At 36.5% G+C, this 72,089-nt stretch overlaps 1 protein-coding gene across 1 annotated transcript; it reads left to right on the top strand.

Annotated features, from left to right (window-relative positions):
• Positions 1-15,223: 15,223 nt before the first annotated feature.
• Positions 15,224-66,654, top strand: LOC149814536 (tubulin gamma-1 chain). The gene is made up of 11 exons (XM_089989104.1): positions 15,224-15,463; positions 24,708-24,908; positions 26,657-26,768; positions 55,088-55,488; positions 57,611-57,664; positions 58,271-58,375; positions 60,580-60,654; positions 60,734-60,778; positions 60,954-61,082; positions 66,313-66,417; positions 66,509-66,654. The coding sequence occupies exons 1-11, from the start codon at positions 15,335-15,337 to the stop codon at positions 66,575-66,577; spliced, it is 1,425 nt and encodes a 474-aa protein (XP_089845230.1). The 5' UTR covers positions 15,224-15,334; the 3' UTR covers positions 66,578-66,654.
• Positions 66,655-72,089: the final 5,435 nt, after the last annotated feature.

Here is a 72,089-nt window from a genome sequence, read left to right as displayed (position 1 = left end):
GATCTACTATAAACCTTTTGTTACCAGCATCTTCTGCATTGTACTTGATCTCGAGAGCATTCCACAACTCTCCAGCCGACTCCAATGGTGAATACAGGTCAAAGAGTGAATCGGCTAAAGTGTTCAGGATATGCCCTTTGCATCTGTAGTTGTCAGTATGCCACTTCTCTCGCTCTTTCTTCTGTTCTTCTGTCTCAACTTCTCCAGCAACGACAGTGGGACAAGACTTTTTGAGGACATAGTCGATATGCAGTTCAGACAGCAAGAAAGATACCTTTGATTGCCACCGCTTGAAGTTTGACCCATCAAATCGATCGAGTTTTTCAAGGTCACGGCTAAGCAGATTGATGAAGTTGGATGTCGAACCAGAGGCCATAATTGAAGTTCTAAAATTGTTAATCCAACCTAGTGAAAACAGGATTTCAGAAAAGAGAATTCAAGCCTAGAGGCACGTTCTTAAGATCGCTATCTTTAGAACTTCAATCGCCCCACTCCGGAAATTCCGAAGATGCGAAAAAGGGTTTTGTTACGACTGAGTTCCCAGGATACAATTAGGCTTGAACCTCAAGATAGTCACTGCTTCGCAAGAACAGATGACCTCTCCCACACATGAACTCTGCAAGCCAAACCGAGAAGAAAGAAATAAAGGAGAAAACTGGAGAGTCAGAAATTCTGATATCCAAAAGATGAAAATATAATATATTTATAACCTTTTAGAGAGGCCAAAACGTTTTGCGATAAATGAGATTAAAGGCCATAAATCTGACAGTTTGAAAATAGGATGAAAGGTACCTGAACGATCACCCACCTTTGACTGTCAATCAAAGGCCTCCAAAACCGTCCAACAATCACAAAGCGCCTTAAACTCAATATAAATGCTATTAAAACCTTTCAAACGGCCAGATGTCTCAAAACCGAAAAATCAAAATGGATATTTGCGCCTCATATGCACCGCTGCGAGCGTGCGAAGTGCAAAGTGCGCCATCAAAACGCCACATTGCGCCTCTTGCGCCCTTGCGCACGCACGCGCGCGCGCGCGTGTGCGCGAACGGCGCGTCCGTTGCTGCACGATGCGCAACAACGTCCGCAATCCACCTAAATACTCAAGGCTTACCAAAGTAAAGAATAGATTACAAACTCTCTATTTAAACCTCTTGAAAAACTTTTCTCTCTTAGATATGGGACTAAACTTTTCAAAACACTTTTGGTAGTAACCATTAATAATTTAAAACTTTCCTAACAACTATACCATTGGGTTTTGATCCTACGTCCCAACAAAAGGTGACTTGCACTAGTTGCTCCTACCAGACAAGTGACTTGAGCATGTGGGCCCTACCTAATAGAAAGAAAAAAAAAAAAGATTAAAAGCCATATGGGCCCTTTAGAAAAGAGAAAAATAACCAGCCTCAACATTTTGGCTCTTCTTTATTGAGCATGTTATGGGAAAGCATTATGCTTGTGCCCAAATTTGATAGCGAAGAAAATTTATTTGGATCCAGGTAACAATGTTGCATATTTAGATTAACATGGGCATGTCCCTATCTTCCTAATCAAATCCCTTTACAAAGATCCACATTATGGTGCCATTTGTGAAAATCTTAAGTATAACAGGCAACTACTTTCATTCAGTCCATAAATTTTATTAAGAGTAATTTGTGAAATCTTTTCACCCTCTGAACTAATAATCATAAATTCAATCCTTGGTCCATTTATGTTCCGAGATCCATTAAAATACAATTCTTAGATATCCTTTTGACCTTGGTCTTCTATTGTCAAGATTTTTTCATCAGGAAAATCATTGACTCTTTTCTTTTTGTCTATTGGTAGGTCAGCTAGGTGGTCTGCTATGGCTTGCCCCTTGATCAACTTTTGGGAGACATGCTTGAGATCAATTTTCATAAGTAATACTTATCATCTTGCAATCCTTCTGTTTAAGGTGATCTTTTCAAAGATATATTTGATCAAATCAAGCTTAGATATAACCCTAACCTCACATGCTAGGATATAATGTCTCAATTTTTTAGTTGCTCAAACCAAAACTAAACATATTTTCTCTAATCTGTTTATATTTTTTCATATATTACAAGGGACTTGCTTATGTAATAAATAATATATTCCATCTTCTCATTATCCTCAAACTGAGCAAGTAGACATCCTAGGGTCACATCATTGCTAGATAGATACAGGGTAAGGGTTTTCTTATGACTGAAGGCTTCAAAACAAGTGGATTCAAGAGGTACTTTTGTAATCTATTAAAAAAAGCTTGACATTCTTCATTCCATATGAATTCAACTCATTTTCTCAATAGCTTGTTAAAGGGCTCACACCTAGTATCTAGGTTTGAGATGAATCCTCTAATTGCTTAGATCTTTCCTTGGAGGCTTCAAAGTTGTTTGAGAGTGGAAGGCACAAGCATTTCAGTGTTAACATTGATTTTGATAGAATTTATTTCTATGCCTCCCTTGCTAACAATGAAGCCAAGAAGTTTACCCGAATCAACACCAAAGGCACATTTATAGGGATATATATTTTCATAGGCATTAAAAAACTTTTCTCAAGAATTTTTTGCAACTTTCTCTGGTCCTAGACTTGACCAAGATATCATCTACGCAGACTTTAATATAGTCATGGATTTAGTCATAGAAGATCACAACCATAACTTTCTGATAGGTTGCTCCAGCATTTTTTAGATCAAAAGGCATGATAGTGTAACAGAATGTGCCCTTGGGTGTGGTGAATGTCGTTTTGCGCTGGTCAGAGACTGCTAGCTTGATTTGGTTGTATCCTAAAAATTCATCCATAAACGAGATCTCATATGTACTATCTACCATGAGGTCAATGTTAGGAAGAGGGAAGTCATTCTTGGGTGTAGCCTTTGCAAGGTTGGCTAAAATATTTGCAAATTGATTATGTTCTCTTCTAGTGTGAAAGAAATTACAGAGATCAAATTTTTCATGAGATCTTTAACAATTTCATTATATGGAATCAATTTCTCATGCTTTGTTATCCATTCCTCAGTGACTTGTTTGATGATTATTATCGAATCTCCTAATAAATTCAGTTTCTTAACTCCCAATTTAATCAAAATCTTTAATTCTTGAGTCAAAGCTTTATACTTTGCATCATTATTTATATAGGAAAAGTCTAGTTTTAATAAATATGGCATTCTTTATTTTTTGGGGGTTATGATCACAATTTCAATTCATGAACCATTAACATTCCTCCATCTATCAAAATGCAATTCCCAAATATCATTGGCTTCTTCCAAATCCAGGATGTCTTCATTGGAGAAATCATCTTTGATTCTTGTTTTATGCTCTAGAGTAAATTTGCTAGATTATCAGCTAGAGCTTGCCCTTTGATTGGTTTTTTCATATGTTTTAAATCAAATTCCATAAGTAATACTTGAAATTGGGCTATCCTTCCAGTTAAAATTGGTTTCTCAAAAAGGTATTTAATTGGATCCAAATGATATTTAATTTTGACTTCACATGCTATCATATAATGCTTAAGTTTTTGAGTCGCCCAAACCAATGCTAGACATGTTCTCTCCAATTTAGTATACCTTCTTTTATAATCAATGAATGTTTTACTTATGTAGTAAATGAAATGTTCTAACTTGTTGTCTTATTCGTATAGGGAAAACAAGCCTCCACAGGCAACTTCATTCACGGAGAGATATAGAAGTAGTGGTTTCCCTATGATGGGTGGCTTAAGCATACAAGGGCTTAGGAGATATTCCTTTAGTTTCTCAAATAATTCTTGATTATCTTTATCCCAAACAAATTCTGCTCTTCTCCTTAAAATCCCAATGAATGGCTCAATATGAATCTCCTATTGGCTTGAATCTTTCCTTGGAGGCTTCTCAATTGCTTGATTGTTAAAAGAGTTGAAATTTTGATAATGGCTCTGATTTTGATAAGATAAATCTCTATTCCTTTCTTGTTGACCATGAACCCTAAAAGTTTTCTTAATTCTACTCTCTGAAGATACATTTTTGGGGATTCATCCAAAGTTGTTATTCATAAAGTTGGTTAAAAACACTAACGGTGGAGTTCATATGATGTTTGGTTTTGGACTTGACTAAAATGTCATCTACATATACCTCAATGCACATGTATTTGATCATGAAAAATGACTTTCATGGCTTTTTAATATGTTGCCTTGGTGTTTTTAAGACTAAAAGGCAATACAGTGTAGCAAAAAGTTCCCCAAGGTGTAGTAAAAGAAATTTTTGCTTAGTCCAAAGCAGCCAATTTTATTTTATTATACCCTGAGTATTCATCCATGAAAGAAAACATTTCATGTTCAGTTGTGTTGTCAACTAAAAGGTCCATGTTTGCTAAAGAAAAGTAATCTTTAGGAGTGACTTTGTTTAGGTATCTAAAATTGATGCAGACTCTAATTCTGCCATTGAGTTTCAAATTTACCATTCACACACCCACTAATATCGCTCCATTTGAATTGGTGTATAGAACTCAAGTTGTGTTATCTTTACAAGTGTAGTTATCCTCACTCAGTGTAGTTGCTGCTATTGAGATAACTTTAGAAGCTCAACAGGAGCTTAGACTGGCTGAATTGGATCTCCTAGATGAGAAGAGACTTTTTGGCGGCTGAGCACAATGAAAAATATTAGGGAAGGATTGAAAGATACTATGCTAAACATGTGATTAAGCAATTTTTCCAAGTCAATGAGATGGTTTTGAAATTCATTAACCAAGCAAAGTCTCATCCTTTAGAAAAGTGGCACCTAAATTGAAAGGAACCTTACATCATCCAACAAGTCTCACCTGAAAACTCATACCGGTTGATCAATTCCGATGGAGTTGAATTGTAATACATGCTTTTTTTTATAATTAATAAATATTAAAAATACAATTTTATATTTTAAATTGGGTGAAAATTTTAGAAATTAATTAATGCTAACTTGAGATTGAATTTACATGTTAAATGGAATCAAAATTTAATTAAGGTTTGAAATTGAATTTAAATTCAATGTTAAATTGGATTTAAATTATAACTAGAATTTAATTTAATTTGAGCAAATTTTTATTTAAAAATTAATTTAATTTGAATTAAATTTAATGTGAATTTGATTTTGGATTTCTAGAAGTCTAATTTAGATATAGATTTACCTAAATGGATTTGAATCTGGATTGGATTTAGGTTTGGATCCTAATTGGATTTGAAATCCAAAAAGAAAATCCATATGAGAATTAATTTTGGTTAATTAATGGAATGAAAATTTGAACTAAAAACTATAATTAATAAAGTTATAGGAGTCTGTTAGGTTGGATGCCCCTCTTTGTGGGACGAACCTAATGGATCTCCTATATTGTGAAGAAAGAAAAAAAAAGAAATCTAAAAATTTCTCATGAAGAACCTCTTTAAACCTAAAGTCAATGGAATTCAAAAAGTTCATAATTTAAAACTTAGGAAACTAGCCATAAGAATCAACTTAGATATTTTTTTTATGTTCAAATTTTAGGAAAGGGATATCCCTAGGGTGGGATATCCCACCCTAGTAGGCCTCCTTGACCATGGCTGGAACCTCTTTATTAGGCAAGCCAATACCATAATAAGCCTTTTCCTACAATATTTGAGATAAAAAAATTAAATTGCCTAAATTCACTAAAAAACTAATTAAGTTTAGAACTTTTAGAAAATTATAGAAGGAAGGCTGGGCTGGAAAATGGTTAAGAGAAAGCAAAGGTTTTGAGGTTTGAAGAAACAATCTCAAAACCTATATAAAAGGACAGGGCTCACATGCCCCCTTATTTTGGCTCTTTTGATTTTTCTACTTTCTCTCTCTTTTCTCCAATTCTCTCCTCGATATTCCCTATTCTATCATCTTTTTTTTTCACACATTTTTGGAGGTCTGAGACTCTGTTAGAAGAGTGGCTGATCAAGGAGGTCTAACCATAGTATGAAGGTGGTGTTCGGTTTGAGCCTACAACTATCTAGTTTGGATGTTTGTATCCTACGGTTCTGTCGATTTGATGTAGAGGTTATAATACAATACTCATATATTGAGATTAGTATGCATGAGCGTACTTCAAACACTGTTATTGGAACTGTATATCTGTCCTAACATCATTGGGACTGATATAGGTTTTGGTTTTGCAAAATACCGAAATCGATTTTTGAGAAAAACCTTGATTTTGGTATAGAAGCAAGTTTTTTTCCCAAAAACAATTAGGGGAAAATTAGTAGATTAGATCTTGATATATTTTAAACCCATGATGTGAACCAAAACAGACACATTATTTTTTGGAAAAAAAAATTATACAAAAAAGGAGGATGTTTTTGGCATATGCATAGGTCTGAACATCGCAGGAATGATATGCAAACCTATGCAAAGACTGATCTAGAATTGGATCAGTCAAGGGTTTGAACTCTGAGTAGGATCCAGATCAGTCCCAAACCAAGTAAGGACTCATCTGGCCCATATTAAAAAAAAGAGAGAAAATGTGGTTGCTTTGATTCAAGGGACTGGTCCATTTGTGGATCAGATCTGAATTAGAGTATGGAAGTGGATAAAACTAGTCCCTAATTGCACTGGTCCAGTTCGGTTTCAAAACAAAGGAAAAAAAAATAAAGAAAAACACTAGTAACAATTCTCGGTTACGAGCATTTTTTGAAGTCCAACCTCAAAGATGGTTGGAAAGATTGATCCACTTGTGGTTCAGTCCTGACCTTTGCTTACCATGGATTTAAGTGAAAATTTCATGTCTAAATTCAATTTAGTTTCAATTTTTTAAAAACTTTACACGATCTAAGTCATGATTGTTTACGATTAGCGTATGTTATCAAATCAGTCCACTTTTAAAATTGTTGTTTGCGTAATGTTGTTCACTTTCGTGTTTGTTGTTCGTTTTGTGATGCGTCATACACGATATTTGCATATGTTGTTCATTCTCCACTGAATATGAAATTTTTCTGTCATGTGACCTGTAACCAAAAAAAAAAAATTAACATGAACCTGTTGGGGCCTGCCAACGCCCAGTCGATTGTGCTGGTAATACTACAGGTTGTAGTGTCTTGCTGCACACAACATAACCATTTTGTTGTGTCGAGCAGACACCATAACTATTGTACCTGTAGGGTTGCAGCAGGTGAGGGTTGACCTGACCCTTGCCTGCATAACAGTCCCAAGTGACCAGCAATGTGCGGCCTTGCTGGCACACCTCGGCTAGACTGCATTGAGCTATAGGTTTGCCCAAGACTTGCCGAAGTTCAACTGCAGTCCCAACAAATTTTTTTTTTTGATATTTTCTAATTGTTATGATGTTTGCATGATGACTGAATATATATATATATATATATATATATATATGTATATATATATATATATTTATGTTGTCTGGTACCTACCTGTTTGGTGGTCATTACCTATGTAAGTGGGGAACCGATCACTACCCAGTAAAACGTTCATAACTCCTACTCTATGAGGACTTTTTATGAACAATTTATGGTGTGTAAAAGCTGACAAACAAAGGTATCCATGATAGAAAAGTGAGCTCAGATCTTAGCCTTTGTGCAGCATGGTGGTAACAACAGAGTGAATCCCTTCAAACCGGTTCCTTATAAGAGAACGAGCCAGTTAATTGTTTAAAGCATGGATTTCTGATTTTAATGAAATGAATGTGTGGACATGTTAACATACAATTGTATACTGTAGTGTTATTTAAATGAATGTTCTAAATTTTTATAAAGCATGTCATTTAAATGCGTTATGATTGCATGCCACTAATTGAACACTATTTTTGAATTCGCAAATACATGTGCATTAAAGTGTTTGACATGTGACAATGTGTAGATATATGATGTGATTAATATTCAATGCATAAGATGAATGTGAATATTTTACAATTAACATACATGAAATGAAAATAATAATGGCATTGAATTACACATCAAGATAGCCAAAATGAAGGCACAAATCCTTGAGATAGATTCATTATGTGTATGCATAAAAAGCAATAAAACTAATATAATTCAAGAACAAAACATGAATATTAATTTTATTGGTGCTTATAATAAGAGGGTAAATAGTACATTCAGCTTTGTGGGACTAAGTTTTAAGCACAAAAGGTTGCTCCTCTTCAACTACAGAGATAGAAGAAAGCTTCACAATAGTCGCAGGATAGCAGGTAAATAACTCATGAGTGAAGTTTGATATATAAAGATATAGGTGTTGGGAGCTCTCTTTCAGCAAGGTCATCCCTCATTCAGTATCGGTGACTTGTGTTTAGCCAGGGTTAATTCAAATCTTGTTTGAAAATATCTCACCTGAGTTGTTACCTTGATCCAAGTAAAGCATGTGTTAGTAACCACAATGCTAAGAAGCAAAACAAAAATTACATGTGCATTAACTTAGACATGGCATGCATCATCTAAAAATAAAACATAGATTAAATATGCCAAAGTCGCTCATGCATAAAGAGCAACATGTTTCACATTGGTAAGTGTATGCATTACCTATCTACTCGTGGATAACTTTAGTATTTGCTTCTGAATATGTTTGTGATATGCAATTATGACTGAAAGCATGTTCTTAAATGATTATCTACTTAAAGAAATGCTTATAAGTGAATAAAGCATGTTTTGTGTATATTGATTTGATTTACTTGTGTTGGTTTTAGTACATCCTACTGGTACTCGATGAGTTTGACCCCAAATATTGCATGCAGGTACTGATTGAGGATGCCTTGCGATGATGGGATGTTGCAGCGGATTGAAAGCCAAATCTTTTTCTTTCCTGGGCACTTTTGGATTAGATATTAATTTATTATTTTAGATATTATTTGGACTCTGACATTCTTTTAAATTTATGAGACTGAATTAATCTAATTGGTATGATTAAAAAAACTTGATTTAATTTAGTGTATGGTTTGATAGTTCTATAACCCGTTCAATCTCTTTAATCGAATTTATTCGTAAATGATATTTGCTTTTAGTTTTACAAGTATTTAAAAATAGATTTTAGCTTAATAGTAGTCCTTTATTAAATTTGCACTACAAGAAAATTGTTAATTAGCAACTGAAATTTGCGACGGATTTTTCCCATCGCAAATTTGCGACAGATTAGCTAGAGAAAACTTTCTTCATGAATCCGTCGCTAAGTAGCGACGGATTAGCGATGAAAAACTTTCATCGCTAAACCGTCGCTGCTTAGCGACGGATTAGCGACACCAATTTTTTTGACGCTAATTCTCAATATAAGAAAACATTTTAGCGACGGATTTAGTGAGGGATTTTTTTCGTCGCTAATCCATCGCTAATTAGTGAAGGATTTACGACGAAAAAATTCCGTCGCTAAATCCGTCGCTAATTTTCGATTTAAATCAAGTGCGAAATTTTCCCTCTCCCCATTCGAAATTTAAACTAACCTTGCTCGATTTAAACCAACTTGGGATACTGAAGCAAGGAAACGAGAGAGAGAGAGAGAGAGAGAGAGAGAGAGAGAGAGAGAGAGAGAGAAACTAACCCGACTTCAGACTCATCGGTCTCGTCGGCGACGAGGAACTCCACGACGCCGAGTCAGAGGCGAGAGAAGAGGATGAGAGGGAGCTCGTGATCGGCCTTCCTCTTGGGGTGGTTAGAGCGCTCAACCTCCTTGGCACTGAAAGCCGCCTTGTAGAAGGCGACGACACCGGCCGCCCTCGGCGCCTGAACCACGAGCTTCGACCTGAGCGTCGAGAACTTCGCAGCGGATTCGTCGTCGTTCTCTGCTCCGCTTCCGTTCTAGTGCTCTTCTCCTTCCTGCGCCATCTCTCACTTTCCCCTTCCCCCGAATGCACGAAATGAAACCCTAGAAATGGCACCATAACGAAGAAGAGGTAAAGCAAATGCACTAAAATGAAGAAGAAAAAAAATACGAACTAAGCAAACGCCGGTTCATAGAGGATGGCGATGTCAGAGAGCACGCCGGAGAGCACGCTACTTAGCGACAGATTTTTTTATTTATTTTGTTTTTAAAATTTAGCGACAGTTTAGCGATGGATAATGTCTGTCGCTAATCTATCGCAAATTAGCGACGAAAGTAACCACATATAAGATTTTCCGCTAATTAGCGAGCAAAAATTCGCGGTGGACGTTATGCATCGCTAATCCGTCACTAATCCATCGCTAAACAATTTAGCGGTGACTTAGCAACGGATTAGTGATGGATGACATCCGTCACTAATCCACGGTTTTATTGTGGTATTGGTTCTAAGCAGCTATTAAACGTTGGTGCATGCACTGGCTGACTCCTTAGAGCTTCATTCGACTATGGCAATGTCATAGAACACATTTCACATTTAATTACATGTAAAAACATGATTTTTAGGTTAAAATTTTGAGGTGTTACAATTTTTGTATCAGAATGGAAAGAAAATTTTGGCTCATGGCATGTCCAGTAGACCGACAACACCCGGTGAGTAAGTTTTATTTTTATATTTGATGCATTTATGGTGTTATTATTTGATAAAAATTTATTCACGTATTTGAGAACCTAGAAATGATGATAGGGACATCACATGTCAGACTTGCCTGTTGGGCGTAAAAACTTATACAAAAATTTGTTTTGATCTTCGAGGTTAAATTAAGTGATCAAGAGTGTGCAATGAAAGTGTGACGATTTAAATTTTGGTAGTTCCCATATTCAATGATTTGGTATTGAATTTTGAGGACAATTCTTTTAGGGAAGAAGAATATAATACCCGTAATATTTTTTTGAAGTTATTGATTAAATAAAGGATACAAGTAATACACCAAGAATTTTATTCAGTATGTAACCCTAACAAAATTTTGTGGATGAGATTTTTTTTAAGGATGGGAGGACGTATTACATGTGATTTTTTGATAATTAATAAATATTAAAAATGTGATTTATATTTTAAATTAAAGTAAAAAAATTAGAAATTTAATTAATTCTAACTCGAAATTAAATTTACACGTTAAAAGGAATCAAAATTTAATTAAGGTTTGAAATTGAATTTAAATTCAACGTTAGATTGGATTTAAGTTATAACTATAATTTAATTTAATTTGAGTGAATTTGCATTTAGAAATTAATTTAATTTGAATTAAATTTAATATAAATTTGGGTTTGGATTTTTAGAAGTCTAATTTAGATATGGATTTACCTAAATGGATTTGAATATGGATTAGATTTGGGTTTGCTTAAATGGGTTTGGATCTCAATTGGATTTAAAATCCAAAAGGGAAATCCATATGAGAATTAATTTTAGTTAATTAATGAAAAGAAATTTTGAACTAAAAACTATAATTAATAAAGTTCTAGGAGTCCAATAGGTTGGATGAACTCCTATGTGGGCCCAACACAATGGATCTCCTACATTGTAAAGAAAGTAAAAAAGAAATCTGAAAATGTCTCATTAAAAACCTAAAGTCAATGGAATTCAAAAAGTTGTTAATTTAAAACTTAGGAAAGTAGCCATAAGAATAGGCTTAGATGTCTTTTTAGGTTCAAATTTTAGGAAAGGGATATCCATAGGGTGGGACGCCCCACCCTAGTGGCCCCCTTGACCATGGCTGGAACCTCTTTATGAGGCAAGCAAATACCAGAATAAGCCCTTTCCTATATTATTTGAGATAAAAATTTTAAATTGCCTAAATTCGCTAAAGAGCTAATTAAGTTTAGAACTTTTAAGAAATTGTAGAATGAAGGTTTGGGTTGAAAATTGGTTAAGAGAAAGGAAATTTATGGGTATTACATGAATTACCCGATCCAATCAATGCAATGTATTTGAAAACGTTTTAATTTTTTGTTTTTAAATATTTTCCTTGACTTGTAGAAATGTGTCTTTTAGAAGATGAGATGAGAAAAAAGCTATGAAAGTCTGAATTCTTGATGAAGAGGTTATCCCAAAGAAAAGAAAATTGGTGATAAAGAGGAGTTACCCTAATCATTGCATGTTTACCAAGAACCTCCAGCATAGAATCATAGGAGTTTACAATTGGATAACCTAAAATGCTAGACATAAAACCATGTAGGACTTCCTTAGATGAACTACTCTATGACACTATAAAATAAAAAGGTAATAGATACATAACATTAACTATAGCCGCTGAAAGTTGTAGTTAAAAGTAGTTATTAACTATGATTTAATAAAGAGCTGCAGTTAATAATGGGTCCTCAGACTTTTAACTACGACCCTTTGACGCCTATGATTCGACGCTGCTTACTTGACCTTTAACTAATAAGAGTAGGACTGCGCCACCTCTTGCTTGACCTTGTTTCTCAAGGTCTTTTGGGCGGTCCTAAGAATCCGTAGTCATTAACCTAAAAGTAGACTCTATCTGGTAGTTGAATCAACTAAAAAAGAAATAAAGCTAAATCATGTCAATGTGTAAAAACCGTGCACCCAAAGAATGGCCTTGTCAGTCTCAAGAAGCGAAAGAGCCAAAGTGGCTACACCCAAGAAAGAAAGAAAGAGCTAAAGAGGCCATATGTGAAAGAAATAAAAAAATCATGTCATGTCCTATTAAAAAGGGGGAGGTCAATAGTTGGAATGTTCTCTTTTCACTGGCTCTTTTATGCCTGGCAAACCTGCACTTATCTCAGATGTTCTCTTTTCCAGTGGCATAAGAATGATCCCCAAGGTACTTTCCCTATTTGGCAGCAAATAAAGTTTTAATATCTAAGAAAATTAAATGTGGCAATCTAGTACCCAGGATATCCAATTGAAAATCCCTATGACTAGTCATCTTTTGATCCGGGTTAAAATTCAATAAGAAAGGTAGTGGCAAATATCAAGCCATTTCTTTTAACCCAAGATAACTTTGGAATAAGGACAGAAGGCCAAAATAATTGAGTTTGAAATTTCATCAGAAGAAAGACATTTTGAATAGAGGCAATCATAAGCACAAATACACACAAGATCACAGGTTTTGCAAAGCATTTTTTCAAAAATGCCTGCAAGTGTGTTCCCCCAGGTGAGGATGAGTTCATATGAAAAAGATCAGCCATTATATATGCAGGAAGGTGTCATTCATTGCATATTTCCATGCTCAAAGTCGAATACATCATTTCATATCATTCATATCATACACTCGTCAGTCACATCATGCACACACAAGTATTCAAGCATAAAGCATAGCATAGCATGGCAAAATCATGTACAATATCAATGTTATTATCATGACAGGTCCTCTTCAGTGACCCCTGATTGTCTCTGGGTCCTTCTTTTGATCCGTTGATAGCACGGGGTCCTCGCTCATTGTCCTCTGAACCAACCCGCACAGTGAAGTGTTCCTAGCCCGCTCCTGGTGTGGGAACTCTGATCCCGTAATCCTCCATCTTTTCCTGGTAGCATGCCATCAACGCCTCTGTCAATGTCAACTTCTGCTGTTATGCTTTCCCTTATGGAAAGTTTTCAGATGATCAATGTCACCATTTTTCGAAAAAAGAAAAGAAAAGTGTGCTGTTGCTTTTGTAAAAATCTTGTGTTTCCACACATTCTTTTTTTTAAAACCCATCAAACAAAGTCGGGTGGAGTGATTTCAAATCTCATGAGAATCAAAATAATTTCACTATTCAAATCTCATGTTCGGTTGAACATGAAATTTGAGGTGATATGAGAATCTCATTTGAATGAGAGAGTGATTCTCATGTGATCTAAACAAACATCCAGCTTTAATCTTGCGGCAAGGGACGGCATGTAGGTTTTGATCTTGTGTCATTCACAAGTTGCCCTACCATATGAGGGGAGACCTTGTTTGCATTTTAAATGGAGTTTTGCTACCTACATGACTAAGAAGAGCTCAATTTAGTTTAAATCGGCCGCCTGCTGGGCAACCCAAAATGACACCAAAGAAAAAAGAAGCATGAATATCTGAAAAAAAAAAACAAGTCTAAAAACTAAGAAAATCCAAGATATATGGAAAAGCTCATCAATCAAGAAAAAACAAAGAGACAAATGACAAACATTACACCAAACCCTGCCAAATTAGGTTGGGCACGTGCTGATGAGAAGAGTTGAAAGACAACTTCTGATGTCAAAAGATCCGGTGAAATATGATTGCACAAAAATTCGTGCATTAAAGCACTTGATCACCCTCCATCTTGAGGATGGGGGCTTGTCAGGTGTGGGGCCCAAGACCTGATGGAGGGCGATCGGGTGCTTAATACACAATTATTATTATTTATTTATTTTTATATTTTGAAAGAAAAGCTGAGGTGAGTTGAGATTGGGGTGTAATATGATTGCACAAATATTTGTGCATTAAGCACCTGATTGCCCTCCATCAGGCTCAGGCCTTGGTCCCCACAACTGACAGACATGTCCCCAAGCAAGATGGAGGGTGATCAAGTGCTTAATGCACAAATATTTGTGCAATCATATGGCACCTGATCTGGACTCACTTATGATCCAACTAAAAATTGTTGGAACTACTAACCGTGTGTGTTTTTAACAGTCCAAAGCAGTGAATGCTCAAAACAAGCCCACTAGACTAAATTGAAAATAAGTGAATGACAATGTGAACTAAGCATTTTCAACAGCTTTTTTACAAATCTAACCTTCTAGATGTTTCAACATGGTCCATTAGCTAGGAATATACTTTTAAATCACGTTATTTCAATAAAAAACATTATTTTTGGATGCTTTGAGTATTTACAAAAAATTTTGAGCCGTTACTTTCAAACTCTAAAAGATCTTACTTATACATCGTAATTGGATCATTCAGGAGCTAGTCCTATAAAGCCAAACACGTATATCACATTTGTACGCTGAACTGTAAAAAAAAAAAAAAACTATAAAAATCTCTCTTCACATACCTGGTAGGAATAACTTAGATCCCCGCCAAGTTTACTGAAGTTCATGAGTTCGAAACTCACAGGTATGCATTCATTGTCTCGTGGTCAAAACTGTGTGCACTCCATAGGGGGCTTTATGCCAATGAACTCAGTGATTGAGGCTACTGGGCTTTACGCGAACCAACGGATCTGGTGTGGGTCTCATGTCAAACCTGATCTCTTGGTCAGTCAAACGCAGCTCAATCGGGTCGGGCCTACTCTAAGTAGGACCGGATCCGGGAATCTCCTCATTCCCCAAAACCCCCAAAAAAATTTCAATCATGATTGGCGCGTCCGCGGCGACAGCGAAATGATTTCCCTCTTTCCGTCGTTTGGCTTTTTCTAGAATCTGAGATGGAGGGAGTTCTCTACCAAACACAATAAATATAAATCTAGCGGGAGATCGTAAACTGTCCACTGAGCGTCTTCCTGGTGCATTTTCCCCTCTCTTCCTCTTTCTCTTTCTCTTTTCTTCCCCCCTCTCCTTTTTCGAAACCCTCCTCTTTCAGGAAGTAAGGGAGTGGGAAGATGCCGAGAGAGATCATAACGTTGCAGGTGGGGCAATGCGGCAACCAAATCGGCATGGAGTTCTGGAAGCAGCTCTGCCTCGAGCATGGCATCAACCAAGACGGCATCCTCGAGGACTTCGCCACTCAGGCATATTCCCTTTCCCTCTCTCCTCTCCCCCCTTTTGTTTGTTTTTTCATTCATTCTCCCCACCCGTTTTCCTCAAATTTTAATTTCTCGTGCTGTTATTGTTTCTCTCTTTCCGTCCGATGTCTTGCCATCTCGTTCTTTTTTTGTTTTCTTTTTTCTGCTTAATTGGAGATGGATAGTGAACGCTGAGTTGCGTTCTTTGATTAATTTGTACCGAGAGTGGCCAGAGGTTTTTTTCTTAAATTCTAGGGTGATCGTTTTGATTTGTGTGATTCGAGTACTTTTTCTTGTTTTTTAATGATGCATCCCATTCTTTCCAAAGTTAATAATGTACCTTATGTTTTAGATTTGTATCTTGAAGTCTAAAACTTTTGCCGCTTGATGTTAATATCAGTGAGAATCTAGACACAGAGGAAAAGGAAAAGGCAAGCACAACGGATAACTAGTTAAAATGAATGTAATAATATAAGGTCATGTTGATCTCAGAAACAACAGGTCTTTAAATTTCAAAAAAGAAAAAAAGGGCACCATCTCTTTTAGGCATATCAACAAACAATTGGCATACAACTTCTCATTCCTCACATGTCCCACAAAAGAATAAACGTGGCATTTAAAGAAGTGTCTCATATATTCTCAAGTTTAGTCCGTCCATTAATAATAGCACCAGAAGATACACCATTTTGTCCAATCATTTTACCAAACACTAGGTGCTCATTGTGTAATCTAACTATTTGTCCCCAAAATAAGCAAATGGCATTTGTTGGTGAAAGATCAAGGATAACTCAGTCTATCTAGATTTAACCAAATTTGCCCAAAGTTTGAAGAGAACCTTATTCATGCAAAAAATTACCAAGGAAAGCTTCCTCGCATGATAGATCAAAATAGCCGTGGAATAGCAAAATGTAGACAGATAACCAAGAGAAATTTCCATTTTTTGTTCTTCCATTTATTTGGTGGAATTACTTTGTTTTTTTTAATGTATCCTAATTTTATTTCATTTTGCTAACCAAGTGCTTGAGAAATCAAACACAAAACCTTTTTTTTTTAAGATATCTTGTTTGTCTAGATAAACTGGTCTATCTAAATACACCCTTAGAGTATGTGCTGCTTATTAGAACTTTGTCAAAGGAACTTAAATTTATAGGTTTCATGAAGATTTTCCACAGAAAGAGCAAAAAATACAAATAGATGCCTCTTATGGGCTTACAAGAACACAATGACCACTTATGGGTGAATACAAAACTCATAGACATAAGCCACTTATGGGATTGAATCACAAGTAAAAATAATGAATATTATTGAGAGATTGGGTGCTTGAGAAAGCAATACCCCATCTAAGGGGAAGCACCCCTATATATACACAAGGGAGAGCCAATATAGCTGTTGGGAGCATCCCAACAACTATATTTGGGCAATGACAATATTGCCCATTACAAAGTTAGGAATTTACAAAACAGAAAACAATAAAGAAAACAAAAAATATATAAAGACACTAGTGCCCTTAGTGGGCACAACCTATACAGTGAAAAGACTGAAATCTGTATTGGGTATTGTCTATTACAAAGATATGAACATATGTATCATATATATATTGATATGTATATACATATATGATCATATACATATATAATACAACTTAACACTCTCCCTCAAACTTATGGTGTAATTGCTGAAAGTTTGTCAACTAAGAAGTGAAACCGAGGAGATGAAAGCGCTTTTATAAAGAAGACAACTAGTTGGAATTTCGATGCTACATAGGGCATGATAATAGTCTTATTTAGATATTCTTCACAAATATAGTGGCAATCCATCTCGATTGCTTGGTATGTTCATGAAATGAATGATTGATGGCTATGTAGATGACACTTTTGTTTTCACAACACAACCTTGAAGGTGATTACAGATGCATCCCCATGTCCTTCATTAATCTTCTCAATCACACTATTTCAGATGTCGTAGTGGTCATGACGCGATACTCAACTTCCCTTGACGATAGAGACACCTTTTGTCATTTCTTGCATTTCCAGAACACTAGCGAATCACCTATAAACACACAAAAATTGATAGTTGGGTGTCTATCGTTAGGGTCTCCTCCTCAGTTAGAATCAATATATGTAATTAATTCAAGTGGAGAAGAGGAAGACAAAAAAATCCTTTAGAGACAAAATTTTATAAATTTCTAATAATGCATATAACAACACTTATGAACACATTTGGTGAATGTTGGAATTGGCTTGTTGTATGCACTGCATGTGAAATGTCAGGTTAGGTGATCGTTAAATAGGTAAGGGCCCTAATCATCCGTCGATAAGGAGTGGGGTCTTCCAAAGGTGTTCCATCATCGATTTTCATCTTTGCATTGATTACTTCAGGAGTATCCACATTCTTTTCATTTGTAATGCCAGACCTGTCAATAATCTCGGCAGTAAACTTGAATTGAGTTAGAAAATAACCACGAGCAGAATAGGCCACCTGAATCCCTAAAAAATATCTAAGGAACTAGATCTGTCATTTTAAAACTTTGTTTCAAAATATTTTTGATATAATTAACTCCCTGTTTATCTCCTTCAGTAATGGTCATATCATTAACATAAAGAAGAAGAATAACAACACCTGCATCAGAATGCTTAACAATCATAACAGTGTTTGTATAACAAGACTTAAAACCAAGTTTAATCATCACATAGTTAAATCTATCATACTAGGCCTTAGGAGTCTGTTTTAAACCATACAAAACTTTACGTAACTAAAGAATCGTTCATGCTGGAATTTCATATCCTAGTAGAGGATTTATATATACTTCTTTTAATTTTCCATTTAAAAAGACATTTTTGACATTCATTTGATAGATTGACCAATTCCTAATGACAACAACTATAAGAGTTCTAACAGATGTCATTCTAGCTATTAGAGCAAATGTTTCATCATAGTCTATTCCATATTCTTGGAAATAACCCTTGGCAACTGACCTAGCTTTATATCGTTTAACAGAGCCGTTACTCTTGGTTTTAAGCTTATATACCCATCTACAACCTATGGATTTTTTCATTTAGGTAACTCTGCCATTTGTCATGTGTTATATTTTTCTAAAGCATCAACTTCTATCTTCATGGTTTCAATCAATTCGGGATGGATTTTGGCTTGCTTATAAGAATTGAGTTTAAAATATGAAAAGATTTTGGCTAGGAAAGTTCTATATTGAGGGGAAAAAGACTCATAGGTATCTGGGGGTCTAGATTCTCTAGTGTATCTCCTAAGGTTTCTATATTCTTGTGACTCAGGGTTATATTATCTGTCTAAAGCATTGTGTTGACTATCATTTCCCCTTGTACTGTATTAAAGGGTATGATGGTTGTCTCTATTTATATTAGGAGCATTACCAAAAGTATTTAATCGTGGTTCTTCATTTACATTATCAATACTTAAAGAATCTATTTTATCTTTAGGAAGTAATTCCAATAAGGAGTAATTACTAGCTTTCTTAGGCACATTTTGATCAAAGAAACTTTCTTTTTGCAAAAAAATCACATTTTGAGAGATATATAGTTTATCATTATGAAGATCATAACATCTAAATCCTTTTTGAGTTTCTCCGTGTATGAGAAAAACACAAGGAATTGCATGAGGAGACAATTTGTTATTTTTATTGGTAAGAACAAAGCATTTACATCCAAAAGTTCTTAGTCTAGAAAAATCAGGAGAGGTTTTATAAAGTTTTTCAAGAGGGAATGTTTTAAAGCTTCACAAAGGGAATATAATTTATGAGATAAACATCACATTTTTTGTATCGCCTTTATAGTCTGTAATAGAGAGAATTAACTTGATGTTATAGTCGATAATGACAAGAAGTAAGTCACCGTTATAGGCTATGACGATGCTAATTAAGTCACTATTATAGGTTATAATAGCGATATAGGGTTAAGGCCGATAATGGCGACAAAAGAATGTTGCCGTTATAGGCCTTAAACCTACAAAAATAAATTTTTTATATTAGTTCTTTTTTTTTTGTTTACATTACATTAAACAAAATAACAAATACAATTCAAATATATACTTTAAACATCTTCAAACATACATCCATTAAGGGTCCATGGCACTCACATACTTTTGTTACCTTGTGTGCATTTATGGATCTTGTCACGTATTTTTCATTTGTGAGCAACATCTCTTTGGGTATATGTTTGCTTGATAAAAGCCAAAGCCTCATCCACTCTTTTATATTCCAAGATGTTCTCACATCCCTCCACACACATGCTTCCCATGAAGAGTGAGAGCATTTTAGCATGGCCTACTTCCCATATTTTATAGTTATTTTTTGTAATCCAAGAGATGCTTATCTCTCTCATTTCCTTTGAGGGTTTCTTCTTTCGATGTTCTATCTTATCCCACCACAATTTTGGTAAGAATAGGTTGAGGTTCCGGAGTGAAACCATCAACCAAATGCCACAATTCTTTTCTTACTAATATTTTTTTCACCGCAGTGGCCCACATGTGGTTGGTCCTATCGAATTTGATGGGAACAACGATTGCAACTTCCTTATCAGCCATGGTGGAAAAGAGAATAGAAGAGAGAAAGAGAAGAAGATTGTTGATGGCATACTTCCCGAAGCAACAAACCGACACTCCTACGATCTTCATGGTCCACCACACTATCTTCAAATACAAAGAGCAATCGAGGAGCACCAAGGCTCTGATATCTTCTAATGAAAGAGCAAAAAATACAAATAGATGCCTCTTATGGGTTTAGAAGAACACAAGAATACAATGACCAGTTATGGGTCAATAAAACTAATACACATAAGCCACTCGTGAGCTTGCATCACAATTAAAAATAATGAATATTATTAAGAGATTGGGTGCTTCATAAAGCAATACCCATCTAAGGGGAAACACCCCTATGTATACATAAAGGAAAGCCAATATAGTTGTTGGGAGCAATGACAATATTGCTCATTACAAAAACAGGAATTTACAAAGCAGAAAAAATAAAGGAAACAAAAAATATACAAAGATACTAGTGCCTCTAGTGGGCACAACCTATACAGTGAAAAGACTGAAATACCTCTATTTGGTGTTACCTATCACAAAGATATGAATATATGTATCTTATATGTATTTATATGCATATACTATATGTATATACATATATGATCATATATATATATATGATACAACTTAACACAGAGAACCTCTCAGATATTTGTTTTGTAAAACTCATGGGACTATTGATACAAATCACTTTCATAATTGATGCATTGGTTAGCCATGAGCCGTTTGACTGAGACCATAACCTCTCAAAAAGATATGGAGGAGATGATAAGACAATCTTATTTGTTCCCACTGCCATTTGCCATATACTTCTGGCAAAGGAGTTCTCCCCAGGAAATTTCAAAAATTTAGTTTTCTTGTTTTTTTGATAAAACATCAAAACAAGGAAAAATAGGGGCTTCTTTTTCTATTTTCTGTTTAAGATTCTAGAGGATCTCATGAAAATATTCAAGTGTTTATATGTGATTTGTCAAATTTCATGATAAGCTCAAAATTATTCTTAACAATCTTGTTGATGGATTTCACATCGACCACCAAAAAAAAGAAAAAAATCATTTTGTATAGAGCTAGAACTGATAGAAAAGAAGAATCTTATAATTAATAAAATAAATCAATACCATGATAAGGTGCAAAAAAAGGTGGAAGCAACAAAATATAAATGGGAAAAGGTGGTCTACTTTTTAATGCCATGTTTCTTGTATATAGTTGAAAAAGTCAAGAACTTTCTTGTTGCTTTCTGTTTATTTTCTTGAAGGCATAGAATGGAAAATTTTCCTTATGACAGTTGCAATTTTGCTTCTGAGTATCTTAAAATTTTCCCTTTTTTCTCATAGATTAGGTGTGAATGATATCATTACATGGATTACTGATGTTGGCAGATAAGATGATTATGAGCAGTTTAAAATGTTAAACATTCCTGGGTTCTCTGTCATCAGAATTTTTTATATTGATCCTGATCTCCTTTGTGCCTGATCGGTTCCTTTTTCTCTGTTGAGATCATGTTTCATCCCTAAAAGATATATCTAAGTTAGGTTTTCTACAAATTGAGACAAAAGAATTTATATTTAGTGGTCCTATTTCCTGTTAGCCACTTGGAACATAGGGTCTTTAACTGGTAAGTTGGTAGAGTTAGTAGATGTTATGTGTAGGAGAAAGATTGATATTTTATGTCTTCAAGAGACCAAATGGGTAGGTGAGAAAGCTAAAGTGATAGAACCTTGGGGATATAAGATTTGGTATACAGGAATAAATAGGAATAGGAATGGAGTAGGGATTGTTATGAGTCGTCAGTTTATAGATAATGTAGTTGAAGTCCGTAGGAAGGGTGATAGAATTTTACTTATTAAATTAGTATTAGGTACGGATATTATTAATATTATTAGTGTTTATGCACCTCAAGTAGGTTTAGATGATTCCATTAAGCATCAATTTTGGGAAGATTTAGATGGAGTAGTACAAGAGACATCTTATGGAGAAAAGCTTTTCATCGGCGGTGACCTTAATGGACATGTAGGCATTAGTAGGGATGGATTTGAGAATATCCATGGAGGCTATGGTATAGGAGAAAGAAATGAAAGTGGAGAAAGGATTTTAGATTTTTGTTTGTCCTATGATATGATCTTAGCAAACACTTGGTTTAGGAAGAGGGAGTCTCACCTAGTAACATTTAAAAGTGGGGTTAATACGAGTCAGATAGATTTTTTCCTACTTAGAAAGAGAGATAGGGGTTGTTGCATCGATTGTAAGGTTATACCAGGAGAAAGTGTAGCTACACAACATAGAGTCTTAATTTTAGATCTTAGAATTAGACAATGCCGCAAAAGGGATAGACATAGGATAGATCCTAGAATTAAGTGGTGGGCACTGAAAGGAGCTAAACAAGGAATGTTTGTAGAGCAGGTAGTTAAGGAAGTTGATTGGTGTCTCGAGGAGGATTCAGAATCAATGTGGAATAAGATAGCGGGTGGTATGAGAAAAGTAGCTAAGGAGGTATTGGGTGAGTCTAAAGGCGGTGCACCACTAGGTAAGGATACTTCATGGTGGAACGAGGATGTCAAATTAGCTATTAAGGTTAAAAGAGAGTGTTATAGAAATCTAAGTAAGAGTCGTGATAATGAGAATTTGGAGAAGTATATGATAGCAAAGAAGGAAGCTAAAAAAGTTGTTCGAAACGCGAGGGCTAAGGTATATAAGGAGGTTTATGACAAGTTGGATACCAAAGAAGGCGAGAAGGATATTTATAGGCTTGCAAAGATGAGAGATAGGAAATCGAAGGATTTGGGTATGGTTAGATGTATCAAAGATGAAACGCAAAGGGTTTTAGTCAAATATGAGGAGATTAAGGAGAGATGGAAAGATTATTTTGATAAGCTATTTAATGATAGTCATGCTCAAGATCTTGGAGACTTCTCCATTCCTTTTCATGAGATAAATCGTGACTTCATGCGCAAGATTCAAAAGAAAGAAATTGCAGAGGCTTTGAAGAAAATGAAATCAAGAAGGGCAGTTGGCCCAGATGGTATACCTATCGAGGCTTGGAAATGCTTGGGAGAGAAAGGTTTAGAATGGTTGACAAATCTTTTTAACTTGATTTGGCGAACAAATAAGATGCCTAATGAGTGGAGGAAGAGTACTTTGGTGCCTTTATATAAGAATAAGGGTGATATACAAGATTGCACAAACTATCGTGGTATAAAACTCATGAGTCATACTATGAAACTTTGGGAGAGGGTGATTGAGTCTAGGTTGAGGAAGGTTGTCATGATATCGGAGAATCAATTTGGTTTTATGCCTGGAAGATCAACTATGGAAGCTATACATCTTCTTAGACAACTTATTGAAAGATATAGAGAGAGGAACAAAGATTTGCATATGGTTTTTATTGATTTAGAGAAGGCATACGATAGAGTACCTAGGGACGTTCTCTGGTGGACAATGATGAAGAAAGGTGTTTCTCTCAAGTACATTAGTATAATTAAAGATATGTATGAAGGAGTAGTAACCAATGTCCGCACTTGTGGAGGGGTGACAACCAATTTCCCGATAACGGTTGGGTTACATCAAGGATCTGCTTTAAGCCCTTTCCTATTTGCGATAGTGATGGATGAGCTTACGAGATCAATTCAAGAAAATGTACCGTGGTGTATGTTGTTTGCTGATGATATTGTTTTGATTGATGAGTCTAGAGCTGGGGTTAATGCTAAGTTAGAATTATGGAGACAGACATTGGAAGCTAGAGGTTTTAAGTTGAGTAAGAGTAAGACTGAATATATGGAATGTCGGTTTAGTAAGCAACGAAGTAGTGATGGGAGTGTAGTGAAGCTTGGTGAGCAAGATATACCGGTGAATGATTATTTCAAATATTTGGGATCCATCATTCAAAAGTATGGAGAAATTGATGGAGATGTAAATCATAGGATAAAGGTTGGGTGGATGAAATGGAAAAGTGCTACTGGAGTGTTGTGCGATCGTAGAATGCCATTGCGGTTGAAGGGAAAGTTTTATAGGACGACTATTAGACCCGCTTTACTATATGGTACGGAATGTTGGGCTGCCAAGAGACATCATATTCAAAAAATGAGTGTAGCTGAGATGCGGATGCTTAGATGGATGTGTGGAAATACAATAAAAGATAAGATTCGGAACGAAGAGATACGTAAGAAGGTAGGTGTTGCACCCATTGAAAATAAGATGCGAGAGAATCGTTTACGGTGGTTTGGACATATTCGGCGAAGGCCTAATGATGCTCCAGTTAGAAGGTTGGAGAAATGGGAAAATATATTAGTTAAAAGAGGTCGGGGTAGGCCTAGGAAGACTTGGATGGAGATGATAGGAAAGGATATGAATGCTTTGAACCTCACCGAGGACATGGCGTTGGATAGAAATGATTGGAGGAAAAGGATTCATGTGGAAGACCCAAAATGAATTTCTTTTTTGGTTCATATCGCTGACCCCAATTGTTTTGGGATGAAGGCGTAGTTGTTGTTGTTGGTCCTATTTCCTGTTCAACAAGAAAAAATGGTGTTGAAGATACACTACTGCAATTTGATATAATTGGTACTAGAGAAGTCATGAACAATAATTATTCTGTCCTAATGCATACTGAGTGTGGTAATTTGAAATGCATTTTCTGTGTAAGATCAAACTATCTAAATCTCTGTCCAACCATAAAAGATTCCCTTGGAATATGATGCAGGGTGGAGATAGAAAAGACGTATTCTTCTATCAAGCTGATGACGAACATTACATACCAAGAGCTCTTTTGATAGATTTGGAGCCTAGGGTCATTAATGGTATTCAAAACAGTGAGTATCGGAATCTGTACAATCATGAAAACATCTTTGTGGCTGACCATGGAGGTGGTGCTGGAAATAATTGGGCGAGTGGCTATCACCAGGTCTGTCATTTCTGGTCTTGCTTACCTCATGCATTTTACTTTAACTTTCTTTTTAATGAATTTTGAAATATATTATGATTGTTCTGCTTATGGTTGAGTTCAAGTTTTGTGATGCCCAAAAACATAATCATGAATTTAAGTTCTAGAATGCAGCTTCTTGAAACATTGCATGTGATTAATAGTGGTTTGTCATGCATGGGTTGATAACATCATTAACAAGCTAATTTCCTTATGTAGACATTATATAATGTTTTGCCTTTAACATACTCTAAGCAAAACTGTAGATATCATTGTGAGATAATTTCTTTAGTCTAAATACTGGGACTGCCTTTTCAAGTACATTTTTTCAGTCATGGGATAAGATGTTAACTAGGTAGTCTGTATCTTTGTTTCCTACTTTTGTTGGATATTTTGATGCATCATGTGCCAGACATTCTTTTTTTTTTCCTCAGATTTGTTTTTCATGACAATCATTTAGATTATTGTTCCTCCATTATAAATCCCTGCAAGAGATTAAGTGAGCCTTTCACATGTTTGTAGTCAGTATGCGCATGTGCTTATGAGAACATGCATCTCATATATTACATTTGAACAGAATACTTTTAAAGGGGACTTTATAGCTAGTCAAGGTATAATTGTGTGATTGACGGTATATGTCTTAGATGTCTTAACACATTAAATGTTTGCTTGATATGAGTAGCTGTTAATTTCTGACTGGTTCTTACCTGAAGTGAGATACTAGTTTGTACTACCGACCTGAAGTTAGTTGAGCTGCATTTACGTGCATGGACCTAACTCTCTTCTGTGTCACAAGGACGTGGGTACAAGTACATGGTGCAATGCTGGTATTTCTCTTTAGTTCCCAAAAAAAGGAAGAAAAAAAAACACCGGTAAGTCTCATTGAACTATGCATGCATAATATATAATGTATGTATCTGTGGAAGCATTCAGCACCATCATCATGATGTGGGGGATAAGGAATAAAATGAATAGGGGTTCCATTTGGGTCAATTTTGACTCAAAACATACAGTGAGATTTGCCAGAATGTGGCTGGCCTAATTAATCATTGTAACTAAAAATTACTTTTTGCCATAGTCACAAATATCGGTATCGACTATATCTCTGCAAGGCTATTTCTTGCGATATTATAGGTTTGGTGATAAATCTCAGAAAAATCTCAGGGATTAAAAAAACAAAAATATATAAAAATAACAAAAATAAGTAAGAAAATATCATGTTTAGATAATAAAATATATATAATAAAATAAATAAGTAAAAAATGCAAAATAAAGAAGAAAAACACATTTAAGATATAGAAAATAAATAAAAACAGTAACAATAATTGATAATATCATGATATTATCACAAGAATATCACGATATTCTAGTGATAATATTGCGATATTATCAAATTGGCAATATTTTCAAAATATCATGATATTTTACCTCTAATATCTTTTGCTGAAAATACAGTGATGATATCACGATATTTGTGTTTCTCCTTCTGGGTTTGAAACTTTCTTGCTTAACTTTATGTTTTCTTTTGCCCTTTTTTCTGGCCTAATGTTTTGGTATGGATCTCAACATGAATCATTTCATGACCAGGCATTCCATTGGGACAAGAAATACATTACCTCTTCTGCTTTGACTTGTCTTTTCATTTTTATGTAATATATTTGTTATCTATGCTCTCTTAGGAAAGACTATCCTTAGATTGCTGTTGTTCTAATTAATCTACTATTTCTTAGGGAGAGCAAGTTCAGGAAGATATAATGGACATGGTGGACAGAGAAGCTGATGGAAGCGACAGCCTTGAGGGTTTTGTTCTCTGTCATTCTATAGCTGGGGGCACAGGCTCAGGTTTCCCAGTTTAAGAACTTTGTTTTGCTGCATTTTTTTTTGTTTTCGAATTTGAATGACTATGCAGTCTATTGCTAACATTCATGTTTAGATACTTGATACTCTCTTAATTATTTTTGGATTGCATGCTGTGCATATTAAACTTATAAAATCATGTGCAAAATCTTTCACTTATATGAAAAAAAGAACCGAGATCATCCTAGAAAAGAAGTTTATCTGGTACAACACTTTGTTTCATGAATTAGATTTTATGCATTGCATACTGTTAAAAATATATATTTATATCTTTATTTTAGACATTTCCCACCAGTGGTATTTTTGTCATTTCACACATGTAATAGGGACTGTCCACTAGAGACAATTTAGTCTTTTTGTTTGTTTTTATTTTTGTATCCTTTTTTGTTTGTTGTAAGGGCATTATGGTCTTAATCAAGGTTGTAAGTATTGTATTGTTACCTGTATCGGTCGGGCCCAAAGTAACACCGTATCGTAAATTTTTAATATTTTTTTTTAAAATCTAAAAAAATCAGAAAAAATGAGCAAAAATTCTAAAAAAAATCATATTACATGAAACAATGATGAATTGCACAAAATACAACCATAAAATCACATATGAAACATTTATGTCTGTATGAGCTGCAAAGGACATCATCAAACATCCACTAATATAGAATCATAGATAATATTGTATGCATATCGTACAAGAACAATGCAAAATATTAAATATCTTGCAGTTAAGAACATGCCACAAGACTCATACTTTTATATTGCATAAACGAAAACAAAATATCCAAGTTTCTAAACAATTAAGTGTTAAACAATCGAGTTTTTTTAAAATATATTACATAAAACCTCAATAATCATAATCATCTTGTTCATCATTATTACCTTCTTCTTCTTCTCTTCCTTCTATACATCGTCCAGTGTTGTGAAAAGCGTTGAGGCGTAGCGAGGCGCTCCACCAAAATATGAGGCGAGGCGTAAGCCTCAAATTTTTTTTTTGAAAACTTAAAAAAAACTATAAAAAATATCTAAAATTACAAATAAATAAAAAATGCTTTATTGATGAAGCAACAACCAACAAGAAAAAAAATCTCAAATAAATACTGAAAAATATGAGATTAACATGTAAAAGTAACATTAAAGCAACAATTCTATTTTCTATGTGACCTGCAATACACAGATTTGAAATTCAATCTATTTCTGTTTTCTACTATGTTACATGCAAAATACAAGCTGTGGTCTTTGAGTAAAGAGGCATCAATACAATGGCTTGAAGATGAGTAACATTAAAGCCACAATTAAAATTATAAGAAAATAAGGTGTCAAGCACACTTAGCAAGATAAGAAAACAACAAAAATAATTTAGAAACAACATATAGTAAAAATCAACCACTAGTGTTGTTCTTTACCAGTTTTAAGAATAAACATTATGACCAACAACAAGGCCAAACTAGCAACTCAGATATTCACAAATAATCATTATGTTATACCGAGCTTTTAACATAATCAGTAGCTGCCAATACAAACATGCACGCATGCACACACACATAGACACACATATAAATGTATATACAATGCATGTTGTACAACATAAATTCTATCTATTTTATGTTGTATACCAGCCCAAAATTTAACGCTAAAAGAGAGTAGAACTCAATCAAACTGCAGACTGTTATGTCACACAGAAAAATAACAGAAAAGAAAAATATATACAAATTTCTTTCATATCTAAATGACAGAAAAATAACAGAAAAGAAATTTTGTAAATGAAGAGGGGAAGGAGCATTACCTAAATGAAGAAACTTGCGTGTGGCCGGGAGAGAGACTATGTGTGAGAGACGAGAGAGAGACTACGTGTGAGAGACGAGAGAGAGACTGTGTGTGAGAGACGAGAGAAACTTTGTGAGAAAAATACGAGATAGAGAGAGACTGCGTGAAAACATATATAGGGTCGGGGGCCCTTTTTTAAACCCTAATTTTTGGTCAAATGAGGACTTTGACCCCTCATTTAACCAAAATTTCAAGGCGTGCGCCTCAAGGCCTATGAGGCGCACGCCTCAGGGCTTTTATGCCTTATCCTTGCGCCTCAAGGCATAAAGCCCCTCGCGAGGCACGCTTTTTGCGCCTTGAGGCGCGTTTTTAATAACACTGGCATCGTCTCTAAGATACGTGAGGTTTTCAACATCTACCTCATGTGCTCATTCCACATTAATCCACTGAATATCCTTTTCATTCAAAAGAGTTTTTGCTTTTTCTTCAACCTATGCATCCAATTCATCAAAATGTTTCAAATTGATGTGATCAAATTTCTCTTTGTGCCTCCTTGATGATAACTTGTCGATTTGCCTAAAAAGATGACATGAAAAAATTAAAATTAGTTGGGTTTTGAATGATATAAAAAAAACTTTAAATAAACACATGAAAACAACAAATAAACTTTATAATTTTAAATTATATATACCTTTACCTTGGTCGTAAGTTATAGCAAACGTAAACGAGGCATTAAGCCTTTTATGCTCCAATCTATTTCTTCTTTTGGTATGGATTTGCTCAAAGACACTTCAATTTCTCTCTCATCTACTTGCACTATATGTTTGGCTAAGAATGCAAATGCAAAAGTTCTCAAATTTGAAGCATCACTTATAAACTTGGCACACCACATGTTTGAAAAAAAAAACAAGAAAATGAGAAATCAATAAGACAATAGCAGATATACAATCATATAAAACATCATAACTAAATAACAATATGAAATTAAGATTGAAATATACAATAAATCACCTGGATGCATCGTGGTATGGTTTCACAATGCTGCAGGTCTCCCCATATTATATAATACATTATCATAAGTTTTCATTTTATTATGAATTCGATCTTGAATGCTATAATTAGGGTTCAACCTTTTGATGACATTCCTGTCCATTTTAAGCGTAGGGAAGTATCTAAATCTATGTCACATGGGCATAGATGTGGATACAGAAGGTACTACATGACAAGTTTAAAAAATGTGGGTACGGGGACATGGCTATATATATGTGTGTTTAGGGGGGGGGGGTGTTTGTTTCATTTTAAAAAGTCCGAAAATGGGTCTTTTCTTTTTTTACAAGGGGTAAAATAAATTTTTTTACCAAAGTTTGACTCAGATCTAGACCAGAGTCTAGACTCCTGCCTAATTAAGACCTGGGTCAGACTTAGGTCTGATTCAGATCTAGATCAGATACAAGTCTGGGTCTGACCCAAGAATGATATATATATATATGTCAGTCTTGACTTTGACCCAAGTTTGACTTGGACCCTGATTCCTATATAAGTTAGACTCAAATATGATTCAAACTTGGATTAGATTGGACCCAAGCCTGATTCAGACTTAGGTCAGATCCAAGCCTAATTCAAATCTGGTCTGGGTCTGATCCAAGAATGATTCAGTTATACTTATAACATCTTTAGCCCTGGATCTAATCCTAATTCAAGAATTGTCTGAGTTTTATCCAAGAATGATTCAGTTATAGCACCTGGACCTAGACCAGAGTCCTTTCCCAGCTTGATTGAGACCTGGGTCAGACTCATGTCTAACTCTTCTCGAAGATTCCATGTCTTATAGACAACTTATTGGGTCTCTTATCAATCACCACACTCGATATAGCCCATGTTGTTCACTCTGCCAGCCAATTCCAGCATGCTTCAACCATTGTTCACATCAATGCTTCTTTAAGAATCGTTAGATATATCAAGAACTCCATAAATAAAGGGTTTTTCTTATCCTCATTTTTGTCCTTAGATTTGCTTGCTTATACTGATGCAGATTGGAGAGAGAATTCCAATGATAGAGTTTATACCACTAGTTTTTGTATATTTTTAGGAGACTCGTTAATTTTGTGGAGATGCATAAAGCAACAAAAAGTTTCCCTATCGTCTACTGAAGTTGAGTATAGAGTAATGACCATGATTTGGTTGAGAAATCTCCTCAAAGATGTGGGTATTGTTATCTCTAAACCTTCGAAGATTTATTATGACAACAAAACTATAATCTACATTTCCATGAGCACACCAAACACATAGAGATGGACTGCCACTATGTTCATGATGAATTTTTGAGAGGAACTGTTGAGTTGTCGTATGTCACTTCTGAATTTCAGCTTGCAGACTTCTTTATGAAAACTCTTCCTATATCTCATTTTTTATTCCTTCTCAACAAATTTCGGTGATCACATCGTAAGTTTGAAGGGGTGTTAAAAATATATATTTATATCTTTATTTTAGACATTGCCCCTGGGGGTATTTTTGTCATTTCACATGTGTAATAGAGACTGTCCACTAGGGACAATTTAGTCTTTTTGTTTGTTTTTATTTGTGGTTTTTTTGTTTGTTGTAAGGGCATTATAGTCTTAATGATCATAGAATCGTTGGGAGCTCCCAATGACTCTTGAGAGCTCCCCAAGGCCATAGGTTTAGAAGGGGCTTTCCCCCTCCTTTGTATTAATGATTTCTCAAGCATTTTCTCATTCAATAATACTTATATATTTTTTATGTTTGTGACCCTCTAGTGGCTTGTTTTTGTGCGACTCCTTGTAGAATTGTATTTTGCCCATAAGTGACATTTTGTATTTGTGTATTTTTGTGCTCTTGTAGCCCTTAGTGGCACTCTTATGTATTTCATCTTGTTTCATTACACATACTTCATAATAGAGATGAGATTTGGCTATGTAGTCAAGTATGCTAAGGTATTGCCTAGGCAACCTAGGCACTGGGGAAACACCCTCCTAGCGAGTGCTTAGGTGAGACGTTGTTATGAACTTACTTTGGATCTAGGTCGGACCCTCCAAGAAGCTCGACTAATTTGGGTGCTTTTGAGATCATCTTAGCGATGCACTGGAGCTGGTTCACGCTGAACCCAACACACGGGCTGCTGCAGCTTCAAGTTGGAGAGAGAGAGAGAGAGAGAGAGAGAGAGAGAGAGAGAGAGAGAGAGAGAGAGAGAGAGAGAGAGAGAGAGAGATTGTTTACTTTGAAAAAATCTTGGCTGGCTCTTGTTTTGAATTATTCCAGCCTAAGAATAACTCCCATTCATTGAAATTTCAAATCACCAATACAAGAATTATAAACAAACAAACCTAGTCTCTTGACACTTCCACAAATTTGATGTCCCCTATATGGAATCCATGACCCCACCAACAATTAAGACCTAAACCCAAACTTATTCGTTTAATCATTTAGACTAGACTGACCATCTCATGGCTCACCCTAATTGCAACCGGTAACAAATATCGGTGATATTTTGAGATATTGCAATAATATCACTGCAAATTGATAAAATGATATAAAGGCAAAATCTCGCGATATTTTGATAATATCAGAAATTTATATATATCATGATAATATCAGTTGCGTTTACTTTTTTATATCTTAAATATGTTTTTTCTTCTTTCCTTTATATTTTTTACTAATTTATTTTATTTTATTTGCAGTTTATTATCTAAATGTGTTATTTTTTTACTTATTTCTGCTAGTTATATATATATATATATGTTTTTTTTTGTAAGTGACAATATTTTTCCAAGATTTTCTCAAGATTTATCAACTAAACATATTGTGGGAAATTGCCTTGCCTAGATATAGCCAAGACCAATATTTGTGACTATGATTGCAACCAAGAACAACAACAACAACAACTATGCCTTCATCCCAAAACAATTGGGGTCAGCGATATAAACCAACAAAGAAAATCATTCTGGGTCTTCCACATGAATCCTTCTCCTCCAATCATTTCTATCGAATGCCATGTCCTCGGTGAGGTTCAAAGCATTCATATCCTTTCCTATCATCTCCATCCAAGTCTTCCTAGGCCTACCCCGACCTCTTTTAACTAATATATTTTCACATTTCTCCATCCTTCTAATTGGAGCATCATTTGGTCTTTGCCGAATATGTCCAAACCACCGTAAACGATTCTCTCTCATCTTATTTTCAATGGGTGCAATGCCTACCTTCTTAGGTATCTCCTCATTCCGAATCTTATCTTTTATTGTATTTTCACACATCCATCTAAGCATACACATCTCAACTGCACTCATTTTTTGAATATGATGTCTCTTGGCAGCCCAACATTCCGTATCATATAGTAAAGCGAGCTTAATAGTCGTCATATAAAACTTTCCCTTCAACAACAATGACATTCTACGATCGACAACACTCCAGTTGTACTTTTCTATTTCATCCACCCAACCTTTATCCTATGATTTACATCTTCATCAATTTCTCCATACTTTTGAATGATAGGTCCCTAATATTTGAAACAATCATCCACCGGTATTTCTTGCTCACCAAGCTTCACTACACTCCCATCACTACTTCGTTGCTTACTAAATCGACATTCCATATATTCTGTCTTACTCTTACTTAACTTAAAACCTCTTGCTTCCAATGTTTGTCTCTATAATTCTAACTTAGCATTAACCCCAGCTCTAGACTCATCAGCAAACAACATACACCATGGCACATTTTCTTGAATTGATCTCGTAAGCTCATCCATCACTATAGCAAATAAGAAATGACTTAAAGCAGATCCTTGATGTAACCCAACCGTTATAGGAAAATTGGTTGTCACCCCTCCACAAGTGCGGACATTGGTTACTACTCCTTCATACATATCCTTAATTATACTAATGTACTTGAGAGAAACACCTTTCTTCATCATTGTCCACCAGAGAACGTCCCTAGGTACTCTATTGTATGCCTTCTCCAAATCAATAAAATCCATATGAAAATCTTTGTTCCTCTCTCTATTTCTCTCATTAAATTGTCTAAGAAGATGTATAGCTTCCATAGTTGATCTTTCAGGCATAAAACCAAATTGATTCTCCGATATCATGACAACCTTCCTCAACCTAGACTCAATCACCCTCTCCCAAAGTTTCATAGTATGACTCATGAGTTTTATACCACGATAGTTTATGCAATCTTGTATATCACCCTTATTCTTATATAGAGGCACCAACATACTCTTCCTCCACTCATTAGGCATCTTATGATTGCAACCAAGAACCTGAACCATAATTTGTGACTATGAAGGCAAGTGCCTAGGGTTTAACTAGCAACAAATTATACAAAAGTATTTTTTTTAATGAAATCATAATTTTAATAATAAGATTTTACAAATTCTTTAGATTTTTAAGTTTCGACCAAATTTATTTGGATTTCTAGGCAACCCTAGTACTTTTGACTGCAAAGAGATTTGTTAGTATTAAACAGCCATTGATGTATCACTTGTATACTTTTCATATTATAAATTTTCACTAAAACTTTCAAGCTATGTTGCCGTGACACAACACTTAGGGTGCCGGGTACTAGTACCTGGACACGGCATTTGCCGTGTCCTATATTATATTATATTTTCAATATATAATGTATATTTTAGATATATAATATATATTTTCAGTATATATTTTAGATGTAATATATATTTTAATATATATTTTAGTATAGTATATATTTTAGATATATCATGTATATTTTTCAGTATATATTTAGCTGTGTCCCCATACCCACATTTTTTGGAATTGCCGTGTCGTAGCCTCCATACCCGTACCCAGGTGACATAGCTTTCAAGATTGATATTGTGTGGGAAATAAAATTTTGTAATGTATGGTCATGTCATCGGTTAACCCAAAAGACAGGTTAATAAGGGAACCCACCTTATCCTTTTAGCACAGGTACTTGAGACTAGCTGTGTCACACCTATCTTTCTTGATCATAGCAGGAAGGACCATCCTGCTTTTAGCAAAATACTTCAAAGGGCAATGGATCGAGTTGTTTTAAGAATCTGGAGGTTTTTATATTATTTCAAAGCATCACCAAGGATGTCACTGAACTTTTGAAAATATTGCAATACCATTGCAATAATATTCATATTTATCATGGTATCATTGGAATTTTTTTATATTTCTAAATTTTGTATACTTGATTTTTTTTAATCTAAAGCATTTCTACCTTTCCTTTCCCTTTTGCAAATAGATATTAGTAAAATTCATTCTTTCTTTTCTTGTCAATATAAATTTTTTATGCTTTTATTTTTTAGATGTTCCTTGACATTTTCCTAAAATTTATAAGAAAGCCTATAATATCCCAATAAATTTCCTTGTGAAGATGTTGTCAGGGTAGGGATGTAGACCATGGTTGCCAGTTGAGGAAGCGGGAGCGGGAAGCGAGTCAGTTTCAAAATTTTAGGAAGGGGGAAGCGTGGGACGACTTAGGAGCGAATCAGGAATCGTCTTGGAAGTGAACCGGAAGCGAGGGGGAAGCGAAAAAGGAGAAAAAATAAAAATAAAAATTTGAAAAAAATGGGGGAAGCATGTTTCCCATTAAAGGAAAGCGCACTTCCCATAAAAGGGAAGCGCGCTTCCCAAAAAAAATGGTGCTTTCCCGCTCATTTTGGAAGCACAACGTTTCGCGCTTCCCCACTTACCTAGGCGCTTCCGGTAACTCTTATGTAGACAATTCAAATCATAGTTGCCAGAGTAGGAAGCTGTTTGAGAATCAGAATCAGGAGGCAGTCATTCAAAATTTTTAGAGGATTTGGGAAGTGGGAAGCGAGTAAGAAGCAATAAGGGGGAATCGTTTGGGAAGCGGTATATGAAATTGGAAGAAATACTGATAAAATGATGGATGCAAGAAAAAAAATTTAAGAAATGAAGTTTTTTTAGGAGAGAAGTATATTAATGAATAACTAAGAAAAATAACGTTTACAATCAACAACTATATCATCTTATTAGAAAAAAATATCTTAGATCATTTGAGAGAACAACACACCAATATACATTCATTAGAAGTGCAAGACATTTAAAACAGCTTAATAAGTTTATTTTGGATTTTGGATACAAAACATTGAAATAATAAAAAAAAATTGTGCAGCAATTAATGCATAATAAGCGGTATATTACAATCTAAGGAACTTTAACTAGGTTTAACAATATAAGCCACCTATTATATGATATTTAATAAAAAAAGGCATATAGACAATGTTATATAAATCCAGACCTATAAAAGGATATCTAATGCCAATATAGTGGAAAATACCTTTACTTTTGAAATGATTTACACTAGAAAAGGGGTATGCATTGAAAAAGGTTATTTCTTATGCCCTTAAAGTTTTTGATTTAGCACATGCAAAATAGTTTACCTAAGTTTAGGAATTAAAATTCCTATATATAAGGAATTGAAAGTCCTTAACATGGGATTTAGAATTCTCATACCCAAAATTCCTAGGTATGGAAGGAAATATAGCTTCCAATCATGTCGTGGTTGCGAATCACGATTCCCATGTGATGGGAAGCACAACTCCCATATGATGGAAAGCACGACTCCCTTGTTCGTGAATCGCAAATCTCATGGCTAAGACGTGCTATTCCGAACCACTTTTGATTCCCGCTTCCTAGGGATCTTGATTCCTTTGCTGTAAGAGCACTTCTGGTAACTATGGTTCGGATTTGGATCGGATGTGTCCGATACCGGATCTGACTAATCAGATGTTATCTAAACAGATTCGGATTCAGAAGGACGGTGAAAAGTGTTAAATTGTATTAATAATTCATATATATATATATATACCCACTAGGGGTAAAATAGTCTTTTCACATGTAACACATATTCATATGAATATGTTTTTTTCCTTTTTCTTCTTTTTTCTTTTTTTTACTTTTAGTTATTGCATAATAGGAGGGGTCCACCATAGAGTCGTTGGAGGGGTCCAACGACTCTATGGAAGCCCCTCTTTGGGTCCCATTTGTGTATAAACAAGGGGCTTTGCCCCATGTATTTGTCAAGCTTTTCTCAATAAGATCTGTTATATTTTTTAGCTCTTTCTCATTTGGTGTATTTGGTGTTTTTATCTATTGCCACTTTGTGGCTTATTGTTTTCTTGCCCATTAGTGGCCTATTGCTTGTGTGCTTATGCATTTCCTAGTCACTTAGTGACGTTATCTTTTCTCTTTAGTGTTTCGTGACATGGTATCAAAGCTTTGGTCGATGTTTGAGTAATTCTTTAAGTATCACTCTTTTTGCTTTTCATTAAACTCCTCCAAGATGGCCGTCAAAGACTCAAAGATCGATCTTTCATTTAAATTGAATGGAATAAATTATAGAATGTGGGCGGCCGACATGGAAAACAACTTCAAAGGTAAAAGACTTTGGGGATATGTATGCGGAACCATTCCAGAACCACAATTGAAGCTTACAAAGGAGGGAAATGAAAAAAAAGCCTTGAATGAAGAAGATAAGGCCAAAGCTATTCAAGAATACCTATCTAAAGTTGAAGATTGGGAAAACGAGCATGCCAAGATATTGGCGTGGTTCATGAATAATATGGAGCTCAAAATATGGGTCAATCTTGCAAAATTCAAGAAAACAAATAAAGCTTGGTTCTTTATGAAAGGTATGTGCACTAAAAAAAGACCTTGCTAGGCATTTCTTTTTGCAAGAAAAAATAAGAGGAACTAAGCATGGGAACATGAGCATTAGAGACTATTATAGTGCTCTATCCCCATTATGGGATGAACTTGCTCTTCTCAAACCACAATGGGAATGAAGTGCTATTGCTACGAGGCAAGAGCAAATGGAGAGAGAGAGGTTTTTTCAATTTATTCATGGGCTTCGTCCCAAATTTGAACAACTAAGAGGGTCCTTTCTTTATAAGGCTTCTACCCCTCTTAGTGAAAATTTAGCCGACTTGTGTCAAGAAGAAACTCGCTTGGTTCTAAAGAAAGATATTGATGAGGTTCATGCGGTATCAAGACCGGGAAACAATATGAGAACATATAAACCGTCTTATTTTTGAAAAAATAACAATTGTGGAGGAAGAAAAATTATCTATCACCATTGTAATAAACTGGGTCACCTTCGACCGGATTCTCCTAAGCTCAAAAGAAATGTGACTTCCATTAGAGAGTGTCCAAGCAATTCAAGTGAAGAATAAAAAAAGATGGAGATATAAAAGACTCCATTATACAACTCATTAAAACTCTCCAACAATTCATGAGGATCAATTCTTTCACACCTACCACCTTCGGTACTGCGATCTCATCAATTCCCGGTATGTCCTCTTGGATTCTTGATTCGGGTGCCTCTTTCCACATGACTTTGAATGCATCCCTTTTGTCAAAACCAAGTTTCAATTTTTTTAAATCCTTTGTTTCCACGGCCGATGAAACATCATTAGATGTCGAAGGAATGAGAAACCTTGAAAAAGTTTATGATCAAAACAAAGAATTTCATGTTCCAAAAATTAGAATCATTTCAAAACTCAATTTAAATATCTTTTCAGTCTCTCAAATCACCGATTTTGGGTGTAGTGTCTCTTTTTCACCAACCAATTGCTACGTGCAGGGTTTTCGGTCCGAGAAGCAGATTGGGCAAGGCCATAGAAGATGAAACCTATATTACATGGATTTTTTGTCTTTACGTCCAAATCCTTTTGTAATCATGTTCAATCTAAAGATCCTGAGACTTGGCACACAAGGCTTGGTCATCCTAGTATTTCCAAGTTGTATCTGTTTTCATTTTTGAAGAAATTTTGTTATGAAAAATATTTAATTCCAATGATTGTATCCTTAGGAAAATGCATTTGCTTCCGTATTCACATAGTAATTTTGTTTTCAAAAGACCATTTGAACTAGTGCATTTCGATGTATGGAGACCGACACCCGTTATGTTTAAGGGAGGTTATTCCTATTATGTTGTCTTTATTGATGATTTTACTAGATACACATGGGTGTATTTTATTAAAAGCAAATCCGATGTCTTTTTCAATTTTAAAGAATTTCATGTTCTTATTCAAAATCAATTTCAAAATAATATAGCTATTTTTAGATTTGATTCCAAAGGGGAATATATGCCAAAGAATTTCAAAACTATCTTAAATTAAACAACATTATACACCAAAGATCTTGTCCAAAAATTCCTCAACAAAATGGTCTTGCCGAGAGAAAACATAGGCATTTCATTGAAACAACAAGGATTCTTCTTGTTTATAAAAATGTTCCAAAGAATTTTTGGGCCGAAGCTATTCTTACCGCAACTTATCGCATAAATCGTATGCCTTCCTCTTCTTTAAAAAATGCTTCTTCTTTTAAAAAATTGTTCAAAATTTCTTCGGATTTTAAAAGATTAAGAGTTTTTTGTTGTAAGTGCTTTGTTCATTTTCAAAGACAAGATAAATTATCACCAACAACTCTTGAATGTGCTTTTATTTGCTATGGTGAAAATAAAAAATGTTATAGATGTTATGATATTCACAACAAACTTTATGTCTCAAGAAATGTAACCTTTCTTGAAGAACAAAATGGTTTTGAAATTCAAAAAGCTAAAGAAGAGATTGATTATTCTTTTCTATTTGACTTATTACCTAAAGTTAAGTCTAAAAGTGATTTAATTTGTGATCATACTTATAATGACAATTCACATCAAAATTGTGATTTGTCACATCCAATTGTTGATTCTCACAATGAGGATCCTAATGATATGCATGTGTATACTCGGCGTGAGGGCAATGAACATCAAAGTGCTTTCGATGGATACTCTCAAGACATCTCCTTGGAAGATCAAGTTGAAGAAATCTAACTTAGGTGATCTTCTATGAATAGTAGACCTCCTTAAAAATTTGTGTCATATGATTTGTTTTCTCAACATATAGAACTTGTCTAACGATGATACATTCCTATCATGAACCTTTCAATTTTAAAGAGACTAAGCAACATCGGCATTGGATTGATGCTATGAGACTTGAACTAGAAGCTCTTAATAAAGTCAACACTTGGACCATCATAAGTCAATCATTAGGAAAAAAGGCTATTGGATGTAAATGAATTTATAAGGTCAAAACTAAGAGCGATGGAACATTAGAAAGATACAATGCTAAGTTAGTTGATCAAGGATATGCCCAAGAATATGGAATCGATTGTGAGGAAACTTTTGCCCCGATAGCTAAGATGACTAGTGTACGAACCTTGATTGCTTTAACATCTATTAAACAATGGCTTATCTATCAACTAGATGTTAATAATGCATTTTTAAATGGAAATCTTTGTGAAGAAGTGTTTATGGATCTTCCGCCGGGTCTTGAGATTGGTAAAGAAAACATTCTGAAACTTAACAAAGCTCTTTATGGTCTCAAACAAGCTCCAAAAGATTGATATGATCTTTTTAGCAAAGTTGTTGCTAATGGTTTTATCTTTTGTTATACTGAAACAACTTTATTTGTTAAGACTGCATGAGATCACATAACTATCTTATTGTTATATGTTGATGACATGATCATTATTGAAAATGATAAAAAAGACATTGAGCTTATTAAAAATATTCTCAAAGAAAATTTTGATATGTCTGACCTTAGTTTTTTAAGGTATTTTTTAGGGATCTAAGTTGTATATTTTTCTAAGGGGTTACATAAGACATTATTGCTCGGTTTGGATTAACTGATGCAAAAAAGTGGAGACTCTAGAAGTAATCAATATCAAGATGAGAGTCAATAATGGAACTCCTTTAGCAGATCTCACTTTTATTGTCAGCTGATTGGTTCACTAACATATTTGTTTATTACCAGGCCAGATATTACTCATGTTGTTCACAGTGCAAACCAATTTCAGACTGCTCCTAGTTCGATTCACATGTCGACTGTCATGCAAATTATCGTATATTTAAAGGAAAGCATAACAAAATGACTATTCTTATCCTCCTCTTAATCTTCTAATTTAATTGCTTATACTGACTCTGATTGGAGGGAGGTAACCCCGATGATCATTTCTACAACAGACTATTGTGTTTTTCTTGGAGAGTCATTAATTTCTTGGAGATGTTAGAAGCAACAAAAAGTTTCTCTTTCTTCCACAGAAGCTGAGTACAGTGCGATGACCACCATTACCACTGAACTTGTTTGGTTGAGTTTGCTCAAGGATATGAGCGTCCTCTTTTCTACTCCTTCGAAGCTGTGTTGCGACAACAAAAGTGCTATTTACATTGCTAACAACCATACCTTTCATGAACGAACAAAGCATATAGAGATTGATTGCCACTATGTTCGAGATGAATTTTTACAGGACACTATTCAACTACCTTACATTACTTCAGAGTATCAACTAGCGGACTTCTTCACCAAAGCATTGCCATCGCCTCGCTTCTACTTTCTCTTCAGCAAACTCTCGGTGATTTCATCGTGTGTTTTAGGGGGGGTGTTAAATTGTATTAATAATTCATATATATATATATATATATATATATATTGTAATACCCACTAGGGGTAAAATAGTTTTTTCACATGTAACATGCATATTCATTTTAGTTATACTCCGCCTGGGTATAACTGTTTAGTTATACACTGCCGGTCTCAAGCCCGGATAAAGGAGGAGGGTTGCGGTAGGCCACTGACAACCAACATAAAAACTTAGTCATACCCTATGAATATGAACCAATATGAGAATTTCGTTGGGGCGTTCCCTACTGAGCGACGCGTTGTACTCTATAGGCCCAGAGGCAGTGATAAATGGGCAAGGGTTGCTAGGTCGTCGCCAGAAGTGACGCGTCACACCGGCGCCCGGGTGTGGTGTCAAATAGGCAAGGGTTCCCTCACTTTGTTGGACGGATGGGGGTAAATAAGTTAGTCCAAGACCATAAAATTAAGTTAGCCACTTGGAACATAGGGTCTTTAACTGGTAAGTTGGTAGAGTTAGTAGATGTTATGTGTAGGAGAAAGATTGATATTTTATGTCTACAAGAGACCAAATGGGTAGGTGAGAAAACAAAAGTGATAGAACCTTGGGGATATAAGATTTGGTATATAGGAATAAATAGGAATAAGAATAGGAATGAAGTAGGGATTGTTATGAGTCGTGAGTTTATAGATAATGTAGTTAAGGTTCGTAGGAAGGGTGATAGGATTTTACTTATTAAATTAGTATTAGGTACGAATATTATTAATATTATTAGTGTTTATGCACCTCAAGTAGGTTTAGATGATTCCATTAAGCATCAATTTTGGGAAGATTTAGATGGAGTAGTACAAGGGATATCTTATGGAGAAAAGTTTTTCATCGGCGGTGACCTTAATGGACATGTAGGCATAAGTAGGGATGGATTTGAGAGTATCCATGGAGGCTATGGTATAGGAGAAAGAAACGAAAGTGGAGAAATGTTTTTAGATTTTGGTTTGTCCTATGATATGATCTTAGCAAACACTTGGTTTAGGAAGATGGAGTCTCCCCTAGTAACATTTAAAAGTGGGGTTAATACGAGTCAGATAGATTTTTCCTACTTAGAAAGAAAGATAGGGGTTGTTGCATCGATTGTAAGGTTGTACCGGGAGAAAGTGTAGCTACACAACATAGAGTCTTAATTTTAGATCTTAGAATTAGACAATGCCGCAAAAGGGATAGACATATGATAGATCCTAGAATTAAGTGGTGAGCACTGAAAGGAGCTAAACAAGGAATGTTTGTAGAGCAGGTAGTTAAGGAAGTTTATTGGTGTCTCGAGGAGGATTTATAATCAATGTGGAATAAGATAGCGGGTGGCATGAGAAAGGTGGCTAAGGAGGTATTGGGTGAGTCTAAAGGCAGTGCACCGCTAGGTAAGGATACATCATGGTGGAACGAGGATGTCAAATTAGCTATTAAGGTTAAAAAAGAGTGTTATAGAAATCTAAGTAAGAGTCGTGATAATGAGAATTTTGAGAAGTATATGATAGCAAAGAAAGAAGCTAAAAAAGTAGTTCGAAACGCGAGAGATAAGGTATATAAGGAGGTTTATGACAAGTTGGATACCAAATTGGACGAGAATGATATTTATAGGCTTGCAAAGATGGGAGATAGAAAATCGAGGGATCTGGGTATGGTTAGATGTATCAAAGATGAAACGCAAAGGGTTTTAGTCAAAGATGGGGAAATTAAGGAGAGATGAAAAGATTATTTTGATAAGCTATTTAATGGAAGTCATGCTCAGGATCTTGGAGACTTCTCCATTCATTTTCATGAGATGAATCGTGACTTTATGCGCAAGATTCAAAAGAAAGAAATTGCAGAGGCTTTGAAAAAAATGAAATCAAGAAGGGTTGTTGGCCCATATGGTATACCTATCGAGGCTTGGAAATGCTTGGGAGAAAAAGGTTTAGAATGGTTGACAAATCTTTTTAAGATGATTTGGCGGACAAATAAGATGCCTAATGAGTGGAGGAAGAGTACTTTGGTGCCTTTATATAAGAATAAGGGTGATATACAAGATTGCACAAACTATCGTGGTATAAAACTCATGAGTCATACTATGAAACTTTGGGAGGGGGTGATTGAGTCTAGGTTGAGAAAGGTTGTCATGATATCGGAGAATCAATTTGGTTTTATGCCTGAAAGATCAACTATGGAAGCTATACATCTTCTTAGACAACTTATTGAGAGATATAGAGAGGAACAAAGATTTGCATATGGTTTTTATTGATTTGGAGAAGGCATACGATAGAGTACCTAGGGACGTTCTCTGGTGGACAATGATAAAGAAAGGTGTTTCTCTCAAGTACATTAGTATAATTAAGGATATGTATGAAGGAGTAGTAACCAATGTCCGCACTTGTGGAGGGGTGACAACCAATTTTCCTATAACGGTTGGGTTACATCAAGGATCTGCATTAAGCCCTTTCCTATTTGCTATAGTCATGGATGAGCTTACGAGATCAATTCAAGAAAATGTGTCGTGGTGTATGTTGTTTGCTGATGATATTGTTTCGATTGATGAGTCTAGAGCTGGGGTTAATGCTAAGTTAGAATTATTGAGACAGACATTGGAAGCAAGAGGTTTTAAGTTGAGTAAGAGTAAGACAGAATATATGGAATGTTGATTTAGTAAGCAACGAAGTAGTGATGGGAGTGTAGTGAAGCTTGGTGAGCAAGAAATACTGGTGGATGATTGTTTCAAATATTTGGGATCTATCATTCAAAAGTATGGAGAAATTGATGAAGATGTAAATCATAAGATAAAGGTTGGGTGGATGAAATGGAAAAGTGCAACTGGAGTGTTGTGCGATCGTAGAATGCCATTGCGGTTGAAGGAAAAGTTTTATAGGACGACTATTAGGCCCGCTTTACTATATGGTACAGAATGTTGGGCTGCCAAGAGACATCATATTCAAAAAATGAGTGTAGCTGAGATGCGTATGCTTAGATGGATGTGTGAAAATATAATAAAAGATAAGATTCAGAACTAGGAGATACGTACGAAGGTAGGCGTTGCACCCATTGAAAATAAGATGAGAGTGAATTGTTTACGGTGGTTTGGACATATTCGGCGAAGGCCTAATGATGCTTCAGTTAGAAGGATGGAGAAATGGAAAAATATATTAGTTAAAAGTGGTCAGGGTAGGCCTAGGAAGGCTTGGATGGAGATGATAGGAAAGGATATGAATGCTTTAAACCTCACCGAGGACATGGCATTGGATAAAAATGATAAGAGGAGAAGGATTCATGTGGAAGACCCAGAATGATTTTCTTTTTTGGTTCATATCGCCGACCCCAATTGTTTTGGGATGAAGGCGTAGTTGTTGTAACATGCATATTCTTTTGAATATGTTTTTTTTTCTATTTTCCTTTTGTATTTTTAGTTATTGCATCATAGGAGGGGTCCACCATAGAGTTATTGGACCCCTCCAACTGTCATAAATATGATTGTTGGAGGGGCTCCAATGACTCTATGGGAGCCCCTCCTTGGGTCCCATTTGTGTATAAATAAGGGGCTTTGCCCCATGTATTTGTCAAGCTTCTTGTAGCTTTTCTCAATAAGATCTCTTATATTTTTTAGCTCTCTTTCTCATTTGGTATTTTTTGTCTATTGACAGTTTGCCACTTTGTGACTTATTGTTTTTTTGCCCATTAGTGGCCTATTGCTTGTGCGCTTATGCATTTCCTAGTCACTTAGTGACATTATCTTTTCTCTTTAGTGTTTCGTCACAAAAAGCTCATGCCAAACCTAGTTTTTTGCATGTAATTGGATTCAAATATCCATCAAATCCACATATCTGTTGGATTTGATAGCAAAAAACTAAAACCATATCCGTATTCGATTATAATCGCATATGGTTTCGGCTTACCAAATCTAACTAAACAAAGTCGGATTTGGTGGGATATCAGATAAAATCCAATCCATTTACATCCATATGTCAAGATCAATATTGGTTACATGTTTCTAATATAATGCTTTCTTTAAGAAATTTGTGCATTATTGGTTATTTGATATTGCTATTGGTTCGACACCCAAATTCTCTTTGTTAGAAGATGTGAATTTTATTGTTGTTGTAATGAACATGACCACTGTTGATGTTCTGAAAATAAACACAGAAATCGGGAGAGAGAGAGAGAGAGAGAGAGAGAGAGAGAGAGAGAGAGAGAGAGAGAGAGAGAGAGAGAGAGAGAGAACTGCTTATAAAAAAGAAAACTCGTTACATTGGATTAGGGCTAATCTCTATATTAAATAGAGATAGTCCAAGGAACAAAATTACACCCAGGTCTCTCATTAAATATTAAGATTCAAATAACCTCTAGTTTAGAAAAACTTATTTACTAAAAGCCTCTTAGTCTTAACACTCCCCCTCAAGCTGGAGCATAGATATAAATCATGCTCAGCTTGTCACAACATTTTGAGAAATTTGGTCTCTCCAGGGCTTTGGTAAAAACATCAGCTACTTGATCTTCGGAAGATACATGATCGGTGCAGATATACCCAGCCTGAACCAAGTTGCGAACATAGTGACAGTCAACTTCAATATGTTTAGTCCTTTCATGAAACACTGGGTTGTTGGCAATATATGTAGCAGCCCTATTGTCACACATCATCAACATAGGTAGGGATACCTTCTCCTGAAGCTCGGTCAAGACTGATTTTACCCACATAATCTCAGCTGCAGTCTAGGCCATTGTTCGGTATTCAGATTCAGCACTCGACCTGGCTACAGCGGTTTGTTTCTTACTCCTCCAGGTAACAAGATTTCCTCCCACAAACACACAAAATCCAGATGTTGACTTCCTATCTTCAACAGATCCTGCATAATTTGCGTCAGTGTAAGCAACAACGTCCAAAGATGGATTTCGTTTAAACAACAGACCTTTACCAGGAGATGCCTTTAAGTACCGAAGAACCATCATATTTGCATCCCTGTGAACTTTTGTAGGTTTGTCCATGAACTGACTGATTTTACTCACAGCTAATGAAATGTCAGGTCTAGTAACAGTCACATGTAACAACTTACCCACCAAGGATCTAAAGCTGACACTATCCACATAGTCAGACTTCTCATCGAACATGTGAGTTTTGAGATCCATTGGAATATTAGTTGGCTTAGCTCCTAGCATTCCAGTCTCTTTTAATAAGTCCAACACATACTTTCTTTGAGACAACACTAAGCCCTCTCTGTTTCTTGCAACCTCGATACCCAGAAAATATCGAAGGTGACCAAGATCTTTAGTAACAAAGTGCTTCTGAAGATGATCTTTTGTTGCAGAAATATCTTGAGCACTGCTCCCTGTTAATATGATGTCATTGACATATACCACCACAACAACAATTCCAACACTGGTTTTCTTGATAAACAAAGAGTGATCTGAAGCTGACCTGACAAATCCAAAACTCGACATTACCTCAAATAATTTGTGAAACCATGCTCGCGGACTCTGCTTCAGGCCATAAATAGCCTTCTTCAACTTGCACACCTTCTGACACTCCCCCTGAACCTCGAAGCCTGGGGGTTGTTGCATGTAGACAGTTTCATGCAAATCCCCATACAAAAAGGCATTCTTGACATCCAATTGAAACAGAGGCCATCCATGGTGCACAGCAACAGAAAGAACGAGACAAATAGTGCCAAGATGAGCAACTGGGGAGAAAGTTTCAAAAAAGTCAATACCATAAGTCTGAGTGTAGCCTTTTGCAACCAACCAGGCTTTGTACCGTTTAATCGACCCATCCGAGTTATGTTTAATGCTATATACCCATTTGCAGCCTACAATATCTGCATCTGTGGGAGGATCAACCAAGTCCCAAGTGCCTCGAGACCATAAGGCATCCATCTCATCACGCATAGCCTGCATCCAGTTGGAGTCGACTAGAGCTTGACTGTGATGAAGCGGAACAGAGGAGGCAGACAGAGCAGAAATAAAATTCTTCATAGATGCCCCAAGATTAACTTCTGATACAAATTGCGAGATGGGATAAAGAGTGCACTGTCTCTTTTCCTTGCGCAGAGCAATGGGAAGATCAACATCAGATGTAGGGACAACAGTTTGCTCAGAAATACTTACCTGAGGAGAAGGAGGTGATGGCAGCATGAAGGTAGGAGGTACCCTGTGAGTGTATACTATGGGAGGGTTTCAGAAGCGAGACACACCTGACGCTAGAACCAAGGACTGAGGAGGAAGCGACTCTAACGGAAAGGGAGGAATCAGCAGGGGAAGGATATCACCAAGGCTCTACTGTAGTCTTGGAGTAGTACTTGAAAAATAAGGAATAGACTCAAAGAAGGTAACGTCCACACTAACATACTCTTTATGAGATATAGGGTCATAGCAACGATATCCTTTTTGGTTCTTAGGATACCCAAGGAAAACACATTTAATAGACTGCGCAACAAGTTTATCTCGATCCGGACCCAGCTTATGCACAAAACACACACATCCAAAAACTTTAGGGGGGATAGGGAAGAGAGGAGCCTTTTGATGGAGAATTTGAATTGGGATATGGTCTTCTACAGAGCTTGACGACATGCGATTTATAAGAAAACCGTCTGTCAAAACCGCATCGCCCCAGTATGAAGCAAGCATATTGGATTGAATCATAAGGCACCGAGCAACATTAAGGATTTGTCTATGTTTCCTCTCAGCCACCCCATTTTGCTGGGAGGTATGAGGGCATGTAAATTGAGGTTGAATCCCATTAACAGAATAGAATTGAAGTAAGTCTTTGGATTTGAACTCAAGAGCATTATTAGTGCGAACAATTTTAACACATACATCAAATTGAGTTTTTATCTCTACAATTAAAGATTTAAGAATGACAGGACTTTGAGACCGATCTTTTAACAGGAACACCCACGATAACCTTGAGAAGTCATCAACAATAACTAGATAATAACGACACTGAGACCTATTCGGAATCCTACTCGGACCCCACACATCGATATGAAGAAGATCAAACAATCCTTGACTTGACGGACTCTGACTAGAGGGGAAAGAGCTTCGACAATGTTTTCTCAATTGACATGTTTCACACTGAAAAGAAACTGAGGGAGGTATATGAGGAATGACACGACGAAGTTTTGTCACTGGAAGGTGACGCAAACGATGATGCCACAATAGAGGACTTGAGGATGATGTTACAACATAATAGGCCGAAACTTCTGGTTGGTGTAGGTAATACAGACCACCTTCCTCATAGCCGCCACCAATCCTTCTCCCCGTCAGCAAGTCCTGAAAGGTGCACCCCATAGGATCAAAAATCAATCTACAATTCAAATCTTTTGTCATTTGATTGGCGGATAATAAATTCTGTGGAAACGAAGGAGCATGAAGAACATGCGTCAATTGAAGAGTAGGGGTAATAGACATGTTTCCCTGCCCTACAATTGGGGAAGAGCTACCATCAGCAAGAAGTACCCCTTTTTTTACCAGTCACAGGTTTTAAACTCAAAAAATTACTCGAATTTTCGCACAAGTGACCAGAGGCTCCAGAATCAATGATCCACCTACCACCTTGACCAGATAGGCCATCACCTGCCGAGCACACAACCTCTGCAACAGAAGACTTTGAAGTGGATGATCGTAAAGCAAGGAGCTCATCATATTCAGCCCTCCTAAGAGTTACATAATCATTGGAGGAATCTGCATCTGATTTAACCACTTGAGTCATAATATAAACTAATTGGCTTGATTCACAAAATGCAGGAGCAACCACATGCGCACACCCACAATCAACTACGAACCCGACTATATCAAGTTTTGACTTCACCAATGAAATCTGAGAAACACGACCTTCGACTATTCAGATCCAAACTTTAAAAATAGTTTTAAAGAAACTTGACCAAAACCTTCCACCTCAACCACGGATGGCTATAGGTTGCAAACAAGATCACACATCCAACACGATATAGCGTGTGTTATAACCCCACGTCAGGCAAATCCACGACTACACAAGCTGTCACACCAGAAATGAAGTCTTGACAGCAGTACTAATTGAAATGAATGTTTCCACAGCAGTAGTACTAATTGAAACAAAACTTTCCACAAGCCAATACTACGACTAGCAGCAGTACCAACAAAATTTCACAACACAACAACATATGTTTCCACACAGCAGGAATCACGCATGCGGCTTTAAAAAAAACTGTTGTTAACAATTTGTTTTTCACAGCACTCCTGCTACAACTGAAAAGAAATATTTCACGACACAACCTGCTGCTCACGCCTGCTGCTTCCACGAACAGAAATTGCTGTTAACATTCTGTTTTCACAGCACTCATGCTGCGACTGAAAAAATAATCCATAACACAGTCCACGAACAGAGAACTGATATTAACATTCAGTTCTGATCACGTCTAAAATCAAATAACTCGGTTCCACGAACAGAAAACAAAAAAAATTCCATGACACAGCAAGAATCACGACTGTTGATATTTATGTTTTGAGAAATGAACAACCAAATAAGATCTGAGAGGAACTCGACACTCAGATTCACTAGCAACGACATCATGTTAAAAAAAAAAATCACGATATAGCAGGGAATCATGTCTGAAATCAAACACCCAAATGGATTTTAAGGAGAACTCGACACCTAGATTCACGACCCACGATAACATGTGCACGCAGATGCATAGAGATCACGACCGTTGCTCCCATATAGATCACGACTTCCAGAACTTTCATTTTTTTTTTGTTGAAAGAAGATTGATCACGCTCCCAAGATCAACTGCTCTGATACCATGTTGATGTCCTGAAAATAAACATAGAAATCGGGGTAGAGAGAGAGAGAGAGAGAGAGAGAGAGAGAGAGAGAGAGAGAGAGACGGCTGCTTAGAAAAAAGAAAACTCGTTACATTGGATTAGGGCTAATCTCTATATTAAATAGAGATAGTCCAAGGAACAAAATTACACCCAGGTCCCTTATTAAATATTAAGATTCAAATAACCTCTAGTTTAGAAAAACTTATTTACTAAAAGCCTCTTAGTCTCAACAACCACTAATGTGGCATTGCAGTGACAACATGGTAATATTTAACACTTTTTTTCATGTGTATGCAGTGTGATTCCATCACTATTTTCATAACATGTAAATGTATTCATTTTTGAATCCATGCATGTGCATCTGTGTTTCTGTGTCTTCGTTTAACTTCAATATAAAGGAAAAGCAAGCACTAGAGTGAAGGGCAAAATTTCAGTAAGAAACAATATGCAAGAGAGTCCACCATCTTTATTGGGCTTACATTGCAAGGAAACATTATAAAGATTGAAATACCCGCTAGAAAGATAAGAACCATAAAGAAACAATAAAAAATATGTACAATAAAAAGACATCAAATATCAAAATACTAGCTATGCCCTTAAGACACAACCTACTCACTATTTTCACACTCCCCCTCAAACTCAAGATGGTATAATAAGAACCATTGCAAGTTTGGAGATAGAGGTGCAAAACTGAACGGTTGGTTGTGCCTTAGTGAACACATTGGCAATCTGATGCACGAATTGAACATAAGGCAAGGTAATGGTGCCATCAAGATACGTTTGACATACAAAGTGACGATCAATCTCTATATATTTGGTACGTTCATGAAACTCTAGATTCTTATCCATATGGATAACACTCTGGTTATCATATTGCAAAGTTGTCGATGATGATAGAGTAGCACCCATATCCCTAAGTAATCATTAAAGCCAAACAATCTCTTCAGTAGTCTGTACCGTAGTTCGATACTAAGCCTCTGCTATAGACAATGCAATCTTATGTTGCTTCTTGCTCTTCTAGGAGATCAAAGAGTCTCCAAGAAAGATACAAAAACTTGTAGTAGAACTACCACATCTTCTAAAATCATATTCGCATTAGGCTTTGAGCTCAAGTGAAGAGGCTGAAGAGAAGAACAATACATAATGCATAGTATCTCTGACATACTGAATGATCCTCAATACTACAACCAGATGAACTGCACGAGGTGCACTCATAATCTGACTCACTAAATGCATAACATAGGAAATATTTGGTCGCAAAATTGTCAAGTAAATGAGGCTCCCAACCAACTGATGTTATACTGAAGGATCAACAAGAGGCTCACCATTCGTCGATCTGAGTCTAGCATTTTCCTCAATGGGCGTGTCTACATGCTTTGTATCCTCTACTAACCTAGCCTGAGTCACAAGGTCAGCTACATGCTTATGTTGCGATAGTAAGTATACTCTCTTAGAGTATACAACCTCCAACCCAAGAAAATATCGCAATGCCCTTAGGTCTTTCATCTCAAATATTTGTCCAAGCTTATGTTTTACACTATCAATCAAATGAGTATCATCCTTTGTAATAATCATATCATCAACATATAACCGAAGCAAGCATTGTCCCTGAGGAGATGATGAAATAAACAATGTTGGATCATGATAGCTCTGAGTAAAGCCAAGTCGCCTTACTGCAATACTAAACTTTTCAAACTAGGCTGTAAGTGCTTATTTGAGACCATATAGTGCTCTGCGAAGGCGACAAACTCTCCCTTCAAAATCTGACATACCTAGTGGCAACTGTATAGACCTTCTCCTCCAAATCTCCATTGAGTAATGCATTTTTCACATCAAGTTGCCACATATCCAAATGTCTAACTGCTACGACTGCAAGTAGCGTGCGAATAGTAGTCATGTGAGCTACTGGTGTAAACGTCATTGTTAAACTGTTGATGATATCCCTTAGCTATAAGTCTTGCCTTGTATCGCTCAATGCTCCCATTTGCTTTTGTTTTTATTTTGTATACCCATTTGCAACCAATTGCTTTCTTCCCTTGAAGTAGCTTAGTGAAGTCCCATGCATGCATCTTCTCTAATGCTGCTAACTCTTCTACCATAGCCTGTTGTCATTCTTCATCATAAATATTGGGCTCAATATAAGAATGAACTAGGGCAAGAAAAGCTTGGTACTGAACATAAAAAAAACCATAAGAAACAAAGCAAGATGGAGGGATGGAATGACCAGAACTGTGCCTTAACTGTGGTATTGATGCCTCTTGTAGTACTTGTCCATCATCAACAGTGGGAAAATCAAGCTGGACATTAGAAGAATCATCTTTATCATGCATAGCCCTATCAAAGAAGGGTACCAAAACAGACTCTTTTGTCTATGGGTGTATATCTGAAGTGATTTAAACTCCTTATTTATCATAGTACTCCTTTCTTCAGAGGGAAATGGAATAAGAAAGAAAGTGGCAGACTCCTCAACTTTCTCCCTTATACTAGAAGCAAAAGGAAGATTCTCTAAAAAGGTGACATGCCTTGAGGTCCAAACTCTTTTAGACACTGGATCATAACAATGATATCCTTTTTGCCCATCAGGATATCCAATGAAACAACACTTAAGAGTCTTTGGGTGATAGCTCGTCTCTTTCATGTTGAGGCAACAATACATAACAGGTACTACCAAAGACACACATAGATGAATAATCAAGAACATGACTATATAATCTATGAAAAGGTGTACCTCCTGCAAGGACACTAGATGGTATGCAGTTGATAAAAAATATTGCTACACGAGTAGCATCACCCCAAAATATCTTGGGAACACTACTAGAAAATAAGAGTGTCTGTGTGGTCTCAAGGATGTGCCTATTCTTGCGCTCAGCTACCCCATTTTGCTTTGGAGTATAAGGGAAAGATTTTTTATGAATCACCCCCCTTTTCGGCTAAGAACTGCTGCAACTGAAAACTAATATACTCTCCCCCTGTATCTGAGCGCAAGGTCTTCAAGAAAGTAGAAAACTGTGTTTCGACCATGGCATAAAACTGTTTGAAGATATCAAACAATTCACTATGATTTTTCATGAAATAGATTCATGTAAACCTAGTGCAATCATCAGTAAATGTAACAAAGTAGACTGATCCACCTTTAGAAGAAACTCAGGAAGGTCCTCATACAGCAAAATGCACAAGATCAAAGGCATGTGAGGACTCAGAACTACTAATCCCAAAAGGCAATGCATGACCTTTAGCTAATTTGCAACTCTCAGTCTTTAACCAAATTTGATACTACAACTTTTGTTTCATTAATCATGTCAGTGGACAACATACATCGAAGCCTTGAACTAGACACATGTCCAAGACGTTAATGCCATAGGACAGACAGGTCTAAAGCTGCAATACTATACCCCGAAACAAGAATTGAATGAGGTCTCAAATCCAAGAAATCTAAGTAATACAAATGCCCCTTTTTATGCCCTGTGCTGATTGTCCTTCTCAACTGTTGATCCTGAACAAGGCAACCATCCGGAGTGAATATAACATCACAGTTATAACGAGTATTTGATCAACAAAAATCAAATTCATGGCAATAGTAGGGACATAATATGCAACTTGTTTTTGATGGTAGGCTGGGATGAAATAGAACCAACTTTTGAAACTGCCCTTTGCAGCTCAGAAGGAACCATGATATGGTCTACAATCAATTAAAATACTCATTTGCAGTCATGTGACATGATCAACCAACCAGAATTAGGTTTAAATGTACTTGCATGAATTGTATCAAATGAGGAAGAAGATAGGGATAAGGAAGTTGCATAGTGAAAAGGTAACTGGCGCTCTAGCCCTTGCATATTTGATGCCGTCATAGCATTAGTATGTGTAGTTGCACTAGTTATAGATGATATATGGTCAAGACAAGTTCCCTGCTTCTTCTCCAACTTAGGATAAGAGTATTTCATATGGCCAAGCCTCTTGTAGTAGTTACATTTTACTTTATCCTCCATCTTTTTGGAATCTGCAATCAATTAACTAACACCTAGCCAAATATTAGCCTCCAATACACACACCAAAAGTCAATTAATTCACCAATCTCTTGTTCAACAAATAACCATTAATTGGTGTATATCACCCAAATGAAGCACCAAACACATACAATGTGCTTTACTTACACAAACACCCAACTACTTGGTGTACATGTTGCTTAGACAATCCATCAAACACTTAGTGTGCACTAGAACAACAAGCGATGCTATTCACCCTAGCAAGCACAAATCAATATTCCACTTCAAACACAACATGCAATCTCCAGCACATGATTCAAACGAACCACATTCAGTCGCTCAAGCAATTCATCAAACATTTAGCATGCACAAGTATGCTCCAAAGCTTTAGCACATAAAATTCAAACACAAATACCTTCAAAGAGATTCAAACCTCAACTTAATTTTTAAATCAGTCCAGCAGCACAGAAAAAAACTTTGTTATGTTGATAGTGGATGCCCAATACCAAGGAAACCATAAATTCACAGCTGCCACCTCTTGTTTCACAATTCCAAACATAAAATTACACTCAAACCAACTCGTATTTTCACCAAACAAGGGTTCGAACGCCTTTCTATATAAAAACGATCCACGTGGAACCAATTTCCCAAGCTAAGACTCCAAATATGATTAGGAATCCACTGATTTTCGATTCAGCAGAAAGTGTTGGACAACAATTTAGGAAATATTGAAAAAATCATAACTTCCTCTAGACAACTCCAACTCAGATGAAACTTGCCACTAAAATCTTGTTTTCAGATACTTCACCAACCGCAAAAAATCATAACTTCATGGTATTGTAGCACACTGTAGTGATATTTACTGTAGCAACTTACACCATCTTCCTTCATGCAAGCCTCAAATCTATAATCTTTGCTAGCTCTGATACCGTCTTCGTTTGGCTGCAATATGAAAGGAAGCACAAGCACACACACTAGAGTGGAGGGCAAAACTCTAAATTGTCTTATTTCATTAAGAAAAGATATACAAGAGAGTCTACAAGGAAACATTATAAAGACTAAAATACCCATAAGAAAGATAAGAACAAGAAAGAAACTAAAAAATATGTAAAGTAAAAAGATATATCAAATATAAAAAATATCAGCTATGCCCCTAAGACACAATCTACTCACTATTTTCACACTGCACATGCTTGTGTTCTAAAGACATGATTTCATGCTCATGTTAATCATTAATGTCACTATTATACCGAAACTTCCAATAATTTATTTGTTATTTCCTAATTTTGCATTATTTTATTCTTATCTTGCTTAATGGCAGGAATGGGCTCCTACCTCTTAGAAACTTTGAATGATCGCTACAGCAAGAAACTTGTTCAGACATACAGTGTATTCCCCAATCAAATGGAAATAAGTGATGTGGTTGTTCAACCTTACAACTCCCTCTTGACTCTTAAGAGGCTGACATTAAATGCAGATTGTGTTGTTGTTCTTGACAATACTGCATTGAATCGGATTGCAGTAGAGCGTCTTCATCTTCCAAACCCTACCTTTGCACAAACTAATTCTTTGGTTTCAACAGTGATGTCAGCAAGCACTACTACCCTTCGTTATCCTGGATACATGAACAATGATTTGGTTGGCCTACTTGCTTCTTTGATTCCTACTCCAAGATGCCACTTTCTAATGACTGGTTATACACCACTAACAGTGGAACGTCAGGTCAAAATTTTCTTCTATTTGAGCAATATTTAGTGCTTTTCTTTTTGATATGTCACTGGACATAAAAGTTCTACATTCTATTATTAGACTATCAGACTCCTCAAATTGTTAGCTCTTATTAGTTGATATTGCATTTTGAGGCTTTATGATGTTGCATTTTGGATTTTATTATTAGTTTTTAGGTCTCCAATGAAACCAATTGATTTGATGAAGGCGCATGAAATGGGTAGTCTTAAAGTTTCATGCAAGATCAATTTATTTAGCACAGGCTTATTATTTTGACTTACATATAGTTATTTTTTCTTTTGTATTTGTATGACACTAAAGCCATACATATGTTATGGAGGGAGGAGATAGATATGCATTTGCTGTGCTATGCTGTGCACCAATTAGTTTGTTCATATCATGGTGGGAAGATGCCACCTAGCTAGAATTCATATTTGGTGGTTGTGTTATTCGGCCATAAATTCATCCACATCTTTATCATGAGGATACTTCATTTTCACTTCAAAGTTGTTTAGACTATGTCAAAATGAATCAGTTCCATTTGTCTGCTACTGTATGTGTGGTAAAATAGAAGTATAGGACAACATTTTGGATTTGCAATCTTTTTAGGGAGTGAACTGGTAAATGCCTATGAAATTAGTTTAAGAAGCAGGTTTTTTTAGTACCATAGAGAGGTAAAATGGTGGTATCAGCTAATAGAAGACTAGGATAGTTGGTTGGCCTATATGTACTTGGTGTATATCTTTGGAAATTTTGGGAGATGGAAGGAAACTTATAGCAAGAAAATGGTTCAACTATTTCATAAGGATGAATAATAAGTCTAGTTTCTGCGATAATGTTGCACCATTTTTGCCATGATTCTGTGTAAATTAAGTTCCCTTTGCTATTAAGTTCCTAGGAAGTCTATGCTCTTTCACTAGCCAAGCATTGCATCATAGCTAAACAACCTGGAGACTCACCTTGTCTTATTCATCTTCATTTTTGTTCTTTTTATTTTCTGCTGATAATTGAATGTTCACTTATGGATCGTGGGCCACTTTTTGGATGGTTCTCTATTATCAACGAGGAGGAGAACTGAGAAGCATTAGGGAGAAAAAGAGACTTCATTTCATTTCCCCTAGGGTAACTACATGATATATGGGGGTCAACTCCCCTCTATAATATTTCCTTATCTGAAATACCCTTTACAACACTAATACATACAACAATGACTTAAACATGGAAATCTGGACTAATTTGACCCTCAACAATATGACTAACTTTGACTCTCTTAAGTATTACATGAATGCTTTAATGCCTATATCATCCAATGAGGATGAGATTCATTAATTGCATCTGAAAGCCTTTATTTGGCTGCACATAACAACTTAAGCATGATAATACAATTAGGTGGCAAGTTCAAAGTTTCAAAATTGCTAGATGGATGTTGAAGAAAGATTGTACATCAGAGCATTAAGGAAGCTTTTAATTTACTAAAGGACTTAAGCACACACATGTTAGATGAGTGTCGGAGATTTTCTCCTTCTACCTGGTTATTGCAATGTTACAATCTAGCTTCCAACCATCTATAGTGTGTAGAAGCAATCAGTGAACAAATGAAGGCTTTGGAACTTGAAAAGTGGTGGATGCACTGAAGGAAAAATGTGGTAGGATTCTTCAACAGCGTCATCACCACGCTGGACATTAAGCTTCGAAACAGGGCTGCCATTAGGTTCTGGAAAGGTAATTGGTGTGGTCAGCAATCTCTTGCATATCTGTTCCTCAAACTTACTGGAAAATTACTAAAGTGTCAACAGATAAACTGGAGTCTAGAGAAGTTACATTTTTCTTGCTCCAAACTAAGAGACTAGTTCGATCATTTGCGTGCACTATTTCCATTTATCTTTCTATGATCGCAAGGTCAAAACCTTGCTTCAACTATGTGGGTGAGGGGGGGAATATAGATCACATAGAGGTTTTCTTTGTGCTTCTTAGACTGACCTTCAAAAACAAAGCTTATCTATGATGGCATTATTATTTGTTATAAATGCTTATGTCATAAGAAATTGGAAGGGGGCACGAACTGAACAAAATATTTTCATTAATTTCTGATATTTGTTTATTCCTTGTTTAGCAGGCTAATGCAATTCGAAAGACTACTGTTCTAGATGTGATGAGAAGACTTCTACAGGCAAGTTTCACTGCTTCATAATAAGTTACAAAAGAAGGCCCAGCTTATCACTTGTTCACTATACATTAAACTTTTCATCGATGAAATTACTCTGGTTAGAACATTTTATTTGTTGTATTTGAGTTGAAAATAATCTATTGATTGAGTATAGTACCAGGCATGTCTTTGTGACAAAGATGGAAAACTCAATAGTTTTTTTTTTTTTTGATATTTACACAGAGAAACCACCCCCAGGATGAGAGACCTAGCCGTGCTGGCTTTGCCTGCCGTACTTCTGGTCGCTGTCGTGGCAGCGTAAAACTCTGTGGGCTTACCCCTTGCCCCCAGGGAGTCGCCACGCTTTGGCTTGCACGAGGGGTGACACCCATGGGATTTGAACCTAGACCACCTGCCTAGCGGCCTAGGTCCCATCCCACTATGCCAGACCCCTTTGGGGCCAACTCAATATGTTAATTGTAAGAACAAAAAAGTAGCGTGGTTATACATAAATGTGTGATATATTGCATTAGTTTTCCTAATTTACACTTACATAATATGACTTCTCATTTTTCTTTCCAATTGTTTTTTTTTCTCTTACACTTTTCTGTTGGCTTTTCATACTCTCAGACAAAAAATATCATGGTTTCCTCTTATGCTCGGACTAAAGAAGCCAGCCAGGCTAAATACATATCCATATTAAATATCATCCAAGGAGAGGTTGACCCTACACAGGTAGTTTTCTGTCTCATGGGTTCATGCATATTGTTTTCCTGTATATTTATTTTTGTTCCCCAGCATTTGTTTCTTGTCACTTGCTACTCAAAATCAGCCTCTTAACATACCACATGCTTTTGGCAGATTAGGCTACAAAAAGAAATACATTTTACATATCTAAAATAGTATTTTGTCTTTGCCTAGTAGTACACTTACAAGCACAAATCCAAACCATAAAGCAGTTATATAAACTTGTATTTTCACTAGTAAGTTTGCAATTTTCATGAAGATCTGTAGTTTCTGTTCATATTGCCTGGATCACTTATTGAAGTGTTATACCTTTTTGTCCTCTCTCTGAATGCCCTCTTTGGGGTTTCCTACATTATGATGTTCTGATTTTGATTTCAAAGAAACAGAAAAGGTGGAGCTGTTGCATAGTGGCCTATCAAGAGACATGGGTGATAAATGAAGTATTGAAATGCATTATGTGTCTGATTGCTACCAAGATTTCCTGGCTGTCAATTTAGAGATCCCCTTTGTTGGTCTTTATGTTGATCCTTATAAAATCGAGAGTGGTATCTGGCTTTCAGGTATGCACTTCATAGAAGGTCAATTTACACTGCAGCAATCACTTAGCTCTTATGCAGGTCACTTTTGTTTTCTTTGGGGTTGAGAGAAACATAAAACAAAAGAAATGATTTTGACTTAAGTGGCTATCTTTCATCTCACCAAAAAAAGAAGGATGCATGGAACAGGAGGTTGTATCCTTTTAAATGAAAGAAGGTCACAGCTTCATTTTGAGGCAGACAGCTTGGAATGAAGAACTTAGGAACCACATTGAATTTTGAGGGATACATTGAAAGAAATAAACAAAAATACACAATAGGAAAAATTTATGATTAAATATTTGGTTAAGCACCAAACAGGGTTCCACATTAACTTGCCATTAAAGCACGTCGGCCATGATTGGGGGTCGGTAGTAGTATCTCCTTTTGGTGTTAGCTTTTGAGGGGAGAGTCATCTTTGTTCAGAAACAGTCATCAACATTCAGAATAGATCATTGGCAATGAGATTATGCGGGTGGGAGCGGGCAACGACATTCAAAGGGTTGCGATTCCCTGCCCGGATAAACCAAGTTGTAAGATGAAAAAACTGGGTACCCAGATTTCACCCAACCTGGGTTTTCCAAAACCAAGTTCTTGCTATTATTCAAACACAACAAAAACTTGGTTATGAAAAATGCAGTTTTAAACTGGATTATTCTTGCTGCCAAAGTGCCCCTAAGTCAAAAGTCAACAGAATGTGCTTGAAGCTTGAAGTTGGTGTCATTTTATTTTAGTTTACTCAACTGGCTCAGTTTTTATCCTTTCTCCTTCAATTTAGTTGTTGCATACATTATGTAATTTGATTTATTTCATATGCCTGTAAAATTAAAATGCTATATTTTTGTTGGTGATTGTGATTTTCTGTGTAAGTGGAGTTAAGTGGAAGTAACAGAGAGATTTTGATACCTACCCGATGATTTTAGCATGAACATCATCCAAATGTGAAAGTATATTCACGTGCTATGTTTCACGGACATGGTATTGTGCATTTTACGACATGGGTACAGCAACTATGATGTGTTTTCCAAAAGAAGGGCAAGGGGATGTGTTTGTGCATCTCTCTCTCTATTGTATATATTATATATATATATATATATATATTTATATAATAGAGAGAGAGTTGAAATAAAGTAAAAAAGAAAGATGCATAGGAAAAATGTATTATAAGGATGAATATCTTGTAACTTTCAGTAGTGGATATACTGTGACATGATCTACTACCTTTTGCTAAGACAAAGTGAATCAACTTGTAAGTATTATACATTCTGCTAGGTACAGAAATGACTTCCATTGAAATCAAGAAGGCCATCATTTAGTTCAATAATTACAAAATCTTGCAACATTCTTTAGATACTGGGATTGTTTTAACGAAAAACAACATGAACATAAATAAAGTTTAAAATCTCAAGAAACATTTGAGTTTTCCATGCCTAATAGACCTTTTACAATACTTACATTTAATTTATGGTGCTGTGATTTGTAATCGTAGATATAAAATCATATAGCCAATACCCAATGTTTTTGTTTGACTAATTTGGTTTGTACTTTGATTCATGTTTAAATACTTCTGTTTATACAATGTTGGTCTGGTGACACTTACATTTCTTCTTGCAATAGGTGCATAAAAGCTTACAGAGGATACGTGAAAGAAAGCTTGTCAATTTCATTGAATGGGGCCCTGCAAGCATACAGGTGCTTCTCCATTTCAGTTTTTGCTTGAACAAAAATTTCCCTTCTATCAGATGAATGTGATGCCTATCCCTTTTTGCAGGTTGCTTTATCTAGAAAGTCCCCATATGTTCAAACTGCACACAGAGTAAGACTGTCTGTTCCCATAGTTTTTAAACTACATTTTAATCTAACTTTATATTGGCCCTTTGATTCTTGATACATTGATTGCAAGTCTCCGATTTGTTTTTGTGTTTCTTGTAGGGTTTCTTCTTTTGTAAACATCTAATTGGACAATTTTGACTATTTGATTGCCGTAACAGGTTAGTGGTCTGATGCTGGCAAGCCACACAAGTATAAGGCATCTCTTCAGCAAGAGTTTGAGTCAGTATGAAAAGCTTCGGAAGAAACAAGCATTTCTTGATAATTATCGGAAATTTCCCATGTTTGCTGTAAGTTGTTTTCCACTATTAGTGTTGAACTGCTAAAACTTATTCATTGATCTCACATTGGTTCCTATTTGGTGATAAATGTGTGTTTTGTCTCCCCTGTATACTTTGCATTTTGTTCAGCTGCATCCAAGTTTAGGCAAAACAAGATTAGTTGTCTATCTCAGTAGTCATCTAGGTGTTGTAATATGCAGCTTTAAGCTATAGAAAGTGTCTTATCTGTTGCATAAAGGTGCACTATTTTTGGTGTATTCTGTTAGAACTGCACCTTTTGAGTATGTGTATCTTTCATTCAAGTAGAGGATGTATTAGGTCAACAAGTGTTCCTCAAGTTCTAATTTTTTCTTGCCAAGTATTTTTTCCTACTATGTTTGCTGTGCATTGAAGCAAGTCTAACTTTTTAATATTTCCAATTTTTTATGTTTTGACAGCTTTCCTTCAATTCGTAACAGTTACAAGCAGATGCACGTGTGTATGCATGCAATCACACACACTCACATGTGTTGCATCATCTAGCATAGATATATAGTACAAAGTGTGACAATTTCCAGTCATATTGACATTCTATGTCACATTGCTATGTCCTGTGTCAACACGACTTCATGGACACGGTCAACATTGTGTCAGCTTTATCTATTTCTTTTTATGATCTTGATTGTGTATTTTACATTTACCATTTGATTCCATTGCATTTCAATTTTATAAGTTGATTTATAATTAAATGCTTTCATTCACAATGATTTAGCATTGTTCAAGAATATGCACTTTAGATGATATACATGCCTTGTTCCTTTAGGGTGCGTTTGATGGCGCGGGATAAGTTTCCTCCCCAAGGAAAACCTTTCAGTTTCAGTGGGACACATGCACACAATCAAACACATGATTTATTCTTCCTTCCACCATTTTTGGGGAGCAAATATCCTCAAAATGAAGGGGGGCAAAGTTGCATGGGGGACCACACAACTTTTTCCCATATAAGTTTCTCGTCTCCCTGTGGAGAAACTTATTCACTCCATCAAACACACTCTTAGTAGATTAAGAATTTTGAATAGATATACACATGGATACACGGCTTTGTCACATAGACACACCATATTGGCGGCCGTACCTGTGTCGACACGGGTTCTGGTACTGGACACAGCACATGTACGTGCTGGTCCGGGTCTGGTCGGGTCCAACCCAGACCTAACCCAACTTTTTTTTCTTGTTTCTTGAGCGAAAGACAGGGAGGAGGAAGAAGAAGAAGAAAAATGAAGAGGAGGAAGAAGAAAAGAGAGAGAGAGAGGGAGAAGAAAAAAGAAAGAGAGAGAGAGAGGGAGACTCGAAACCCTCTCCTTCCCACCCTCAGCAGACAAAGAGAGAGAACCTACCTCTGCTCCTCCTCTTCTTCTTCTCGTTGCATCAAAAGGGAGAGAGCGAGAGAGAGAGATAGAAAAGGGTGAAGGGCTACACCCTTCCCCTTTTATAAGGTAGGTTTGGATATGGATCTTAATATAGATCCATATCCAAACCCTCTCTCTCTCTCTCTCTCTCTATATATATATATATATATATATATATATATATATATATATATATATATATATATATATAGATAGATAGATAGATAGTTGTGTCCCCGTACCCTCATCTTTTGAAATTGATGTGTTGTACCCTCCGTACTCGTGCCTGTACCTATGTGACATATATACACGGTTGAATCCTTGTGCCTAAGTTTTACAAAAGTCTGTGTCTATATGACATACTGACATTTGGAGAAGTGCAATAAGGTTCGATGAAAAAGTTAGTCCTGACTGTCTTGACTGATTCTTATCAGTAGTGCCAGAATGGGAGCCCCTTAGGCACCTTAAAAAAAGTCATGTGTGTATGAGCATCTATGTCACATGGGTGCGGGTGCGGGGATGCGGCACTTTCAAAAACCTTGGGTGCGGGGGTGTGGAATATATATATATATATAGAAGGGGGGTCCAAAATTGAAACTTCTAAATAAAATCATTTAAAACTTCAAAATATGGGTTTAATTTACACGTTGGACTTTAAGAGACCTTTCCTATTCTCAATGAAAGCTTTTAATTTCCAAGATAGATTTTAGGAAACCGTTTTCTATTATGAACACTTCCCAAAGCTGCCTTGTTGAGAAACTCATTTTATGTTTTTGGTGGATGAGAGGAAGTTTTATTACTATTAAATGAGAGAGAGAGAGAGAGTTTAATGAGAATTTATTCACTTGAAAATAATGTTGTTCAATGCATTTTAAATGAATTTAAAGCAAGGGTCTCTTTTTTTTTATTTTCCAAAGCAGATTTTTTTAATCCAAAAAATGGACCAAAATGACCCTAGGTGCGTTGACCGCACCGGGTGCCGCAATATATATATATATATATATATATATATATATATATAATTTTTAAGTTTTATCAGTTAACAACATTAACACTAATGAAATAAAAACGACGCAACACTGGCCCGAAGGCCGCGCAATTGCGAAGCGTCATCCGTCGATTTCGACATTGAAAATATCAGTGCAGGAAGGAGAGCTGTTTCGACTCCCCACCTGAGCCAACACATACCGAACATCCGAAAGCCCACATAGCGGCAAGGGAACCAACAACGACAGAACGCTGCAGTGTGCCTGCCAAACCACATGTCCAAGCCCTCTGGCAAGATGCACAAGGAACCTTGCAGTTGAGTTGTTAGCATCGAGTAGGGACATGATTCTGCTGCGGCAAAGGGAAAGCAAACACAGATACCCAAAAAGCACAAGCTATGTGCACGGAGACCTCGACGTTCTAAGAGGGAGAGAGGGGAGACAAAGAGGAGAGGAGGAGAGCAGAGGGAGTCGGGGGCATACCTGGAGCGGTCGGCGGCGGAGCGGTCGGCAATGGCGTCGGGGTCGGCGGAGAGTAGAGGGAGTCGGAGAGGAGACGAAGGGAGGATTAGGGAAAAAAAATTCCCTAATCCTCCCCTCCGCAGCCCATTTCATAGGGCAGATTTTTTTTTAAATCCAAAAATTGGACCAAAATGACCCTAGGTGTGTTGACCGCACCCAGGGTTGGGTTGACCGCACCGGGTGCCGCATCGCGTCGCATCGACGCGGGTGCGGCACTTGTTTGGCCGAATCCCTGTGACATAGGTGCCCAAATATATGGATGCTTCTATGCAGTCTTACAGAAGTGGGGGAAATTACCATTGCAGTAGGTATACTTAAATGTTGTGCTGTTGTTCCATGACTTCTTCATCAAGGTCTTTGTAAGGCCTAGTATCCATCTATTTGGGAACATATGTGGTCCCATTGTAGCTGCTTCTGTGATTGTAATTGTGGATAGGGCTGGGAAACTAACAGAGCAGCTTGCAGCTTGGTTCATCTTGCCCGAAGCTCGTTCATGTTCATCAAGTGAGCTCGGCAAGACAAGCTGCTCGCAGCTTATATAGCATAAATGAGTGAGTATGAACAATAGGTATTTGTCTCGGTTCGGCTCGTATAAAGAGAATATATATAATATACATGTGAAATATGTCATCAAAAGTGCTTTTGGATAGGTGGTTAGTCTCTATGGCTTTGGTAGAGAGGGTTTGAAGTTTGAATCCCAGTGACAGCCACATTAAATGTGGCATTTTCTTTTTTGGACAAGCCATCTTGGGTTCGGCTTGCCTGGCTCGAGGTCGGATCGAGCTCAAGCTTGTCTCGCCTAGACTCGAGCCTGAGCCTGAGCTGGGTTCAGTGGTAAACGAGTCAAGCCCGAACAAGCTATGTTCAGTTCGTTCGGCTCATTTAACAGCCCCAATTGTAGCCTGATACTTGTTTCAGTATATCCGTGATGTACGGGCAAGTTATATTGGTCTATACTCAACCCTGTTGACCTATTTATTTATTTATTTTATTAAGAACCATATTTTCTGATTAGGCTATGAACATTATTCTCATGCTCTAGATCAAAATTGATTTCATCTTTGCACTTGTGTCCTTTTTCTTCATCTTGGGTTTCATTTGAAAGCATTAAAATGTTGAGGCCCTCTCAACATAGCTTGCCACTGTTTGCAGTGGCATATTCTTGCAGATGAGCTGAAAGTACAGGTTTTGGCTACTTTAAATGCCATGTAGTTGGTGTTTACGAACAGATGAAAGCAGTGCCTATTATTATTTCAATTCTTTCTTGTCCTTTTATGGATACACTACAAAGAAAGATGTTATTTTCTGCTAGGACCAAGTATGGATGCCATTGCAATGTTGATGTTCTTGTATACGTGTGGCTTCATTCTTATAGCTCATAAGTTGTAACTTATGGTTGAGTTGAACATTAGATATTTTTCTTCATAGACCTTTTTTTCTAAAGAAAAAAGAAAAGTTTCATAGACAGCATCAGATTGATCACATATATTCTCATAGCATCACTGCTAGTTGGGTTCACAACTGCAAGCTTTCCTCTGTCAGAGATAGTATGCCTTGATATCATTGTACAATGTAATCTCAGCCATTAGCAAACTCTAGCTGAAAGTGTTTTGTGCAGCAATTTATCAATGTGAGTTAGCACAGACAACCAAGATTAATGCATAAATTCTGTATCTTGTGATGTAACAACTGAGATTGTTGCATGATGTTCTGTAACTTGTGAGGCTTTCTGCTTAGAAAACCTTTGCATCACACACAGGTTAAAATGATTGACAGAATCTTAGAAGGTACAAAGAAAAAAATATAGATGCTCATACTTGCATATTCTTGGTGGGTTACCAACAGTTGAGAGTTCAAATATAGCCTACTGGATTTTGAGCCACTCAACATCACATTGTCCGTAGTAGTTGTCATCATCAGTATTGTTCTCATAATAGTAGTAGATCTTTCCTAGCATTATCAGTAGATCTAGCAAACTCTATTAAAGGGCAGTTGAGACAACACCAAGAGTTCTCAGTGATATCTTTGGAAGGTTCCCTTCATTTTTCCAGTTAAGTTGGCATTCTCTATAAGGTCTGTTCTTTGGAGTTTGTTTTTGTTGGTGTCAATTTCTTAAATGCGGTTATGATGTTAGATTTCCTAGCTTTTTTTTTTGGCATGCGTACTCATGTTCAAGTTTTCAGTGGTCCTAAAGTCCAGCTAGGTTACATTCAGGATATAATGCTGGGAAAAATCACTATTGAACCATCTTGGTTGCAATTTCTCTTTTGTATGATCTGACTAAGCAAGTCTTTTATTGCTTCCATCACATGCCTATCTGATAGTGGCTAGAATTCCCTTCAGGATAATGACCTCTCGGAGTTTGATGAATCTAGAGAGATCATAGAGAGCTTGGTTGATGAATATAAAGCATGTGAATCACCTGACTATATCAAGTGGGGAATGGAGGTAATGTTTAAAGAATAAAAACTTAGCTGTCATTTTCCAAATTGATCAATGTTGTTTGCCTAAGCATCTCTTTATGGTTAAACTAATGCAGGATCCTGATCGAGCTCTAAGTGGAGAAGGCAGTGGATCTGGGATTGTCGACTCAAAATTATCTGTGTAAAGAGTATGAAGACATGTTTTTCTGTTCTGTGGAATGGTTCTACTGGCTTTTGTGAAATCCAAATGTTGTTTGCAGGTTTTCTCCTTTTCCCCTCGTTTTTTTTTTGTAATATTTATGGTGACCATTTTATAGTGATAGCCTATTCTCCACCGAAAAAGAAAAAGATATGGAGTGATGGAACCATCAGTGTCGCAAAGCCCTGAGCCCATTTGATACCATGATCCTACATAATTCCGGCATAATGGCTAGGTTTTGGTTGGTCCAGCTTTGAGTTAAAGTCTTCATGTTTTAGCCGAGATCCAAATCTGTCTTAAGTTCTGGGTCTCAGTTCAAATACATGTCATTGATTTAGTTCAGGACCGATTCTTGTGCTCTTTTTGGGACTGGTAGTGTTCTTGTCTCGGCCTGGCTCCAATTCTTCCCCTAATTCTAAGTTCTAACCAACATCAGAGTGAAGGCCAAATTCAAATGTGGTTGCAAGGTTAGCAGTGAATTCGATGCATATTGCATACCGATCCTTATCCACATCAGGCGGGTCTTTGTTTGTGTTGTAAACTTTAAATTTATGGCAAGGCTTTTCCTTGACCAAGATTTTCCTCATACCAAGATTAGTTGGCATTGTTTCTAACCATTTTGGGCTCAAGTCTGGGTTTAGTCTGTTTCTTCATTTGTTCCGCAGTGTCAAGTATGCAAATGAATTTAGCCTAGTCAGTTTCATACCTGGATCCACATTCACTTCCACAATCCAGCCTAGATTTTGGTCCAAACCTGGGTGCAGTTTAATCCAATGTTATTAAAATTGAATCCAATTGGCCTTTTTTTATTTTATGCAGGGGGCAATTCAGACCCCTATAAAATTTGGCCGATTCAGCCGAATCGGGCTGAGTTTGCCTGATTCAGCCTATGTATACATTTTTTAATTAAAAAAAATGTTTTTTTAATAGACTGATTGAAACCGATTGGATTCAAAGGCTATTTTTTGTAATATCGATTTTATTCTGAAACTGTCTCATCATATCAATCTTTTGTCTTATTTTAATTCAATGATATTGTGTGGAGGAAAAGGGCATCCAACTCCATGGTTAAAAGGCATCTGTATGGCTAAAGTGGTGACATTCTCACAATTATTACGCGTGATTGAATACATCAGTCAGTAGTGGATTTAATTTGGGTTCTGCCCACCCCCAAGCATGACAAATGGCAACTGTCGGTTGGTGTGACAAATGGGGTGGTTCTTCCTTGAGGGATGTTTGCACCACCTGTTAGATTAGATATGCATCCCTCAGGGTCTCGAAATTATGCATTTTGATATGGTGCCATCAGCAGTTGAATAAACACCCAAGGGGTTAGCGTCGTTGGAGTGGGTCTTGGCTGTCATACAGGCAGTTGTGGTTGAATTCCTGCAGGTGCTACCCCTTCATAAGCCGACGCTCAGCATAGGTTCTAGGGGTGAGGTTTCCAGTATTGGAGTTTTGCTGAAAAAAAAAAAACAGTTGATTAAACCGTCTCATGAGTAGTCTGGCACGATTAAGACAAAGACGGAACTCAAACATCATGCCCCTTCCTGCTGCCAATCGTACAAGATTTGTGTGTTTTAGGATTTTTGTTTGAATTTATAACCTGAAGAAACCGTGCCGGACACGAAGACCTGGCTGTGCTGGCTCAGCTTGCCATACCTACAGTTCTTTTGCCGTCAGCGAAAAAGTCTGAAGCTAGGATCCCTTCTTCTCCTGAAAGCCTATGCTACCAGTTGGCTTGCACAGAAGGGTGATGCCCATGGTAATCTAACTTTGACTGCCTGTTTAGCAATAAAGGTCCCACCTCACTAGGCCAACCCCCTTGGGGCATGCGTTTAGAATTAACAAAAGACGAAGGGGAAACTATCATTGCGTTTTACATTAAAGTGGTCTGATGTCAAGACTGCTTTTTTCAACTACATTTTTTTATCAATAGTTTTACTGATTTATCTTATTCGATTCATTCCTCCAAAAGTTGGTCAACTGCCAATCTTAGGTTCTGACCAAGTCTGTTCAATTGAATCCAAGTCAATGTGATGAGACAAATAGACTATTTAGCCTTGTTCACAGCAATCATGGCTTGCATTTTTCTGGTCAAAGAAAGGCTTCAATATGGAAAGTTGGAGTTAGGGATGGCAGTGGACTGGGACGGGAGCGGGGGACAAGGTCTCCACCCTCGTCCTGTCTCAAAATCTGGACCTCTATCCCCACCTTCATTCTCGTACATGTTTGGATTTTAACTTTCATCTCCGCCTCCATCCCAAGTCCAAACAGAGTGAGGCGGGAGCCTCATTTTCCCTCTGACCATTGCCATCCCTAAAGAAGGATGGGCGGGGTGGGGCAGGACAGGGAAAAGCGTAAGTCCATCCCCGCCTCTATTCCCGCACGGGATTTGATTTTAATCTTCATCCCTGCCTCCATCCCTGGTCCAAACAGGGTGAGCGGGGCTGTTTCCCTCAAGTCCACTGCCATCCCTAGTTGCAGTTAACCCTTAAGCAGCCAAGCCTTTGAGAGAGTTGATCGACCTTTTTTTACTGAACTAATTCTAACATTTTTTTTTTTTTATAACTTGGAGAAACTGCACTTGGCATGAAGACCTGGTCACGATGGCTCAGCCTGCAATACCTATAGTTTTCGTGTTGGCAACATCAAAATTGAAGTCAGGGCCTTTGACTGTGGGGCCTATGATAGGCATCAGCTTAAGCAGATGAGGAGATATCCATGAGAATCAAACCTTGATTGACAAAGCCCCACCCCACTACACCAATCCCTCTTGGGTAGGGGTGTCAACGGGTCGGATTTAGTTTGGACCAGGTAGAACTAGACTTGGGACCAATTTTTGGGTATGATATCAGGTTCAGACCCAAGTCTAATTGGGTCCACTAGAAAAGAAACCTTACCTGGACTTGATAAAAACTACATGAACAAGACCCGGACCATACCCAGTAAGATAATATTTTTTTATCATTTTTACATTGAAAATTTGTGGGTCTTAATCGGAACTCGGGTCAGGCCCAGGTCTGGTATAAAATTTCACAAACTATAACTGGATCCATGTATTAATCAGACCTTTGAGTCCGAACCCGGGTCTTATTATTTATCACCATACGCGGACCCTATAGGGTTTGGTCTGGGTAAACCAGACCCATTGACAACCCTACTCTTGGGGTTAATCCTTAAAAACTCTGAATGGCCAGTGAATGCAGATCAAAGGTAATTGCAATCAAAATTTTATCCATGCAAGAACCGACCAAACCATAGGCGGAGCTAGGGGGGTAGCCCAGTCCTGCCTCCTGAAACAGTTAATTTTTTTTGTAAAAGCCCAGTCCTAGCCCAGCCCTGATTCCATATGAAATAGATTTTTATCCATTTTTTTAACCCAGTCCTAGCTCAGCCCTGACTGCAGAAAATAGTTTGATTTGTCCATATGAAATAGATTTTTATTAATAATTGTACCCATTTTTTTATTTTATCTCAAAAAAAAATGGGTACAATTTTTTTCCTACACCCCTCTTTGCCCCCCCCCCCCCATGAATCCTAGCTACGCCACTGGACCAAACCCTAATTCTCGAGCCCAACTTTGCTTGCCTGTACTAAACAATTGGTTTAGCTTTCATTTCATTGAGACGGCTTAGTAGTCTCTTTATATTTACTAAAAATGAGAAAGTTGTGAGATCCCATGAACCGATTACCGTGCCAACAACTGTGAATCACTAATACAGAGAGCATAAATGCTGCAGACAGGTCACATCATCGAGGTGGATCCCAAACTTAAGAACCCCTGCGTGGATGAAGATGCAACTTGTCATGTGCCTAAACCAGTTAATGAACATGGGCATGCTTCTGCAACCAAACATGAGAATTCAATTCACGAACGTGGCCATGTTTTTGCAAAGATTCAATTCACCAAGAAAGCATGCGTGCCTGCCCTGACATAAAATTCCCCCTTGAGAGAGCTTGGATGTCGTTCATCTTAATCTAAAAAATGAATGGCACCCATCAAAACGGTGAACAAGCTCATTGTGAGCCATTCATTTTAAGCTATTCGGGAATCTCATGTACAGGTTTTGGATGTCGTTCATCTTGAGATCAATGGCACCTAGAAGTGCTTTGACGGAATACCGGCAGATGACACTCTGACCTTACCCCGTTTCATTCCTACTACATAGAGTTGCTGTAGCACGGCACGTTGTTGACAACGACTGTACGGAGATGGGGCCTCATATGACATCCCATCCAATGGATGCGTGGGTAAGCAATAGGACAATTACTTTACGAAGTGACAAAAGACAAAAAAAATCACCAACACGTTGCCGAGTGATGTATATCCGGATTCACTTTGGATCGATTTATATTATTTAGTTTATATATTTTTAGTATTTGGATCATTTTTATAATTATTCTCATATTTGATATTCAGATTTAATTAAATTAAGATGATTAAGAGAAATTTTATATTTTTTAAAGGTTTATTGGATTAAGTAGTTTATTGAGATTTGGAAGACCTCATCTATAAAAAGATGAGAGCCTTAAGTAGAATTCAGAATTCAAATTTAAGTTGAATATCGGATTTGTTGCTTTCCTGTTTATCTGATTTATTTCTTATTTTGTGTTAATTTTCTGCAATTTTTTAGCTATTTTTTGTTCTTTCGTACTTTTTTTAGAAAATCTCGTTGTTGGTTAAAATTTCTTGTAAATTGGGCCCTCAAGGTAGTCCCTCAACGGGTGGGAGAACTGGTTTGTATACAAACCGGTTCCTCTTCGTTTCATCCGAGTGGGACGATTCTAGGTGTCCTCAACCGAGCCACACCCATTTGAGCTTAGTTTAGGCCCATCTTCAAGCTTTTTTGGCTTAGTTTCACGGTTCCATATCCAGACTTTATATGTCGGAACCTGAGTCTGGCACAAACCAACTCTTTTATAACTGGGTTTGGTTTTAAAGCGACATCATTTAGAGCACGGGACAATAAAGAGAGGGATCCACATCGTTTGGATTTATTCAGATTGGACCAAACTAGCCTTAAAGGCATTCGATCCATTTGATCCAAATCAGAATTGAGACCAATATGACTATGAATGGTTCAGGAAGAACATTCTGGGTTTTGAGACCCATCAGAGCATAAGTTGCTGGGTTTAATTTGTTCAGTCTTGAAAACAACACCGAGAGCTATTGGATGATTGGTTCATCAATTCATACTTGTTTGGACATTCTTTTGATCATATCATTCCAAGGATGACGGATCTAGGCCTTCCAGAGGTTCTAATGGTTCATTATTTTATATACTTAGAGCACAACTGAAAGAAGCATAAACGGGATCAAGACCTGAGGATAAGTCTTTTTCAACATGGGAAGAATGATGCAAAAGCAAAGCGATGCATATTCGGGTTCACTTTTTTATTAGATCATTTGCGATTCATATTATTTAGTTTGAATATTTTTAGTATTTGGATCGTTTTGTAATAGATCTTGGATTCGATATTTAGATTTAATTAGA

Source organism: Nuphar pumila, chromosome 15 (assembly GCF_984573655.1).
Source record: "Nuphar pumila chromosome 15, dmNupPumi1.hap1.1, whole genome shotgun sequence".
NCBI lineage: Eukaryota > Viridiplantae > Streptophyta > Magnoliopsida > Nymphaeales > Nymphaeaceae > Nuphar > Nuphar pumila.
This window is presented reverse-complemented; position numbering and strand designations above follow the sequence as displayed.

What these genes read in the sequence shown, in the direction of transcription:
- LOC149814536 (XM_089989104.1), top strand. Translation starts at nt 15,335, where the DNA reads ATGCCGAGAGAGATCATAACGTTGCAGGTGGGGCAATGCGGCAACCAA. An exon ending in ATGTTCAAACTGCACACAGA is followed by an intron (nt 60,779 to 60,953) that starts GTAAGACTGTCT and finishes TTGCCGTAACAG; the next exon opens with GTTAGTGGTCTGATGCTGGC. An exon ending in ATATCAAGTGGGGAATGGAG is followed by an intron (nt 66,418 to 66,508) that starts GTAATGTTTAAA and finishes AAACTAATGCAG; the next exon opens with GATCCTGATCGAGCTCTAAG.